Genomic DNA, 72,089 nt, shown 5'->3' with positions numbered 1-72,089 from the left:
TTGGATGACTCAAGACAAGGTGCTACAGCAACTAAAGAAAGTTAATGTAAACAAATCTCTAGGGCCTGATGGTATTCACTCATGAGTAATTAAGGAGCTAAGTGTAAATATAAGTTAATATATGTATTTAATCTTTCAATATTCTTTTCTTTCAAGATTTGTACCAGAGAATTTGAGAAAGGTAGATGTGGTTCCTATTTTCAAAAAGGGTTCAAAATCTTTGGCTGCAAATTATAGACCTGTGAGCTTACCTTTAGTGGCTAGAAAAGTATTTGAAGCATTATTAAGGGATAATATTCAGGAATTCATTGGGAAGAACATTGTTATTGGCAATAATCAGCATGGTTTTATAAAACATAGGTCATGTCAAACTAATCTAATTGAATTCTACAGTGAAGTAAGTAGAAGTATAGATCAGGTTGTTGCAGTGGATGTAATCTATTTGGATATTGCCAAGGTATTTGGTTCCTCACAATAGATTAGTGTACAAACTAAAAGAAATTGGTCTAGATAAAAATGCTTGTCTTTGGATAGAACAGTGCTTAACTATAGAGTATAGAGAGTTATCATTAATAATACATTTTCAAGCTGGACAAAAGTGGTAAGTGGTGTCCCTCAGAGTTCTGTTCTTGGGCCGCTTCTATTTAACATATTTACAAATGATCTTGAACTAGACATTGAAAGTCATATTTCAGTGTCTGAAGAAGAACCAAAACTGTGTAAAGCAATACAATATGAGCAGGATATTGCTGGCATTGTATTGTGGGATATAGATAGATATGGAGACTGGGCATTCAAATGGCAGTTGAAAATTTAATGCAGGGAGATGCAAAGTTATGCACTTCGGGGTAAAGAATGCACAAGCAACTCAAATCATAAATGATAGTGAATTAGGGATTACACATTAAAATGATTTGGAAATTGTTAAAGACAACAAACTAGGCAACAATGTGCAATGTCAATCGTCAGTTGCTAAGGCCAGTCGGGTATTATCATGTATAAATAGAGGCATTCATTCTCAGTATGAAAATAGAATTTTGTCTCTTTTCAAATCACTGATAAGACCACACCTTGAATATGCTTTGCAATTTTGGGCACCTGTTCTAAAGAAGGATATTATGGCACCAGAAAAAGTGTAGAGACTTGCTACAAAATTGATAAAAGAAATTGAGCATTTTAGTTATAAAGAAAAGTTAACAAATGTAATTTTCTTTAGTTTAAAAAACAGCGTCTCAAAGGGGATATGATAGCATGATACAAATATATTTGGCCCAATACAAACCATTGTCTGGAAATCTATTAATAAATAGGACTATGAATAGGACACAAGGTCATTCATTTAAACTGGAAGAACAGATACTTAGTCTAAGGCAAAGGAACAGTTTTTTACAGTAAGAACAACAAGGATGTGGAATTCTCTGCTTAAAGAGGTGTTTTTTTTAGCGCCTATGCAATCATTTAAATGTCAATTGGATAAATACTTGCAAAAACATAATATACAGGGATATAATTAGTGGGATAATAGCTTCTTGATCCAAGGAGAAACCTGACTGCCATTCGGGGGTCAAGATGGAATATTTCCTAGTTTGGAAATTGGAAGCGCTTTTGCCTTCTTTTGGATCAACAGTAAAATTAAATGTGAGAAAGGCTGAACTTGATGTACACATGTAACTATATTTTCAGTAAACTCTGGTTTTGCTTAGGGTAACTGTGATGGAGCACCTGTACTCAGACTGAGTACCTCTGCCCAATCTGCTTCCTAGTGGTTTGCAGGGACCCCAGAACGCATCAGACCCCAGTCACAGAGGCTTGACTGAGGCCAATTTGGAGCTTTTCCACCCGACCAGGCTGCAGCTCTCCTTCCAGATTGCAGCTCACCTTATCATCCCTCTAGGCAGCAAGACTAAAACAATCACATTGTAGGCAGAGGTGCCAACCTGGCTAGAAGGAAAGCTGCAGAGGAACAAGTAGAAGGGAGGATACCTGCCTGGAAGAAGGTATCTGCAGCCCTTCTTCCAGGCAGATATCTTCCCTTCTACTTTTTCCTCTGCAGCTTTTCTTCTAGGCAGGTTGGCACCTCTGCCTACAATGTGATTGCTCTAGTCTTTATAAAGACACTTTTGGTCCTTAGGCCTAGCTCTCTTTGATTTGTCCCAGGGCTAGATTGATCATGCAGCCAGCTAATAGGTATGACAATTCTGTGGCTGGCATCTCCAAAAATCCCCACAGGACACACAGTTTCAAAAAGAACTAACACACCAATTTATCTTTACCCGAGACTAGCCCATATGCTTATTATACTTAGATTGCTGTGACAACTTCAATAAAAGTCAGATAACCAAATCATAGCAGACAACATACAGCAACCTATTATAACATAATGACTTATGTATAAAGGGTTGGGGAAGACAATAATTAACACAAAATATCTCTCTTGCCTGCAGATAGCTATTGCAACCACCAGAGGGCACTATACAAGCTCCATAGCCAATTCCACTTAGTTGGTAACAAGCATCAGCGGGACAGGAGAGCACACAAAACAATTTTATAGCATGACAGGAGGCTTCATATTTGCTTAAGTCTCTCTTTACTAGAACTCCACAGCAGCACATTAACAGAGAGATAAACACCAAAGACAAAAACATAAGGTATCTATATAAGGCTCCTCCTAAGCCACCATTTCCTCTTTCTTTGCTGCTCTGCATCAGTACAGGTCAGAGTACCACTGCCTCCTGCTTCTAGTGGGTGGCTTTGGGATTTAGTGTGATTTATTTATGATTGTTATGAACTATGCTTGGTTGTGAGATTTATGTGCCTTTCTGGCTCTTTTATTTTCTTTAGGGAATGTTTCCTTTACAGTACTGATAGTTTTTTTCATGTGTTTATTTATACAGATTACTGATAGTTTGCCATGTGCTTATTTATACAGATTACTGATAGTTTGCCATGTGCTTATTTATACAGATTACTGATAGTTTGCCATGTGCTTATTTATACAGATTACTGATAGTTTGCCATGTGCTTATTTATACAGATTACTGATAGTTTGCCATGTGCTTATTTATACAGATTACTGATAGTTTGCCATGTGCTTATTTATACAGATTACTGATAGTTTGCCATGTGTTTAGTTATACAGATTACTGATAGTTTGCCATGTGTTTAGTTATACAGATTACTGGTAGTTTGCCATGTGTTTAGTTATACAGATTACTGGTAGTTTGCCATGTGTTTAGTTATACAGATTACTGGTAGTTTGCCATGTGTTTAGTTATACAGATTACTGATAGTTTGCCATGTGTTTAGTTATACAGATTACTGATAGTTTGCCATGTGCTTATTTATACAGATTACTGATAGTTTGCCATGTGCTTATTCTTTTTTTTTTTAAATAAATTTTTATTTAAATATTTTCCTTTTCCACAGTAAGAGACAATTATGTTGGGCCTAAGAGAATCAATTCATGTACAGTGTTACAAACAAATAAATATATATTAAAATAAATTATTGGACAATATTTGACATAGTACAGAAAGATGTTGTCACAATGATCCCATAGGAACCAGCATAAATAACGAAAATAAAAAACAAAAAACCATCACCAAATTTTAGAGCAGATAATTTAGAGCACATAATCGATTATTTTTAACTTCCCAAGTTAGTCTATATAGATCCACATCTATTTTATATTCTATTTGATTTATCCCTTAGTAAGGCCAACAAATATATAAAATACAAGTATAACAAACTATCTAAATAGAAGGGTGTCCAAATATGCCCTTGTATTTTTTTAACCACTGTATGTACCATTGTTTCTTCTTCGACCTAAAAGTCATGTCATGTGTTTAGTTATACAGATTACTGATAGTTTGCCATGTGCTTATTTATACAGATTACTGATAGTTTGCCATGTGTTTAGTTATACAGATTACTGATAGTTTGCCATGTGTTTAGTTATACAGATTACTGGTAGTTTGCCATGTGTTTAGTTATACAGATTACTGGTAGTTTGCCATGTGTTTAGTTATACAGATTACTGGTAGTTTGCCATGACACAGATGACACAAAACTTTGTAAAATAATACAATGTGAGCAAGATATTACTTTGCTGCAGAAGGATTTAGATAGACTGGAGGACTGGGCACTCAAATGGCAGATGAAATTTAATGTTGAAAAATGCAAAGTTATGCACTTCGGCGTAAAGAATACACAAGCAACGTATACCCTTAATGGAAGCGAATTAGGGATAACAACACACGAAAAGGACTTGGGAATTGTTATAGACAACAAACTATGCAACAATGTGCAATGTCAATCAGTAGTGGCCAAGGCCAGTAAGGTATTGTCATGCATGAAAAAGGGCATTCATTCTCGGGACGAGAATATCATTTTGCCTCTCTATAAATCACTGGTAAGACCACATATTGAATATGCTGTGCAATTTTGGGCACCTGTTCTAAAGAAGGATATCATGGCACTAGAAAAAGTGCAGAGGCGGGCTACAAAATTAATAAAAGGAATGGAACATATCAGCTATGAAGAAAGGTTAACAAATTTAAACCTATTTAGTTTAGAAAAACGTCGCCTGAGAGGGGATATGATAACATTATACAAATATATTCGGGGCCAATACAAACCATTGTGTGGAAATCTATTCACAAACCGGACTTTACATAGGACACGAGGCCATGCGTTTAGACTGGAAGAAAGAAGATTTCGTCTAAGGCAAAGGAAAGGTTTTTTACTGTAAGAACAATCAGGATGTGGAATTCTCTGCCTGAAGAAGTGGTTTTATCAGAGTCCATACAGATGTTCAAACAGCTACTAGATGCATACTTGCAAAGACAGAATATTCAAGGATATAATCTTTCAATGTAGGGTAATAACTGCTTGATTCAAGGATAAATCTGACTGCCATTCTGGGGTCAAGAAGGAATTTTTTGTCCTAGCTTGTTGCAAAATTGTGGATCAACAGCAAAAAACAGGTGTGAGGAAGGCTGAACTTGATGGACGCAAGTCTTTTTTCAGCTATCTAACTATGTAACTATGTAACTATGTAACTATGTAACTATGTGTTTAGTTATACAGATTACTGGTAGTTTGCCATGCGTTTAGTTATACAGATTACTGGTAGTTTGCCAGGTGTTTAGTTATACAGATTACTGGTAGTTTGCCAGGTGTTTAGTTATACAGATTACTGGTAGTTTGCCAGGTGTTTAGTTATACAGATTACTGGTAGTTTGCCAGGTGTTTAGTTATAGAGATTACTGGTAGTTTGCCAGGTGTTTAGTTATAGAGATTACTGGTAGTTTGCCAGGTGTTTAGTTATACAGATTACTGGTAGTTTGCCAGGTGTTTAGTTATACAGATTACTGGTAGTTTGCCAGGTGTTTAGTTATACAGATTACTGGTAGTTTGCCAGGTGTTTAGTTATACAGATTACTGGTAGTTTGCCAGGTGTTTATTTCTTTGTGCCTGTTTTCTCCTTGGGAGTTTTGTTTTACCCTGTTGGCTTTATTGTTTGTTCTGTTTCCTCTGGCTTATTGGCCGTGGTGGTCGCCGAGAAGCGGTCTCCCGACCGCTCCCCGTGCCGACCGCCGGGACCACGGTGAAAGACTCCTGCGGTCCCTCGTGTGTTGCCTTTGATTCCCGCCCACTGGCTTCGTCCGCCGAGCGGGAATCCCCGTTTTGTTCTTTACCCTGCCCGCGTCCCCACTCACTCGCTAACACTTGTCAGAGTGGGGACGGAGCAGGGATCTACTCATTTGCCGCGGGAGCCTCCGCTCCCGTTCACCCTCCCCGCGACCGCGTGGTCGGGCAGCGGGTGCGCGGCTCTCCACTGTGTTTGCCGCGCGCGTCACTGCCTTATTAATGGTACAGTGACTAGCTGGTCCGGTGTGTTTCCCCATCTCCTGGGTGGTTTGGGGGTGCGTATTTTTTGGTGACAGCTTTCTTTTCTGTCCATGTGAGGCAGCTCTGTGAGCCCTTGCATCATAAATTATGCCCCATATATGAGGGTCGCAGATTCAATCCCCCTCACCTCTCCAAGTAACTAAGAATAGACTTTAGTTTTCGATTCTTTGCATGTGTGCTTGCCCTGCATGTTTTTCTATGGACATGGTTTTACGGTTTACTGGTTTTCCTGACTTCCACATGGCACTGCGTGCCTCCTACAGGTGTCCCTGCCTGGTGTCCTTACCCACTTATTGAACTAGGACTGCTCTAATCAAGCCTCAGTTGCCTGATGGAGGTAGCACTGGCGTCCAAAGCCAGGGATTGTGGGTTCAGGCCCCATCTGGGTGGTTGAGCATGGCACTCGTATTTTGTGGCCTAATGGATTAGGCACAACCATATAAAAACTAAAGTGTTTCGCTATCTTGAAGAACCTTGCCTATAAGGACCCAGCTTCGTCTCTACCCTGCACCCTAATAGTCAAGATTCTACTACATGTCTAAAAGGATCTACGTTTCCACCTGCATTATACCTCTGGGTCGGTACCGCCCGTACCCTTATACTGGCCTGCCTTGTCTGTGCCTTTATAATTGGCCTGCTTTGTCTGTGCCCCTTGATTGGCCTGCTTTGTCTGTGCCCCATGATTGGCCTGCTTTGTCTGTGCCATACTATGCATGCTATTGGACTGGTGGCTCCATACCCTGGATAACGGTTTGTTGAGCCTGCATGCATTATTACTTGCCTCTGCCAACACTAGGGGTGCTGCCCCTTTTGCCTGCTAATGATACCTGTTTTCTAGCTTCGTAGGTATCAAGTATCATAGACTCAGACTTTATGGACGCCTCTGCACAGGAGCAGAATTTGCAGGCTTTACTTAATGCGGCTGTGACCGCATCTGTTGAAATAGCCCTGGCTAGGGCCCTCCCTCAACCACATACGGACAGGGGTGTGTGTGGAACCCCTCAGTTGGCAGAAGACTCGGATGAGTCAGACTCTCAGGTGCGAGAGCAGGCAAGTGCGCAAACGCGCTATTGAAAGGGTGAAGACCCTGAACCACGCTCCCGGACGGGCAAGACTCCGGCGAAGTGACGTGGTTTGAGGTTGATAACCTCGCCGGCCAGGCGCCACCGCCTATCGGGCGCAGGGGAGGAGGCCTCCTTACCCCCCCCCACCTTGGCCGCGCTGGATGTGTGGCGGGCAGACCAGCCTCCCTCAGATGGAGAAGATGTTTGGGTTGAGGACCTTGGCGAGGGTCCCGGTGGACGCTGGGAAGAGGTTGGGGGATGATACCCTTTTGGGCACTACTGGAGAACCTCTGTTAGAGCCTCAATCTATCCGATGCCCCAGGTCCTCGGACTAGTCACTGCCCGACCACTTGGCACAATTCGTGTGCTACTGGGTCCGTAGACCCCTTGGAAGTGAGGCCTGCAAGAAGCTGCGGGCGCAATGCCCCAGACCGGTACTGCCGGACAGGGTGGCGGTTACCCTGGATGTTGGCCCTAACAGACGAGGCCTTCACAGAAGGTAGGGCTCTGGACCCAGCCACCATGAGGGACTGGGCACTTCATTCCATTTGCCTGCTGGGCAATGCCACTGTGGCCCTTTGCACGGAACCCAGGAAGACGGCACTCTTCCATATGGACAACAAGCTGTCGGATTTGGGAGCCGAAGATGTGGGTCCCCTGGCTAAAGGTCTGCTGTTCAGGGAGCCTTTCGTTGAGGAACTGCAGAAACAGGTTATTCTGTTTACCTCCCGGATAAAGAAAAGTCTTCGATCGGGAAGGTCTTCCGCCCATGGTTACCTTCAGACGTATGGGTCCTTGGGACAGTGCGGAGTTATGTCACAAACTTCCACTCTTCCCCTACACAGGTTGGACGCCCGAGGATCCCCGTCATCCCAAGAGGCCAATAGCCCTTGTTGGAGGTGGAAGTTCGAGCTCCGTACCAATTCCCATGCCTCCCCTTCGGCCTCAGCTCGGCCCCTTGGTGCTTCACCAAGCTCCTGAAACCGGTGGTCACCCAATTCAGAGCAGAGGCCGTACGCTGCATCGTCTATCTGGACGACTTGCTTATCTTTGCGAGGACCCCGCTGGGCTCAGATTTCGGACGCGCTCTGCGTTTTCCTCGTTGGAATGCCTGGGGTTCGTGGTCATTCTGAAGAAATCAGCCTTGGAGCCTGCGCAGACGGGGGAATTCTTGGGTTTCGTAGTCGTTGCGCAAGACTGCATTCTCCGCCTGCCTGTGGCGAAGATAACGGCCATTCGGAAGGAGATCAGACGTGTTTTTGACAAGACCGAACTCCCCTCCGGAGGTTGGCTCGCGTGGTGGGTCTCCTCTTGGCCTCGATACAGGCGTTCTACCCGGGCCCACTACATTACAGGGCCATGCAGCGGCTGAAGGCGCACTCTCTACGCAAGAGACCCTCTTAGGACCAGATCTCCCTGGCCTCGGACGTGCAGGCCGGATTGAGCTGGTGCCTCCTGCATATATCCGCCTGGAACAGCAAGGCGATATTCGGGATGACCCTGGATCTCGTGTAGGAATCGGATGCGAGTCTTTGGGACTGGGGTGCCTCGTGCTCGACGAGGTCCACGGGGGGCCCGTGGTCGGACAATAGATCGGAATCCCGCATCAATTGCCTGGGGTTGATTGCAGGTTCATTGGCAATTCGGAGCCTGGCGAAGCATCTGTCGGACTGATGCGTGCTCCTTCGGATGGACAATGGTTCGGCGGTGCAATACATCAACCACTCGGTTTCGAGCACTAGAGGAGGTGTTATCTCCCAACATGGAGCTCCTGGTGTCGGTGGTGCTTGGAACGGGATACCGATCCCTTTACGGGTCCTGTATCTAGTGTGCTGAATTTCTTGTCTCATCTCTTTGACCTGGGTCGGTCATATCGCTCGGTTATCGTGGTTAGATCAGCTATCTCGACGGCACATGTCCCGCTTCGGGTTTTTCCCCATCGGCCAGGATCCGCTAGTCTGCAGGCTCCTGCGTGGAATGAGACTGGTGCGCCCTCCGGCGCCCAAGTATTCTTCCCTCTGGGACGTGCGTTTGGTTTTGGCGTTCTTTCGGATTTGGCCTCATAACCAGGACCTTTCTCTTCGCCAGCTTTCAGCAAAATTTGCCCTCTTGTTGTGTCTGGTCTCGTTCAGACGTGTTTCGGATGTCCGGGCCTTCGATGTCGGCGCTTTCTCGTTTTTCTCCAGAGGGGGTCTCCGTCAAGGTGCTTAGACGTACCAAGTCGGAATCGACGGTTGTATCATGCCCTTACTTCTAGGACTCGCCTAAGCTTTGTGTAGCGAAGGCACTGGCGCGATGGATAAGATGTCTTTTGGCTCTGGCGGGCGTGGATGCGACCTTCGGAGCGCTTTTGGTTAGGGGCGCCGCAGCTTCCGGAGCTTTTTTGGCGAGCGCTTCCCTTCAGGACATTCTGCGTTCGGCGGACAGGTCCCGTGTAGAGTTTTTTCGCCTATTTTACTTTAGACCGTCGGAACATGCTTCTTTTGCTTTGCTGTCGGAGCGTTAAAACAGCAAATATGAAGCCTCCTGTCATGCTATAAAATTGTAGATTATACTAGCTTTAGTGTAACTATAATCTTAATTTTATTAATGACAGGAGGCGAATATTTCCCACCCAATTTGATTTCTTCCCCCCCTTGTTTTGGATGGATTGCATTGATTGTATTTCTGTTGATTTGTCTGATTATCTGGGCTAGGTTGGTTAGTCTGGGGTGATGTTGTGGGAAGTGCATGTTATACTGTATTGACTGTCATTAGTATGGATTTCGTGTCTTTATTCTATCAGTACTGGATCGTGGGATTTATGTTTTATCAGTACATTTCATTCACTAATCAGTGTTTTCGATTCTGTTTATTTCGTTTCAGTTTAATGGTTCGACTTCAGTTCATAGGATCGGCCGTTTGGCGGGATAAAGATCAAGTTCATCCATTATCCGAAGTTTTTCCAGATGACATTCATCGTTATGTTGTGAATTTTTCTTTATTTAGTTATTGTCATTGTTGTGTACGTTACGTTGTCGCAGCGTGAAAGAGGAAATGGTGGCTTAGGAGGAGCCTTATATAGATACCTTATGTTTTTGTCTTTGGTGTTTATCTCTCTGTTAATGTGCTGCTGTGGAGTTCTAGTAAAGAGAGACTTAAGCAAATATTCGCCTCCTGTCATTAATAAAATTAAGATTATAGTTACACTAAAGCTAGTATAATCTACAATTAACAATATACAAACACATGGTAAACACTCTGCACCTATAATGGTCACAGGGTGAGCAATTTAGGAACCTTTGTAAAGTGTCCTTCTGCTCCCAGTGATTTCCGAGGTGGTCTGACTACCTTACAAACTTAACAAATTTAAAATATTCAAATTTACCTCAATTCAACCTACACATTCTCCCTGCAGTCTGATTATTCTCAGCTGACATCACTCACTCTCACTGGAGAAGTATGGAGTTTTAGGGAAGACAGTGTGAGGGGAGGTGAGGGGCAGCACAGAAGGAGGGGCATGCCTCTGTTTGTTGTCTGGCCTTGGCATGCTGTGTTTCAATTCTGATGTAAATTTTGCACACAACTGGCCAGTTCAGCAGATAAGGGGTTAATCTTTGAATATGCAATGTTTCAATGCAAAAGAGTGCGTTTGGTTTTCTGTGAAGATCAGCACATTTTTATATTGTTTTTGGGAAAGCAATGCGAGAAAATTGATTTCAAGAGGGATAATCTAATCTATTCTAATCTAATCGTTTTGATGATAGAGTTGTATGATTTCTCTGTATGCCTGTTGAGCTATAGATTTGTTTATCTACTTATTCATAGATATTTACTGACGTATTGTGTTCATGTATTGAACATTGCTGATTTTTATACGGCTAATATTTCTGATTATATATTTAAGACAGAGACATTTTCTTTAATTTGTTTTAATAAGAATTTAAAGGCATACTATAGTTGCCAAAAGAACTTTAACTCGATGAACAGTTTTTGTTTATAGATCATGTTCCTGCAGTCTCACTGCCAATTAGGAGTTACATTACTTTGTTTATGCAGCTTAACCAAATGTCCATGCGTGTGAATCGCATACCCTTCCTAAGCACTTCCTGTAAAGTGAGATCTGTTTAAACTTATTGCATGTTCCGTTTAAATTAGAATTTCTTATCTCTGCCTATCTATTTGTTAATAGTCTCCTATAAATTTTATTGTACTTCATTACTCATGATAAAAGTACAAATGTTATAACTCCTTATTTATTTTCTGTATTGTATGAATCACTTGCCTCAATAAAATAAAGACTGACAAATAAAAAAAATAACATTCTAGAACCTACATGAAACTCATGTGCATGCTTAAAGTTCAATTTACAGAGCAGGAGAAAAAAACTTCTAAAGCAAGTTTACGTCTGATTAAAATTAAACATTTATTTTTTTCATGCAAGCTTTTTGAGTCACAGCCAGAGGAGTTGTGGAAATGGCTGCATAATTAGAAACAAAAATGATTTAACTCTGAAATAGAAGATAATGGAGCAGTGGACATCAGGAGTATGATCTAAACACTAAACAAAACCACTTCATTAAGCTAATTTGTTATGACAGGAGGTAGAATGGATAGATGCTACCCATAATTTGATAATAATGGACTCTGATGAATGGAAGGAGTTATTGTAGGCACATTTGGCCAATGGTAGGAGACTATTCAAATAATTTTGGAGATAAAAACAATATAATATAAGATATTGTTCAGGAATTTGATTTATTTTCTCAGTTTGTTGATTAGACTGTGGGTGAAATAAAAAGGTTATTTCATGTTATTTAATATCTGATTGATTCCAAAGGAAAAAACAGAATTTGGAATTAAATTGAGTAACTCTATCAGTAATTATTTTCTTGGGGATTCCAAAATTAGAGACAAGCAGTTTGGCGGTTGTTAGTACATCAGAGAGAGATGGTAGGGAAACAAAATGGGACATGTTTGTCGATCTACTAGGATAGTGGTATTTCCTTCAGAGAGTGGTAAATCAACATTGAAATCCTTAAAATAGGAATCCTCTGGATTATCAAGTATAGGGATAGGTTGTAACTTTTTTCACTTTAACAAATATCACAGTGATAAATATATGTACAAATATAATAATTAACAGAACACTATAGTTTTAGGAATACAAAAATAAAATTCTTGACAATATAGTGTTAAATTAATTATTTAGGCCCATAGTCCCCCTTAGATCACATGGGAAAGGTGACTAAACTCACCTTTTCTCCAACACTAAACAGGTCATCATCAATCTTTATGATCTCAGACAATCCAAGGCTTTCCACAGGAGAGCATTTGGAGGCTATTGTGCATGCGTGGCAAAAAGCTGCACCACACCAATCAGCATTGCCTCACAGAGATGTATGGAATAAATGCATCTCTATGGATAACGTTCAGAGTCGGAAGACAATGAATGCCAGTGATGCACACTGGCTACATTCACCATAACCACTACATTAAGCTCTAGTGGTCCTACTGAATATAGTGTCTATTTAAAGTTAGGCTACCAGAAATATCTCTGTAAGATAGACAAGGTTTGTTTGATACCTAGGTGACCTGCCAGCAGACTGACATTCATTTTAAAAATACATTTTCTGAATATTTAAGGAATTGACAACTAATCTAGACCACCATGGCTAGGCAAGAACTATTTAACATGTTGGTCAAGTTGTAACATTTCTGTAGGTATCGATTTGATTCCATTAAAAAAAAAAAAAGAGTCTGTAATGCAAGGGACATTTTTTTTACACGATAGGGTCATTAATAGTAACTCCCTTTCACCTAATTTATTTATATATATAAATATATATCATTTATTTTAAGTGAGAAAAAGAAGACAAGATGAATTGTTCCAGTTTATTTCTTCCAGATAATAGTGCTACACTAATGTCCGAAGTAGCTACATCCAGTATAAATAGAAAGGTAGGATCTAGAATCTGTAGTTCTGCTTTACATTTTGAAATATCAAATTCTTTTGAGAAATGTAACACTGCATTGTTACAATAGGATACAATATAATATTCCAAAAATAGTATGTATATATACACACATATATAAATTCAACACACCAAGTAATAAATATAGTCAAGCATGATTACAGCTGCATTCTGTATTGAGATATTTAATCTTGGATTTTAGATTGAATGAAGATTGATTGTGTCAGTGAGGTTATTTCATAATTGCGGTGCTCTATTGGAAAATGAGGGTCAAGCCACTTTATTGTTGTGTTGCGGTATGCTAAATATCGTGCTGGTACTAGATCGGAGGTTAAAGGAGGAGGGAACAGCTGAGTAGATCTGTTATCTCTTTTAACTTGTCACAATGGTGGGTCAAGTTATTAAATTTTAGTACAAAGCGGCAGAACAAATTATACAATGTATTAACTTTATGAAATTGGGTTTGCGGTGCAGGTGCATACACAACATCCCCATAATCAATGACCAGCATTAGCATTTGTTGCACTATTTGTGTCCTTCCTGTAGCCTCAGGCAGTATTTGTTTCTGTAGGGCTTGTACAGGGCACTACGTTTTGGATAAAGTTTTGAAGAAAGTTTGTCAATATAAAGGCCAAAGGATAGATTGGGGTCTAGCAACAAACCTAGGTTTTTGAAAGAGAAGACTGTGGTGAGTGTGCTATTTGAATTTGTTCTGATACATAGTTGGGGATTTTGTAGTTTAAGTAATTTAGGTACAGTTCCAAAGATCATTGTGACATTTTTGTCAGTGTTTAGGAAGAGTTTGTTATCCACAATCCACTTTTCTACTTCTGCGAACTGGTCGTGGAGCACAGCCACAAGCTGTGATAGGTTGTGTATACTTGTGTAGATTACAGTGTCATCTGCATACATGTGTACAGTTGAGGCTTTCCTGACATTGGGTAGATCATTTATAAATAATGTGAATAGTAGTGGGCCGAGTATGGAGCCTTGGGGAACACGACACATGGCCAGGAGAGGGAGGTGCTATCAGAAATGGTCACATATTGCAATCGATCTGACACATATAGTCAAAACCAGGTTAGCGGACATTCACCAATAACTGAGTTTTTACGTTTTTGCAAAAGAATGCCATGGTTTATTGTGTCAAAGGCCTTGGCAAAATCATGGAAAATTACTCCAGTTAACTCTACTTGTTCCATGCTAGTTTGGATGTCATTACAAACTTTTAAGAGGGCAGTTGTAATTGAGTGATTTGAATGAAAGCCTGATTGATTAGGGGCCAGATAGTTTGATTGTTGATAATATTCACATAGTTGCGTGTGAATGCATTTTTCCAAGATTCTTGACAATACGGGGAGTAATGAGTTAGAAACCAAAGTATTCTCACCACTTTATAGATAGGTACTACTCTTGCATTCTTCCAAAGTTTGGGTATGTATCCAGACACCAGGCATTTATTGATTAGGGTAGTGAAATGTTTAGCTATTGCTGGTGCTCTGAGCTTCAGCAACATTGCTGTGATTTGATCTTGTCTTCACTGGTTTTTCATGTTTAAATTATTAAGATGTTTATTGATGACACTAACAGGCACAGGTCTAAAATGTAATTTCTCTATATGAGGATTTTGCAAATTTAGCAGGGCCTGTTCGGCATTTGTAGCCAGAGAACGAGTGTCATTCGTTAATACTTGCATTCTTGCTAAATACCCTGAACCTTTTTATGAATATATAATGCTACTATCTTATCATAAATAGACCTATATATCTAACATTTTCCCTAGGGCCATGACATGGACTCACAACTGGAATTCCAATAACCTAAGTCCCAATAGATAGATTGCCTTTATTGGTTATAAACTACGTTTTCTACAACACATCCTTCAAATTGCTCAATAACATAAAGCAATCCCAATATAGCAAACTATTGTAATGGGCATGGCACGCCAACATGCCTTTCACTGACACATAGGCAGTTTCATCAGGGAATTGGTATAAAATGGATACATTCATTACTAAGCAAGTCAACTTCAGAAAAATAATATAGTAAATTATGCTTAACTCAGCATATAATTCAAGGTAAAGCTCAGGCATATGCAAATATATTCAGTGTGAAGAATGCTGACACATTTGATTGACATGTCCGATTTGAATGTTATGACTAATGCATAAAAAAATCTACATATCTATTAATATATATATTTTGAGGATTCACTTTCAAAAGTTATGTCAAGTAAATGTCTCATGCCAGACTGGATCACTTTACAAACTACTGCATAGTATTTAATCAAATATAATATCTAATTAAAAATACATTCGTAAGCATTTAATTTGTTAAAAATAATATTAAGTCAAGTTACATAGGTACATATATAAAATGGTTCTAAAAACATAAACATTTTCTTTGAAAAAAATGTTAAACAATTGGAAATACGTGCATTCATGTTCATAATTAGTTATATGGGGAATTGGTTACATTTTGAATTACTGCATAAGTCAAAAGATGCAAGCGAGTGCTGGGTAAATGTTGTACAAATAGCGTCAATATATTGTCATTGTGTACTTTCAAATATTTTATTAAGGACTGGTTGTAGGGTTACTATAGTTGGCTATGTTTTTGAGAACTCTGCATATGTCATACTTTCTGGTCAATAAAGAGAATGACAGGCCAGAGAACTTGACAAGTCATGGACTTGAGGAATTACAGAGGAATTTCTGGAATAGGTTTGGAGACCTTTAGGACAAAGTAATGTTTTTGGGAGGAGAAATGACTAGGAACAGGGGTTTTGTGTATTTTATTTATGATGAGGGTGGCATGATGTGGTCCAGAAGGAAGAACCCACTAGGTCATCCCTATAACTGTTACCCTGTAACTGAACATTGCATCTCCAAAAAAGTGTTGTGTGGTGTTCCTGGTATGCAGTGGTTAGTACCTACCAAAGGTCGTGCAAGGAAGGACAACCAGTGAACCTATGTAAGGGGCATGGGCACCAAAGGCATTTAGGAAGCAAAGGCTAGCCTGTCTGGTGCGATCACATAGAAGAGATACTGTAACTCAGATTGCTGAAAAACTTAATGCTGACCATGAAAGAAAGATGTCAGAAGACACAATGCATTTCATATTGCTGCATTTGGAGCTGCATAGTGGCAGACTTGTCAGAATGCCCATGGTGACCCATGTCCACCGCCAAAAGCACCTTCAATGACGATGTGAGCATCAGAACTGTACCATGGGGAAATCATGGTCTGATGAATCACATTTTATTCACTATGAGACAAAGGCAGGCTAGTAAGGGCAGTGCTCTGCTCTGAGCAATGTTCTGCTGGGAAACCTTGGGCCCTGGCATTCATGTGGCTACTAATATGAAACATACAACCTACTTAGAGATTGTTGCAGAACATGTACACCCTTTAACCCCTTAAGGACCAAACTTCTGGAATAAAAGGGAATCATGACATGTCACACATGTCATGTGTCCTTAAGGGGTTAATGGCTATGATGTTCCCTGATGGCAGTTGCCTCTTTCAGCAGGATGCTCTGTTCCACACTGCAAAAATTGTTCAGGAAAGGTTTGAGGAATATGACAAAGAGTTCAAGGTGTTGCCTCGGCTGCCATATTCCTCAAATCTTAATCCTATTGAGCATCTGTGGGATGTGCTGGAATAATAAAACCAATCCATGGAAGCTCCACCTTGCAACTTGTAGGACTTAAAGGATCGGTTGCTAATGTCTTAGTGCCAGATACCACTGGACATGTACAAAGGTCTTGTGGAGTCCATACCTCAACAATACATCAGAGCTGTTTTGGCAGCAAGAGGGGGACCCGAACGATTTTAGGCAGGTGGTTGTTGTGGCTGATCAATGTACAGCTACCTATATATGTCTTCCTGCTTATGGTAATTACTTTGGCCATTAATTGGCATATTTCCCACAATATTATCAAAGACCACTGCTTACAACATAATTAATTTTATACAAATTGATCTAAAAATGTTAATGCAATAGACATTGGAAACTAACATTTGTGGTATTCATAGCTAATCACTTGAACATATTTAGGGGCAGAGACATCATCCAGAATTCTTATTACGTAAAAAAATTGATCACGGTCTTCATTGTCAACGATATGCATGTGCATGATTACACCATAAAAAGATGATATAGCTCATATATACGTAGATATAGCTAAGACTATAGCAACACATTTTTTTACTAAACAGACAATAAAAAATAACAAACATGGCATGAAATCCCTAGCCTCCTACAAATGTTACCTAATTTTTCGAAAGAACTTAAATGTATTCGAACACATCATCCAACTCTTGTATTGTTATTATTGCTCCCAAATCTCCTACATGTGGAAAAACAGAGGAACTATTTGTAAAGGGGAACTATTTATAAAATCCCTATTTTTAAATGTGGTTTATATGTTCATTTTAAGTAGGGACCATTTTTGTATTTCTCCCCTGAGCAGCAGTGTCCTGAGCTCTCCCACTCATTTTTATTTCATGACTAAAATAATCATACATCATGTCTTATTTGTGATTCAATTAATTTCTAATGCTTCCATTAGTTCCCATTAGTAGGGGTATGAAATGTTTTGTATACAATGATTTGACTTCTGATTTGACTTCTTCTGGGGTCTGCTGAGCGTAGCTCTCTGACTCAAACTGACTATTTGATGCTTTCTTCCCTGAGTTAAGCCTTAATTCAGCAAAACTATGTGTTTGTGTTGCAAAATGGGTTAGTGATTGGTAGTGTTACTGCTGTAATGTTATTGTGTTTGACTTTAAGAAACACTGTGCACAGTGCTTTGACACTGTCACAGCACACAGTCCAAAAGCACTAGAATGAATGACAAAATGGCTGCAAGTGACAATCTTCTTATCTTTCATTCAAAGTTTTCTTTAGTGCTCCAGGTAGTAATAACTGTTAGATGAAAATGCATCATAGAGTAAGCCTATACTAAAGTCTCAGTCTTACAGTAGAATCAATGACCCAGGCTAAACAAAAGGCTTTCCCCCCCTAAAACTACAGTACCCAAAGGAATTATTCTTCTTCCTCCAAACAGTTAAAAATAAACTTTTAACAACTGTATATTGATTAAATAGTCTCACACTAGGATGAGTGACAAAATGCCTGCCTAGTGACAATTTCATATCTCCTACTCAAGGTTTTCTCCAAATTAGAAAAAGCCCAGGCTACTTCCTACTCCAACACAGGTACAGCAAGGTTAAAAACACACAGGATCTGATGGTCTCTCTCACTCAATAGATGACGTCAAAGTGTCAGAAGGGTCCTGCTTAGAGGTAGATTTGTTTTATTGCTCCTCCTTTGTTTCCTCTCTATTGATCACTTAATTTGATCTGACATTAAAATCAACAAATCAACATTCAGTAACTGTCCCCTAATAACCCAATCCACATGATTGGGTAGACATCTTATCCGTCATAAGAAACTACAACATGCAAAAAAAAAAAAAAAAATGAGAATAATAATAATAATTTCATCACCCTTTCTTCTGGTGCCAGGATTAGCACACAGAATTATAAATGAAAATGAGCATGTTCTGGCTCAACAGAGTTGGTTCTCCCAAGATTGAATGCTTGGCTGTTCAAGTATCATAAATTCTTTGAATTGCCAGATTTTTCCAATCTCAGCAGAATTACTGTTCGGTCCCAAATGAATATCCAAGTCTACCACTTACATTGGGTGATGCCATGAACTTTTCTGGCATCATAACCACTACAGCACTCTACAGTGGTTATGGTGTTGGAGTGTTGAAAGTAGTCCAAAGTAGTCACATTCATTATTTAATAGATTAGCATTTGAAATTAAATTTCACCCACTTTTACATACAGAGAAACAAGTAAACTTGAGGATTAATTTCGGTCGGAACTACAATTCATCCCAATTCACAACCCAAAAGAGCCACGCAATGCCAAACATGTTTCTCTTGATTTGTGAACCAATTGAAGGAAATAAATGGAGGAGAAAAAAAATAAAATAAAAACATTCTATTTTTTTATAAAACCATATATTTTTATTATTTTACTATTTTTTTCACAGATCCTCTATATTTGCAGTACACCAATTGTCAATTTTTGCATACTTTTGCTTTGTCTGCTAAATTTTTACTAGTGTTTTTGTCTTGTCACATCAACATATAGCCAAACTTCAGGTGTCCCAAAAAATGTTTTATTTTCTAGAAAAATGATTCGGCCGAAACAAATTTCCTTCTCATGTGCAAGTCTACAAACAAGAATGAGAACACGATTATCTTCAAATCTATCGCTGGTTCAGAGTACCTTATCTTTTACCAGTTCAACTAATATTTCTAAAATTACATGTGAATGCATCTATAAAAAAAACATTGCAGTTCTCCAGTGAAGTTGAATTAATGCAATCAGAATAGGATCGGAAAGGCAGTATGACTACATGTAACGCCAGCCCTGTTCAAACAGAGTTGCCATGGGCAGAAAAGCAAAATTTTCAAGCTCCAGTAATTGCAATAAATTAGAACTCTTTTGTACCGCTTTGTCACAATTGCCTTTGGAGGCCAAATAAAATATTGAATGTCAATAGGATACCTGAACTCTGTGACATTTTTGCTAGTAACAATGATGATTAAAAAAGCAGGTAAAACCAGAATTGAAATATTTAAACGTAAATGTATATACATAAGCTGCTTTATCTATCTATCTATCTATCTATCTGTCTGTCTGTCTGTCTGTCTGTCTGTCTGTCTGTCTGTCTGTCTGTCTGTCTGTCTGTCTGTCTGTCTGTCTATGTATCTATCTATCTATCTATCTATCATAGCAGCTTAGTTTCTCATGATGCCCATTCATGTACACTAGATCTCCTGTCCGATGTTTAGACAATTCAAGAATAGGGGTAAAAAGAGCAATTAACCAACTATGTTTCCCAGCGGGATTCTTCTGGACACTTTGACTTCAGCTACTGAAAGAGAGTAAAGCAGTGTTGGAATGGAATATGGCTTGGGTCTTTGACTCCATTGTGAGATAAGGTTTAGATTTATACTATATCCAGCTAGCAGCTACTGCCAAGAGCGCTTGAAACAACTTTGAGCGGGAGACAGGAGGTTGGCAGGCCTTTTGTCATTGTTCCTAATGTTGTTAAAAGTTATATTTTTTTGTTAACAGTTTGGAGGAAATAAAATCATTCTTTTGGAGACTGTGGTGTTCAGTAACAAAATAAATGAATAAATAAAATAAAGTTCCTCTTTCCTAGCCTGGGTCATTGATTCGAGTGAGACTCCGGCTTAGCTTTTTGCTATATCTAACTAGCAGCTACTGACAGAGGCATTTGAAACAGCTTTGTGTGGGAGATTGACAAAAAAATTTAATTTACCCAAGTGAGAGACTGCTTTTTAAACCTTTTCTTTTACTTTTTGGAGAAAGAAAATACTATTTTTTTCTGTCTGTGTTCAGTTCAGTGTGTGCTATGTAAGTGTGCGAGCATTGTGAATGGTTTCTTAAAGTTAAACACAATAACGTTAAAGAAGCGTATCCACCAAGCACTTACCCATTTTGCAACACAAATAATACACAATCATTTGTACACCTTACATAATTTATTGTAATAAGAAAAACAAACCCACCTGCTCCCCAATTAACTGACCATGAGGACTGCTGGCACCTCCATCACCACTTCCTCCTCCACCACCATAACCACTATTATTGTTATTCAACCTCAGGATAGTGGAATAAGCAGCATATCTGTTAAACACCATGGGGGAAATTGTTTTTTTTTTCCATTCTTTTCATGCTGCAACAACCTGCACTGCCACTTTCACTGACACTGAGGTACCTCAATCTGTTTCCCCACCACTGCAGATATAGCACTTTTACTTCTGGTCCAGGAGCTACTTGACTTTGAGTGTGACGAGCCAGATGAATTGTAAAAGGAAAGTGTGGAAAGGACAGGCAGCAGCCCACTACTTTCACTGACATCTAGTTTGCGCTAGCCTCTTGCATTTTGTCTACCATCTTCATCTCCATCTGTATCTGCTGTATCATTATCTCATCAAATGAAAACAGTTGAGACATGCACCTGCCATCACTGGCACAAGTAGCTCACCCACTTTCAATTCTACCATCACCAGCAACACCAATACCAATATCATCAACATTTCCATTAATCAACTAAGTGCTAGTGAACAAGCTACTGTTGTTGCAAGGTCCACTGCCACCAATGTAAAGCTTTCTGCGTCATCACTAGACACAAGGTGAAGGGACTTATGTAGCATGCCAACAAAGAAATGTTTAGAATCACATTGAGTGTCTCCAAGAAGGTTTTTTTTGCAAAGTACAAATTTTGTGGCAATGAAATTAGTAGAAGGAGAGTTAAGGGTCGTCTCACCATTGTCAGTATGAAGCTACAGCTTCAAATACAACATCATTCTATACTACAATGGAAGAAGTAGAACAAGAAAGTACTAGGGCAGACAGCAGCAGGTCCACTGGTGCTGTATCTGATTCTGCACAGTTGTCACAACCTACCTCCAGTGCTACTTCCTCCACTTTTACTTCCACCACCCTTAGGTAGGAGGGGGGGGGGGTGACAGGTTAGACAAGAACAGATGCACCCCTCATAATATGGTTAAAGAAAAATGAAAAAAAAAATAGAATAATAATACATTTCCTCTTGTTTACAGTTGTAATAAAAACATATTCAATCCCCATTAAAAATCTGTATTATTGCCAAAATTTACACATTTTTAGCTGTTTGCAATAAACAAATCAAACAAAATCTATTGTAATAGCTGAACACGATGAATGTGTTAATATTATAAATATGGCTAAGTCAATAGAATGGTCCACAAAGTTAAGAGAAGAGATAATCACCCTTCATAAACAAGGGACAGGATACAAGAAGATAGAAAAGGCATTGAATGTTCCTAGAGACACCATTAGAAGAATAGTTCGCAAGTTCAAAATTGAAGGTACAGTGGTTACACAACATAGAAGGGGTAAAAAAAGGAAACTACTAATGGCTACAACCATATTTCTGAGAAGGCAGGTTGTGAAAAACCCTTGTGACTGCTAATGACCTGCAGCAAAACTTGGTGGCAACACGCACTGAGGTTTCAATGAGCACAGTAAGGCGCGTACTAAATGCAGAAGATTTCCATGCCTGGACTCCAACACTAACCCAAAAGCACAAAGAAAAGTTGCTCAAAATTATACAAATAAGCCACAAACTTTGGGGATTCTGTTCTGTGGAGTGATGAAGCAAAACTGATACTTTTCAGCCCAATGGATCAGCGATATGTCTTAAGGAAGAAGAATTAAACATACGCTGAAAAGAACACTGCCTAAAGTTAAGCATGGTGTTGGCTCAATGATGCATCCTCTGGAACTTGAAACCTGCAGCATGTGGAAGGTGAGATGGACTCACTAAAGTATCAGGAGAAAGGAGGAAAAGAGAAAATGCCATACCGCCTATGAGGAAGCTGAAGCTTAGGCATCATTGGACCTTTCAACAAGACAAGAAGACAATCCCAAGCATGTAAAAAAAAAAAATATATATATATATATATATATATATATATATATATATATATAGAATCCATTGGTGCCCTGCACACACACTTTCAAGTATATTTATTGATATAATGCCGGGTGCATCAAAGCCATAGCCAAAGATAATAATAGAATATACAAAAGGAAGGCTTGCACTCACGGTCTGTATAATGAAATATCTTCTTTATTCCAAAATTTTTAAAACATGATATAAGTCATCGACGTTTCAGCCATCTATTGTGGCTTTCATCTATTGGGTGCTAAACTGATCCTGATGAAAGCCACAATAGATGGCTGAAACGTCGATGACTTACCGTATTTTTCGCTCCATAAGACGCACTTTTTTTCCCCTCAAAAGTGAGGGGAAATGTCTGTGCGTCTTATGGAGCGAATATGAAGCTTTACTTACCTGTCTTGCAGCGTTGGCCGGCAACACAGGGCGCACCGCGGTAGTGGAACTTGAATTTCATGTTCCGGTTTCCGGCGGGACTGAAAGGAAGTGCGCACAAGCTGAGTGCGCACTTCCTTTCAGTCCCGCCGGAAACCGGAACATGAAATTCAAGTTCCACTACCGCGGTGCGCCCTGTGCTGCCGGCCAACGCTGCAAGACAGGTAAGTAATTATAGGACAAGGGGAGGGGGACAGTATGGGAGGGGGATAAAGTCTATGGGGAGGGAGGGGGATGAAGTCTATGGGGAGGGGGAGGGGGATGAAGTCTATGGGGAGGGGGAGGGGGATGAAGTCTATGGGGAGGGGGGGGTGGAAGTCTGTGGGGAGGGGGGGGAGATGAAGTCTGTGGGGAGGGGGGGAGATGAAGTCTGTGGGGAGGGGGGGAGATGAAGTCTGTGGGGAGGGGGGGAGATGAAGTCTGTGGGGAGGGGGGGGAGATGAAGTCTGTGGGGAGGGGGGAGATGAAGTCTATGGGGAGGGGGGGAGATGAAGTCTATGGGGAGGGGGGGAGAAGTCTATGGGGAGGGGGGGAGATGAAGTCTATGGGGAGGGGGGGAGATGAAGTCTATGGGGAGGGGGGAGATGAAGTCTATGGGGAGGGGGGGAGATGAAGTCTATGGGGAGGGGGGGAGATGAAGTCTATGGGGAGGGGGGGAGATGAAGTCTATGAGGAGGGGGGGAGATGAAGTCTATGAGGAGGGGGGGAGATGAAGTCTATGGGGAGGGGGGGAGATGAAGTCTATGGAGAGGGGGTGGATGAAGTCTATGGGAGAGAGGAGAAGACTATGGAAGGGGGGGACACTATGGGACAGGGGAGAAAAAAATATTCTGTACAAACTGTCCCATAGTAAGAAACACTATGGGACAGTTTGTTCAGAATATTTTTTTTCTGGGTTTCTTCCTCTAAAAACTAGGTGCGTCTTATGGTGAGGTGCGTCTTATGGAGCGAAAAATACGGTATATCATGTTTTAAAAATTTTGGAATAAAGAAGATATTTCATTATACAGACCGTGAGTGCAAGCCTTCCTTTTGTATATTCTATATTTATATATATATACACCCCACACACACACTGCCCCTCTGCATACTCTGTACCTCTCACACACGCTGCACCATACACACATACTGCAAATCAACTCGCACCTCGCACTGCACCTCTTACACACTAGATCCACTATAGATACTATATCCCTTATACACACACTGCACCACCCAAACACACATTAGATCCCTTATGCACACACTAGATCCCCTGTATGCAAACATACACTGCATTACCTAACAATACACTCTCTACAGCCCCTACACACAAAACGCCACCTATATACATATTCACTACAGCCCCTATGAACACACACACTGCATCCCCTGGCCCTTTTGTCCTCTGGTATCCCTCTTTTGGAGACACCAGAGACAAGTCACAAGCAAACACAGTGCATTATATTCACTTATGCTGCACAGAATAAATATAGGGCCTCCTTCTCATGCAAGAGCTCTTTAGCAGGGCTCTGCGCATGGGCTGTCCTGGTAGAGCTTTGAACCAATATGCTCGCTTTAGGTGTGGTTGTGCTTGTCTTTGATGTTGACACTAATCTATGTACGGGCACAGTTTTTTTCCAGTCCAGCCCTGTTTATACCCCAACGACAACCCCTTAAACACACATCAGAAGTTCCTTATTGTATCTTGCGCCATCTGTAAAAAAAAGACAATTGTTTTCACACTATGCATGCATAATAGCTGTTTTCTGAGCAGTTTTAGAGAAATGTAGTTCTTGCTATAGCATGTGTGATTATTTGTTATTTTATTTGCACTTTCTTGACTTAATATTATTGGCATTAATACTAAAACACAGGGGTCTGCTTACTAAAGTGCTAATGGCCCCATACTGAATATAGCAAAACCATAGTAAAACCATCCGATTGTATGCAGGACTTAAATAAATTAAAAAGTAAAATCCAGTGTACAGAATGGGAGTGGATGAAATACCAAAAAGAATAGTTGAAAATCAATCAAGTCGTTTGTATGATTTAGCCTAACATAATGTAATGTAATTAAATAAATGAATGAAAACAAACTCATTATATTATTTCCAACAATTCTTGGGACATAGGGAGTTTATGCAAGGGAGTAACCTTGAACAACCTTAAAGAATCGATCTACAACCATTAGGGCTACACTATTCCACATGAAAGGGGGTCAACTGAATATGAAATCAATGGATATGTGGATCCATGGATTCTGGGGAAGAGTTTGTAATAATCTGCAAGCGGTTGTATTTGAAACCATCACCTTAGCACAAGGTACACAAGGGGACACAAGCATGCTGATGGCATGCTGATGGTGCAGAATGGCACTACCAGTATCTTCTCCCTCATGTACACAAACTATTGCTTTCTAAAAATTTATTTGTTATAGTTAAGTGTACTTCATTACTATAATTAACTTATGAAGAATGTGTAACCTTTACAACAATTCCCGCAAGGCTATCTTTGTATAGTAAAATAATGCATAGCATGTATTATCAATACTATTATTAAATATATTTGAATTCTTCAATTTAATGAAGAGGAATATGCTCTCATAGCTAATGAAGACTAAAATGTTGGTGGAATAGGGGTTTGGGATAATCACTGTCTTTGGAAGTTGTGAAGAGACAGACCTAGAATATGCTGTAATGACTTTTGCACAAATTTGCAACCTTTAATGGAACATATTCATTGCACTTTCAAAGAAAATAACAAAAGTACTATTTGAACTTCAAAATTTTCATACTTACTTAGTTTTAATGAAAGGGATGGTTCTTCATACTACAGTGCTGAAGAATACAACAGTGGTTGAAAAGATATATGTTACCTATTAATTAAGAGGTGGTTTAACAAAGTTCAGGTGTCTTTTATGAAGACCTACACTATAATTTCTCACCTATTTATATAGTAGTGTTCATGATTAGTATAATTACTTGGGTGTCTTTGTTCTTCTTTAACTGGTGATATTTCTTTTTTTCTTTTTCATAAAGACGTTTCTTAATATGAACCTATAATTATGTCAGCACATGTGAAAAGGTCACAAGGACTACCAACGACTATTCCAATGGACACAGGTGGATTTTGTTAAATTATGTTGGCACGTTTAAAATACATATCTAGTCTGTATCTTGATTGTTTATTCAGTAATGTTTCAACAATATTATATATGTATTAGTATCAATTCTACTGACAATATGATACCTGATTTGGTTTAATGATATAACCATGCATATATCTAGCTTACAAATGAGTAATGGACAAAATGGCTCTAATAGAAGTTCAGAATAACATTAAAGCACATTATGATGTGGCAACATTGCTGTTTCAGAGTGTTAGCCCTTACCTATATATTGAAATACTCATATTTCTCTAGTCTCAATATGCATATTATTTATTGCAACCTTCCTTACAGTATGCTGCCCCTCCTGGCATTTTACAAGTAAATACACATTTCTGAAACTATTTCAATATAAGAATAAAACATCTAGAACGAAGAATATAACAATCTTACTGATATATGAGTTGAATGACTTCAGGAGACTTCAGAATTTGGCTTCTCCCACTAAGGATGGACTTTAAATTATATTCTCCAAGCCATATTTCCAGTCACAATGTGGGTTATACTTAGACAGATATTTTTTTTTTTTTTAATTCTTTATTTTTGCACTCGATAGGGAAGGCAAGAGTAACACAAACTGGTAGGCTTGCGCAGAAGCCAAAATATACAGGAACATACAATTAAATACAAATACAACTTCTCTAGCAAATACCGTAATTCACGTTATGCAGTCTGTATCACTCGCCCCCCTTCGAGGGTTTTTCTTTTTTGTAGTGACATCAATTAAGTTCCTTATTAGTATATAGGAGAGGCATATCTAAAAGTAGCGTAATGATAGATCCCGTGCAGTAGTAAACAATAATTAATAACCTCTTCCAGAGCTCAAAGTATATATCATTCCTACACATTATCCACCTCCGGAATTCCAGGCTATCCGCCTCTCTACGTGTATGTTGTACTACTAGACATGTTCTATGTCCCGAGCAATAGCCCAGAGACTACCTGAAGTAGGAGGAGCCCCAGGGATCCCCGTCTCTCCATCAAAATGGATGCCTGTGTTAGGAAGGAACTATAGCTATACGGACTGAGACTAAACAAGTAATAAAAGAATATAAGAGAACACCCTCATTTACCAAGGGTTATGGGAAGATATAAAGATGAAAGAGGAAGAAAGAAGAAAGAAAAGAAAGAAGGTCTAAGGAATAAAGAGGAGGGGGGAGGGGGGGAGGGCGAACGAGCGTGGGACCCCCCAGGCAGTGATCTTAATATTATCGCATCAAGTGTCTCCATCGCCCAAGGCACTATTGTCCCATGGTTCCCAAACTTTTCGGAAGGCTGCCATGGTTCCTCTCATCCTGGCCGTAAGATCTTCCATGATCCTACTGTCCTTTATCCTAGAGATCACCCCTCCGAACTCCGGCCCTCCCGGTGTTAACCATGCCGCTGCTATAGCTCTACGCGCACTCAAGGTGATCGTCCGCACTAATTTCTGTTCCCTTCTCGACCATCCCTCTATATTTCTATTTAAGAGATAGATCCATGGGTCGAAGGGGAGGGGTCTGCCGAAGGTCTGCCTCAGTAAGTTTTCAACAGCCGTCCAAAAGCCCTGGAGCGTCGGGCATTCCCACCACATATGAAGATACGTACCTCGGAGACCGCAGCTCCTCCAACAATCATCAGAATCCAATTTGTGCATCTTGTGCAAAATGGCCGGGGTAGTGTACCATCTGAGCATAGTTTTCCATGCCTGTTCTTGCTGTGTGACGCATATAGATGCGTTCTTAGTTACGTCCCAGATTTCCTGCCATTCGATACCTTCTAGTTCCTCCCCTAAGTCTTGTTCCCATCTGTCAATGTACGCCAGTCTACCCCATTCTTTAGTTTTTGTACTAAGATGAGCGTATAGGAGGGTGATCATCCCCCTGGGGGCAGAGGCATCTCTGCAAAGTCTCTCGTAGAAGGTAAACTGTCCCTTGGCCGCCGCTATAATATCTGGTTTCCTAGCAAAGTCCCTTATCTGGAGGTATCTAAAATAATCTGCTGGGGTCAAATGGGTGTTTTGTTGGAGGTCTTGAAAGGGGATCACAGCCCCCTCTCGGTAAAGTTGTTAATACCGTTGAACCCCGTTTTTTTCTATATTGCGGAAGTTCCTTGGGGCCATACCCGGTGGAAACGCTCGATTCCTAAGTATCGGAGTCATAGGGGAAGGAGATGAGGCGAGTCTAAACTTGGTGCAGTTCACATCCCATAATCGTAGAGAATTAAGGATGGCTGGGCAGGTTGCCTTTTCGGCATCAATAGATACTATCAGGGAGGGTGTATTCGTCGCCACTTGTTTCCAGATCAAGTCGACCGTTCGTCTGGTGTTTTCGAACAATTGTCGGCCTTGTATGAACCCTACCTGATCGGCATGGATAAGAGTAGTCAAAAGTGGGTTCAGTCTGTCCGCCTGTATTTTGGCTAATATCTTTACATCGTGATTAATCAACGATATAGGCCTGTAGTTTTCTGGTAGATGTGCATCTTTATCTGGTTTGGGTAGTAATACAATCGTAGCCAACGACATGTCAGGGCCCAATCGTCCTCCCTGTCTTAAGGAGTTAAATAGCGTCGCAAGGTGAGGTGCTAGCTCCTCCCGAAAGGCCTTGTAATACGAGCCATCATATCCGTCAGGGCCAGGTGCCTTGTTGCCCTTAAGGCTCGATATGGCCATGTCCACCTCCTCGATACTGATTTCCGTAGCTAGGTTCCCGGCAGCGTCCCTTGACAGTTTGGACAAGCCTAATCCGTCGAGATAGCGTGATATGTCCCCGTCTTCCTGGCCTCCCGTCAAATGTTCGTGTGGTGATTGATTATATAATTGTTTGTAGTATTCTTCGAATACCTTTGCGATGTCTGTCGGTTTTGTTTTTGTCGTACCGTCCGGGTGTCTGACGGCCGTAATGTGAGTCCGTTGTTGCCTGGGCCGTAACGTCGTGGCCAATAACGTATCCATTTTATTGGCTTTATCGAAATATGTCCGTTTGGACCATGTCATGGCCCTAGCTGTGTCATCCAGCAGTATTGTGCGTATGTCTCGTCTGACTGCTTCCAGTCTACCGAGTATCTCAGCGTCCGGGGTAGTTTGGTGCTGTTGCTCTAGGTTCCTCAGCCGTTTAAGCAGGGTTTCCAGGTGGAGGTGTTTCAGTCGTTTCTTTCTTGTGGCCAGTTTAATCAAATCCCCCCTTATGACTGCCTTGTGTGCAGCCCATATCGTGGTGATGCTTACGTCCGGTGTGGTGTTGACCTGAAAGTAATCCGTAATAGCCTTCCGGATGCTGTCCAGAACCGACTCATCTCTCAATAGCGACGAGTTCAGTCTCCAGGACCATGGGCTCGCCATGCAAAGATTACCTAGGACTATAGATACGTCAGCATGGTCAAACCACGATATATTCCCAACCTCCGAGCTCGAGAGCCTGGAAAGGCTTGCTGCATTTATTAAAAACAGGTCTATTCTAGAATAAGTTCCATGGGGAGCAGAGTAAAACGTATAATCTCTGTCCCCAGGATGTTGCGCCCTCCAGGCATCCACCAGTCCCGTTTCCGCTATAAAGGTCTTAAGCTGGCGGTCCTGTCCCCCGCGTCCCTGCGATCTCGGACCTCCATCCCTGGAGCTCCTATCCATCGCCGGACATGGTGTGGCATTAAAATCTCCACCCAGAAGGACCATGCCGTGCGGTAGCGCGGCAACCTTATCGCGCAGCGTAGACCAAAACTCAGCATCTGGCTGATTCGGGGCGTAGATGTTGATCAGGTGTACGACGTGGGAATGGAGGGTTCCGGTAACTATAATGTATCGTCCCCCCGGGTCCGCATCCTGGGCTGACAGCTGGAAGGGGCAAGAGCGTTTGATGACTATAGCGACTCCGTTCCGTTTACGATACGACCTGGCTTCAAAGGAGCCCGTGTATACGTGGTCACTTAATCGAAAGGTAACCTGTTTAGGCAGGTGGGTTTCCTGAAGGTAAACAACGTCCGAGTTCATCCTTTTCAGGGCCCTAAACATTAGACGTCTCTTTCTAGGGGCGTTTAGACCCTTGACGTTTAAAGTGGTAATCTTTATCGCCATTGTGTAATTTGTTACTTACCGCTAACGCTCCGTTGTTACGGTTTGTATTAGAGAGAACCCCTCGAGCGACAGGGAACTGCGCCGGAATGGTCCACTCATCCGCCCCCCCCCCCCCCCCCAGGAGCGAAAAAGGATGGGAAGGGTCAGGGTGGGAGAGGAAGAGAGGAAGAGGAAAGAAAAGAAATAACCGAAAAAAAGAAAAAGGCATCCGGATACCATCCGATGCAGTGAAAATTCTGGTCTTACTACTTGCCAGAACATATTGGGTAGCGTGAGCCCTCGTCCCCTTTGCGATCAACGCGTGGAGGAGACTGAGGATCCCTAAAGCCCCGCCTACCCGCGCCCCACATATTCCGTAAAGATCTTACCAATATAATGTCATCCCATCCCATACCCATCTCGTAACCCCACCCCGCACACATAAACTGTAGATCCTGAGCAGGAGAAAACTCGAATTATCATACAACACGGAAGGATGCAGGCAATAAAACTAACCTTATCCCTAATCTAGGATAAATAACCCCCTCCTATGCCATTTGACAGGGCTAGTTTTACTAAAAGAGACCCCCAAAGGCATTCAATTAATGTCTAATGGGTGGGCAAGCGGCTCATGGCACACAGTGTCATCACCCTAAGGCGACTTGCGAGTCGCCCTCAGGGCGGAACCGCGGCCATCCGCAGTAGATAATGTTACAATATGAATTAGGTTGTACCCCTTGCAGTCCGGTCGTCCGGTGTATAGTTGCGTATTACATCATCAAAGTTTGATTTAGGGATGATTTTTCACGCAGGTGGTTTACTATTTTAGGAAACTCTTAAATTGTAAGGTTCAGATGCTATAGTACAAGATGTATAAGTGATAGTGAAAAATATGTACGCTCTCAACTGGCACCCGTGGCGACTAGAATGATGTTAACCCTGCGTGACGCGGGTGTACGTGGACAGTAGAGCTGTGGGCCCTGCCCAAAAAAACTAACCGGGGGAAAAGGGGGACGCTAATATCGGGCATATCGCCCCCCGCAAGGGAACTTAACTAACCCTTGAGCCCTCCATTCCCTTTGCATACCCCCATCCTTCTACAAAAAACCCTAGGTCTGCCTAAACAAGTACGGAGTTGCTACGTGTGGCTCTGCCCGTGTAGTATCTTACATGCGGATTTTAGGACTCGAATCGTTTTCGGATTCTGCCATATTATCAATATCCATATAAAGTTTTACACTTTTGTTGAACAGGTTTTCCTCTTGGGTATTGAGATATAAAATGTGACTTGGCCCTCAGCACACTTCAGGCTATCTAACTGCTTTGCGCTTTGTCCCCTTTGCTCCAGTTGTACAATACAATTATATCATCAATATATATACAATTCGTTTTGTTGTTTTTGAGGGTTTTTTTTTTTTTTTTTTTTTTGATGGTAAGCAGAATGTAACGTGGTAAACAGCACCCATCAGGCTATTAATTTACTTTGTTCTTTGTCCCCTTTGCCCCGGTCTCATTCCACCAATTTATCATTAATCTACATATTGTTATATGGTGATAAGTAAAACGCAACTGGGCAAACAAACACCGCAGGCTACCCAGCTGCTATGGACCTTGTCCCCTTTGCACCAACTTTAGCACACAAGTTTAACATTAACATATATACATTTTGTCTACCGTTTTATTGGTTTTGTGTTTTTTTTTGTGTTTTTCTATGTTGTTTTTGTTTTTATTGTTAAAACTTTAACTTGGCAAACAGCACACACCAGGCTATTAGACTACTTTGCTCTTTGTTCCCTTTGCTCTGGTGTCATCGTACACTCTATCATAAAACACATATACATTAACATGAGGATAAGTAAAATGTTACTTGGCAACCAGCGCACATCAGACTAGTAACCTGCTCTGCTCCCTGTCCCCCTTGCTCCGGTTATATCATGCTACAGGATCATAAACATATATACATTTTGTTTTCTTTTTGGGTTGTTTTTTATACTTTTCGTTGTTGGTTTGTTTTTTAAGTTTTTGTTTTTTGATTGTTTCCTATTTTTATTTATATATTTTATAGTATTATTTGTAATTTTTTTTTTTCATACAACTTTGTCAGAAACATATATACATTTGAAATTCCTATCTAAGACATTACCGCTACAACCTATACACCGCCATGGTGTAGCTATTGCCTCCCTGACAACCCAGCCCCCTCCATTCCCCCCCGGGGGCTCAGGCCCCCCAACCGAGGAAAAACAGGGTCGGAGGCAAGGCCCCGCCGGACGGGGAGAGGGACCGAGGTCCCCACAACCCCGACCAGGCAAATGGCGCCCCCCGGGGGGGGGGGGGAGCAGAGACGCCAAGCTAGCAATGATGGGGAACACAAAAATAAAGGGGGGAAGGTCCAACAAGAAAAATGAACCCGGAGGGGGCCTGTCCGATTTTCGCACGCTGGAAGTTCGCCTTCAGGTACTTCGCTCCCCATGCCGCAACAGAGTACCACTGGCAGGAGCTTAACCCGAACCCCCTCCCAAAACACCATCAAACCAACCCGAACCCCCACCCAAATCACCAGCGGACCATCCCAAACCCCCCGGGCAAGGAGAGACATCGTGGTGACAAAGGGGGGGAAGGGCACTCCGCAGAACACCCGGAACTTGAGGTGGGTGACCCCGCAGGCCCCAGGGAAGTGGCCGGGCAGTACGATCGGGGGGGGGGGGGACCAGGTGAAAAAACAGGCCCCACACCCACAAGCTAGCAATGATGGGGAACAAAAAACAACTTAGGGCCCCATCCCATACCCCACCCCAATTAAACATGTCGGGCGAAAAACCCGCCAGCCTTCCGCAAGGCACTGGCCAGCTCAGGACAGGGGAAACCAGGGATGCCAAATGGAAGAACAATATGATACCAGCTACCTTCAGCTGCGTCATTTCGATCTCGCCTCCGTCCACTCCGCGACCATACGAGGGAGATCCTCCGGGTACATCGCCAAGTCAGGTAGATCAGAAGGCGGTTGTATGCCCAGGCCGCTGAGCAGGCGGTGGGGGTCCCCTCCCGGTGCGAGAACGTGCGTTCGATCTCCCCGTAACACCAGCAACTTGAAGGGGAACCCCCACGCATACCTAATGCCGGCTGCACGTAGGGCCTCCGTGATGGGCCGCCATTCCCTCCTCCGTTGTAGCGTGGAGGGTGCCAGATCGTGGAACAGGGAAACCACCTTTCCGGCATGTCGGATGGGCCCCTCTCGGCTCTTTCTCATCAGTGCCTCCTTAGTGCGGTAATATAAGAAGCGGATGACGACATCTCTCGGGGAATTGACGTCGTTCCGCTGGCCTCTGAAAGCCCTGTGAGCCCTTTCCATATGCCACTGTTCCTCAGGTATTTGCGGGAGGAGCGGTTTCAGGACGGTAAGTAGGAGCCCGTGCAGGTCCTCATCAGCGCTCTCGGGCAGGCCTCGCAGGCGGACATTATTTCGCCGGGACCGGTTGGCCAAATCCTCAAAGGCGAGGTCCATTGCCACCAGCTGGGCCGCCATGCCGTTTGTCCTGTCCACTACTGCATTATGGGCCTGAGTCGAGGCCTCCATGCGGACCTCCAGCTTCGCGGTGCGCTCTCCTAGGGCCCCAATCTCGGCCTGGAGAATCGCCGTGGCTTTGGCAATTTCGCCCGCCAGGAATGTTCTCACCTCAGTTAGCTTAGCCAGCACAGTGTCCCGGTCGTCGGGAGAGGCCTCCCTTTCTGCACGAGGCGATGTCTGTGGGGTCGTTCCAGCGCCATCCTGGGGCCCCTGGCGGCCATGTTTCTGAGCCGACATGAGGTCCAGGACTGTACCGCCCGATTCCGTGCCCCGCTTCTGTTGTTTTTTGAGGGGCCTCTTCTCCATACCTGCGGGTATCTTGAGGTGTCGAAAAATTAGGTAAGATTGCTAAATTTTGCTATTCAAGGCGCGGTTCGCCGGGAGCCCTAGTGAGACACGTCTAGTCTCATCGACGGTCAGACCACGCCCCCCAGACAGATATTTTAAAAATTGTAATGGAAAGCGTGGATAAAATTCCCCTAACTGCTCAATAAGTTTGCAAAAAATAAATAAAACTTTGCCTACATTGACTAAACTAATACATATTTTTATTGTTATCTGGATAAATTCTTACTAAATAAGTTTATTTTACTTTAAACAAACACATTGCACATCTACACTGCAACCAATTTAATTTGAAACATATTTGGAATAACAAAAGGTACATCATAAATGAAGCTAGAAAGACCTGAACCTGCTGCTGTGTCCAGCCCTTCTCTGTGCGAACAACTTCCAGGAGCAATCTGGGCCTTAGAACTATTTGCCTCGTAGCTTGAGTCAAGCACTGGATGGACTGATAAATAGAAGCATAGTCCTCATGGGTGAGAACATATTTCTTCTTTTCTCTTTGGCATTGGGCCAAATGTGGCTTATTATATTGGCATCTATTCCTTGAAAAGGTTAATCTACTATGGACATGTGGTCTTGGGTAGGTAACGGGTGTCTTGGATGTGGGCAGCATAAGTAGGCTGTCATGCACCTTTGGGAACCCCCAGCTGAAGCTTTTAAAACGTTATGTTACCTTGGCTATCTTCATCAGACAGGAACCCATGGTTCCATTCTATGTACTCTCCACATTGGTCTTTGGGTTCAGTCTCTGTCTGATGATAATATTTGTTTAGCATATAGTATAACACTGTGTAATTTATATAATAATATAGTTTGGACCGACTTTCAGAAGTCCTCAGTGGTGGTTCAAGTTAAAAGGGGCTCTGTCATGTAAATCTTTGTTAACCTGAGATCAGCAGTTGCCTGGAACCAGATAAGAAAGCTTTCTCCAGGAGCTACCATGGCAGTAGTTCAGTGTTATTCATTTTGCAGCCTGAGTTTCTTCAGTGGTTCACTGGGTGAAGCAATAAATAGCTTTCCCAACCTCATACCCAAACACTAGAAAAGTCTTATTGAAAGGACAACACAACGTATCCCATTAAACTGGAAGAGGATTTACTCTACATTATGTCACATAAAGGTAGGACAAACAAATATAACTGAGTGGGAATCTCATGGAAGACATAATGTGTTATGATAGGAAACTAGACATGTGCAATTAGTTTCATTCCAAACCAAATGTAATTCAAATTCGCCCGAAATTGGAAATTCAGAAGCAATCAAATTTCTGAATCAACAAAAAATGAAAAAAAAATGAAAATTAACAAATTAAAAAATAAAAGGATAGCAAATTAGGGAGTTATCTACTAAATAAATGAAAGAGCAAAATAAAAAAGGGCTTTTCAGTGGTTTAGTAGACAGATTCCTAATTTGGCATTCTTGCGTAGGATTGGAATAATTGAGGTTATCAACTTAGGGACCTATCAACTAATAAACTGCAAAAATAAAAAAGGGCTCTACTTAATTTTTTTATTTTAGCAAAACAAATTACCAATCAATAAAACAATTCTTACCCAGTGAATAGAAGCAGTGTGAGTGGTAGTAGCAGCTGGGCAAGATAAACTTTTATTTTTTATTTTTGCTTAATTAGTGGCATGACTGTTCCTGTCCAAATTACCTCTGTAAATTACTTGCACTATCCTCACTGCTATACCTAAGGGAGGTAGTAGTAGTAGTGGGGGAGGTAACACAGGTGGTTGGTTGTGACAACTGTGCAGAATCAGATACAACCAAGATGATCTGCTGCCTGCCCTAGAACATTATTGTTCTTCTTCTTCCCTCTATGTAGATGTTGCTTCATAACAACACTAGTAAGATGACCCTTCACTATGCTCCTACTCACGTCCTTGTCACACAACTTGAACTTTGCATGCCCGTTTTCTTTGGCACCTTTAAAGTGATCCTAAACTTTGCTTTGTTTGGTGCAATACAGTACCATTAATCCTTTCCCATGAGTCTACAGAAGACACAGGTGGAATAACATTAGTGGAAGTGGACGCTGTTGCAATACTAGCACTTGGTTAATGTAAATGTTGATGACACCAGTACTAGCACTGTTGACTATGGTAGTATTGATGTTGCTGATGATGGTAAAATTGACAGTGGGTGAGATTCTTGTGCCAGTGGTGGTAAGTGCAGTTGATGCCTCAACTATCTCCATTGCATGAGATAATTCTACAGCAGATACAGATGGACTTGGAGATAGTGTCAAGATGCAAGAGTTGAGTGCACAATAGCTGCCGGAGAAAATATTGACCCCTCCACAATCTCCTCTTCTGGCTCATCATACTCATAGTCAAGTAGTTACTAGGCCAGAAGTGAAAAACCAATGACTGCAGTGCTTAGGGAAGCAGGATTATCATGAATAGATCCATTACTATCCTCACTACCTTTTATGACCAGACATTAAAAAAGTACTTAGATACTAAGTCCTCACTAAAGAGGGGCTCTGATGATCCTCACAAAGTATCCTCCTTTGTTTTTTCTTTGGGGGAGGTGACACCAAAAATATATAAAGCTTTAAGTGGCATCACACGTTTTTGAAACATAAATAGCATGGGAAAAAACATTTGCCCAACGTAATGGACATGCTGAATCAGATGTAAAGGTCATGCTACTAATAGTGGTGGTAGCAGTGGTGGAGGTAGTGGTGGCAGTCCTCAAGGCCAAGGAAGATGGGTTTCATTGCACAGCTGCTGATAGTCGATTGGAGAAATGATGGTGGATTTGATTTGATTTAGTTTTTATTAGAATAAATAAGGTATGTGAATGATTATGTATTGTGTAACGTAACAATTTTTTTTTTTAAATCTGTGTTTCTGTTGCAAAATGGTATAGTGTTTGTTGCTTTACTGCTGTAAATTCTTGTGTTTGACATTATGAAATACTGCACAGTGCTCACACACTAGCACAGCACACACTGGGCTGAACACAGTCAGAACAAGATCTTCTTTCTCCAAGTAGCTAACAAAAAACAAAAACAAAAAATAACATTTTAACAACTGTATATTGGTAAACTAATCTCAGATTAGAGTTAGTCACCAAGGCCAGGCAAAATTATTTTTTACTTAAAAGAACACTATAGGGTACGGAATTCCATAGTGCAGATATTTAATCCTATAGTGTTAAAAACACTTTTTAGGTGGCCGGCCCCCCATTCCCCTTCTTGTAAAGCTGTAAAACTAGCTAGCTCCATGCCCGCCCTGCCTACTTGGTTGAGATAGTAAATTCTGATGATGAATTAGTACATCTCTATGAGGAATGTTCAACGTCTCCATGCAGAGTGTTGTGAAGCACTGACCAAGGAAGCCCGTCTAGTGGCTGTTTGAGTAACTGCCACAGAAGGTGTCCCTAGGCAGTAATGTAAACACGGCCATTTCTCTGTAAAGGCAGTATTTACATGAAAATGCCTGCAGGGACAGGCTATACTAAGCAGAGCAACTACACTACGCTGTAGTTGTTCTGGTGACTGTAGTGTCCTTTAAACACCACAATCCTCAAAAAGACGATGTTGCTTCCTCAAAACAGTTAGCAAAAAAATAAATTAACAACTGCATGTTTATAAGCTTGGATTAATGACACAAATTCCAGTCAAACTGCTATCTACCACTTAGTAAAAGTTGTTTTAAGTGCTCCTGGCACTAGCCTATAATTAGACACAGCATAAATATAAAGCTAGTCTCACAAACTAATTAGTAAGCTAGGCTTTCTACCCCTCCAACACTGGCACAGCATGGGTAAACATACTGTATCCCTTAGTAGTCAATCTCCCTCACTTCACTTGATCTGTGTGTCTAGAAGAACCCTGCTTAAAAGTAGTGCTTTTCATTCCTAATACTTTTTTTCCTCTCTATTGGTCAATGATGAATGAAATCAACATTTAGTTACTGTCCCCTAACTATCAATCATTTACTCTTGATTGAGCAGGAGATCAAGCCAAAATAATTGGGCAGGCTTCTTGCCCATCACGTGAAACTAAGTTGCGTATTGCCCTCACCTGTTCCCCACTTCCCTTTTGCTTTACTCTCCATATTGTCTCCCATATTTTGTCCATCTCCTCATATTCTGCCCACCCCTCAAAAGCTTTCCCTTTCGTGAAATTCGCCATCTTCTCTACCTGTTGCTATATTCCAGCTTCTGTTCCTCACTCCACATTATCCCCCTAATTTTTGTCACTTTTTTCAACATGGACAGGTGTGCATAGAAACATAGAAACATAGAAACATAGAATGTGACAGCAGATAAGAACCATTCGGCCCATCTAGTCTGCCCAGTTTTCTAAATACTTTCATTAGTCCGTGGCCTTATCTTATAGTTAGGATAGCCTTATGCCTATCCCACGCATGCTTAAACGTCTTTACTGTGTTAACCTCTACCACTTCAGCTGGAAGGCTATTCCATGTATCCACTACCCTCTCAGTGAAGTAATACTTCCTGATATTATTTTTAAACCTTTGTCCCTCTAATTTAAGACTATGTCCTCTTGTTGTGGTAGTTTTTCTTCTTTTAAATATAGTCTCCTCCTTTACTGTGTTGATTCCCTTTATGTATTTAAATGTTTCTATCATATCCCCCCTGTCTCGTCTTTCCTCCAAGCTATACATGTTAAGATCCTTTAACCTTTCCTGGCAAGTTTTATCCTGCAATCCATGAACCAGTTTAGTAGCCCTTCTTTGAACTCTCTCTAAGGTATCAATATCCTTCTGAAGATATGGTCTCCAGTACTGTGTACAGTACTCCAAGTGAGGTCTCACCAGTGTTCTGTACAATGGCATGAGCACTTCCCTCTTTCTACTGCTAATACCTCTCCCTATACAACCAAGCATTCTGCTAGCATTTCCTGCTGCTCTATTACATTGTCTACCTACCTTTAAGTCATCAGAAATAATCACCCCTAAATCCCTTTCCTCAGATGTTGAGGTTAGGACTCTATCAAATATTCTGTACTCTGCCCTTGGGTTTTTACATCCAAGATGCATTATCTTGCACTTATCCACATTAAATGTCAGTTGCCACAACTCTGACCATTTTTCTAGTTTACCTAAATCATTTGCCATTTGGCTTATCCCTCCTGGAACATCAACTCTGTTACATATCTTAGTATCATCCGCAAAAAGACACACCTTACTATCCTTCTGCAATATCACTAATAAACATATTAAAGAGAATGGGTCCAAGTACAGATCCCTGAGGTACCCCACTGGTGACAAGCCCAAGCTTCGAATATGCTCAATTGACTACAACCCTCTGTTGCCTGTCACTCAGCCACTGCCTTACCCATTCAACAATATTGGAATCCAAACTTAAAGATTGCAGTTTATTTTTATTTTTTTTTATATATTTTTATTTCTTCAAAAAGTTTTTTATATTACAATTATCAAGACATACCTCAATATCTATACTTTATGTCAGAGGATATGTTTCCCTATAAACCATTTGCTTAAAACCCGTAATAGTAGGATATAACAAACAAAAAATAGCAGTTTTACCAATGTTATCCAAATTTGGGAAACCATGTCCCTATTTAGCTCCAATATAAAGATTGAAGTTAATAAAAACTCATACCATACTCATCCGCACCACTGGAGGAATCGAGCCTGTATCTTTTGATTGATCTCAACTCTTGTTATTAAATACAGTAAAGCTGGTATTCCTCCGGGAACATACACACACTTCGGGGCAGTTAGAAGACTCTGCGTTATACCTTATCCTTACTAGCAATAAACTTCTCAACTAATTTTTCCCATTCACTGGGTTCCTTCAGACCTGCATAATTACCTTGGATTATCCCCGTTTCCATTTTGCATTGATATATAGCTTGTATTTTGATTTCTCTCCACTCTAATACCTTATTACTTTTCCAATATCTGGCTATTGTTATCTTAACTGCCAGTAAAATATGTATTATCAGCTTACTTATCTCTTTTGGCATAGAAGGCCAGCCCAAATGTAACAAAAAACTTTGTGGTGTAAAGGGTATATCTACCTGACACATACTTTGAATCTGATGGTAAACACACTTCCATATGTTACTTAGAGATTTGCAGTACCACCAGATATGGAGATAATCTCCCAGGCCTTCCTCACATCGCCAACACACCGATTTCTGGTCTTTATACATTTTAGCCAATTTTACTGGGACCATATACCATCTGTTTAGGAGTTTATAGAAGTTTTCTACTATATTTAGGCAATGTACCGATTTGTTAACTTTAACTATTGCATTTATCATATCTTGCTCAGGGATCCCAATGTGAAGATCTTTTTCCCACTTAATCCTAGCTTTCCAGTCCGAGAATTTCTGGGAGTCCTTTAAAAATTCATAGCATCTGGAGATGTGACCTTTAGTTCTATAGTTTTCCATAATCTTTTTAAGGATACTAATATTTCTACTGAGCTGGAAATCCAAAAATTTTGCCAGATAGTACTTAATTCTTAGATATGTAAATATCTCCTTATTATCTATCCCAAACTCTGATTGTAGCTGATTAAATTTCTTTATTTCCTTTGTATCGATAAGCTCTTGTATATACTTAATTCCCTTTTGTGTCCATCCATTGATATTAATATCTTCAATGTTACTTTTAATCACCTCTATAGGTAAAAATGGGAATAATCTATATTCTAATTTGCAGTTTTTCTTAATTTTATTCCAGAAACTCCAAATACTATCAATAATCTTTGAGTTTTCTGGACGAACTAATTTTTTTTTCCCCTTTTTCCTTGTTGACCAAAACAGGGCAGACAGGCTACTTGTCTCTACTAGTGATTGCTCAATTTGATACCATGCTTGATCCTTTTGGTCTGTGCTTAGGGTGTTAACCGTATGTGCCAACATACAGGCATTATGATAATCTGTTATATTTGGGGCAGCTAGTCCCCCATCTTTTTTTTTCTTAGATAGTAACTGGGAGCTTATTCTCGGGTTTTTTCCCTTCCAAATAAATTTTGAAAAAGCTGCCTGTATCATTTTTAACCAAGGATTTGGAACCTGTATTGGTACCATTCTAAATAGGTAATTCCACTTGGGCAAGATATATGAACGAATGGTGTTTATACGCCCGATCCAAGAGATCTCTTTACTCACCCATTCTTTTAGAATCTTATTAGTATTTTTTATAAGAGGAAGAAAATTGACCTCTATAACTTTATTTATGTTTCTTGGTATTTTAATGCCAAGAAACGATATATGTCTCTTTGTCCAAACGAAATCATAAGATGTTTTTATATATTCCTTATCCTCTCTTACTAGGTTTGTTGCCATTACTGTAGTCTTATTAGTGTTTATTTTATAATTTGAATATTCACTATATTGATCTAATGTTTTTATCAATTCCGGGACTGATGTTCTGGGGTTCTGTAACATAAGCAGAACATCATCCGCATATAGATTGATCTTATGTTCTGAGTTATTAAACCAGAAACCCTTAATCTGCTCGTTCTGCCTTATGTCTTCTGCTAGAGGCTCAATGGTTAAAACATAAAGTAACGGGGACAGAGGACAGCCCTGCCTAGTACCATTCTTGATGTTAAACCAGTCTGCTTCTATTCCTGGACCTATTGTCCTGGCAGAGGGAGCCGTATATAGCGCCATTATGGCGTCATAGACTGCTCCAACTATACCAAACGACTTCAATGTGTCTCCCAGAAAATCCCATCTGACCCTGTCAAACGCTTTTTCAGCATCCAATGACAGGGTCAGAAGGGGGACTCTCTTCTTGCTCGCTACTTCATGCACATCCAAAATTCTTCTAAGTCCGCCTGCAGCTGCTCTGCCCGGGATAAATCCGGCCTGGTCCTGATGTATCAAGGCCGGGATACAGATTTTTAAACGGTCTACTTTAATTGAAGCATAAATTTTAACATCCCCGTTCAAAAGAGATATTGGTCGATAGTTCTCTAATTTGGCTGGGTCTTTGTCTGGCTTTAAAATTGGAACTATATTGGCTTGGAGCATCTCACTAGGAAAAGCCCGATTTTCCACTATTGAATTAAATACCCCAGCGAGGCGTACCGATAGAGTGTCCCTAAATATCTTATAAAATTTATTAGAATAGCCATCAGGGCCCGGGGCTTTATTCATCTGTAACTTATTTATTGCTACTATAATGTCCTCTGAGGTTATTGGTTTATTTATCTCATTCAGTTGTTCTCTAGTTACTTTTGGCATTGTCCTATTTATAAAATATTCTGATGAGGGAAGTTGTTGTCCCGCCGAGTCTAAGTTATATAATCGACTATAATAATTATTAAAAGCTAACCCTATCTTTTTGGGGCATAATAACGTTTTTTTACCCGTCTCAATTTTATAAATCCTCCTGATTATTTTTTTATTTTTTAATTTATTTGTAAGCAGCCTGTCTGCCCTATTGCTCTTATAGTACCAGTCAATCTTTAAGAAATGTAGCGTTTTCATTTTCTCCTCCCATAATAGTTCATTTATACGGTTTTGCACTGACAACATTTTTACGCAAATCTCCTGTGTTGGTGCACTTTTGTTTTCACTGGATAATTTATAATAATCCACATAAAGATCCCTCAGAGGTTTCCCCTTTTTCTTTTTATCAATTGTGCCTAGTTTAATTAAGTACCCTCTAATAACACATTTGTATGTGTTCCATATCACTGGGGGCGACACTTCTCCGGTCTCGTTTTCGATAAAAAACTTATCTGACATCTCCTCAATATATTTTCTATTTTCTTTACTAGAAAGGATGTTATCATTTAATCTCCAGTTAGTTCTTCTTGCCCTGTTATTCACTATATCCACCTCCAAAATCATAGCATTATGGTCTGACCATGTAACTTCGTCTATAAGGACTTTATTAGTGCTATTGGCCAGCGCGTCATTACCCAGAAATAGATCAATTCTCGAATATGAGAGATATGATCTGGAGAAGCATGTATAATCCCTCTCCAGTGGATGGAACACCCGCCAGATATCCAGTAGGCCGTATTTTTTAATTATCTTTTGGAATTGTGCAGCCTGAGCTATTGCTGCTTTGTTTTGCCCAGCGGGATTTAATGATTTCCTGTCCAAATTTATATCTAATATACGATTAAAATCCCCCGATAAGAGTAATTTCCCCTGTTTTATTTTTTCTACTTTGTCCAAAAGATGATAAAAGTACTTATTTGAGGGATTATTAGGCGCATAAACATTAACTAACGTATAAATTTCTGTTTGAATTTTAATTATCATTATAATAAATCTGGCTTCCTCGTCTATTTCTTGATAAATAATTTTTGCATCAATATCCTCCGTTATCATAATGGCTACCCCTCTTTTCCTCTGCCTGTCTAATGAAGCACATGCCACTATTGGAAACCCCTGGGGGATAAATCTTAAACAGTCATCTCTTCTCCAGTGCGTCTCCTGTATGAAAACTATTTGAGCTTTTTCTTTCTTAATATAATCAAACAGGATTGCTCTCTTACTAGGAGAATTTAAACCCTGAGAATTTAACGATAAAAATTTAACCATTCTCTCTTTTAATCCTCTTATAAACTTTCTTCCTGGCCCACAGTCCATTATTTATATTCTTGTTGGACCTGAGTTTAAAAATCTTCCTTGTCTGAAAAGGAACCCCTGCCCCTACCACCCATACAACACCAATCATACAACTTCCCCTCATATGTGAGGGGCATTCATACGAATAACCCTGAGTAATAACCTCTGGGTTTAGATCCAAAAAGGAAAAAAAACCTGATTGGAATCTAGTCCTCATCCGGATGACTCCTAGACAAGGAAAAAATAAAAGCTGAGCTGTAATCGTCCCCATATACTTCATCTTTTTCCCACCTTCTAGAGTGCTTCAGCATTGACCCAAACCTCCCTCTGATATTCAATATTTTCCCGGCTTTTCTCTTTTCTTTTCCCTTTCTTATTCCCTTTCTTCCCCTTTTTTTTTCTTTAGTTCTTCCCTATAGGGATTCCCCATCTGTAAATCGGTCTCTCCGGCTCTTTAATCTAAACCCCCTTCAGTGTTCCCTACCCGCCTTAAACCAAAAGTGGTATTACTTCTTGTGCACCTCTTGTATTTGTTTATGTTCTAAATATTATTCAGTAAAAAATTCATGAGGATAACCTCCTCTTCTTTCAAATAAACCCAGTGTTACGTGGGTATCCCTTCCATTTAATTCTTATTAACTATCCCCCCCTTATTCTAACGTCAAAAATTAATCCACTTTTGTGACTGTGATTTTATCTATTACTCTACCTTTCTTTATTACTATCTCTTGTTCTTTCTCCCTTTCCCTTTCCTTTCTTTCCCCTCCCCCCATTCCCTACTGTCCTCCTATCTTATTTCTCATTTTATATTAAAGTGCAATTCCATTTTTCGAAAATTAGCAAATCCTAACTACTTTGAAATAATCCCAGTGAAGGATGAGTGTCATTATCAATGAGTATTTTATCTTAATTTCCCCTTAATTTTCCCATGTAGTGAACTTTCCCCCCTATAACCTGTGCACTCTTTCCTATTGTGATTCACTAAAACACAAACAAATTCAAACTCCATCCTAATTTGACAATATCATCCGAATAATATCAATTATCTCCCTGATTAAACTGTGTTCGCCAACCAATTAGTTACATTTTCAGGTGAGTCAAATGTGTGCGTGATCCCGTCTTTAGAGACTATAAGTTTAGTGGGAAACCCCCATCTATATTTTAAATTTTTTTCTCTTAAACGTAAAGTGGCTGGGAAGAAGAGTTTCCTCGCTTTCCTTGTCTGGAAAGAGAGATCTGGGAAGACCTTTATGTCCTTGAATTTTCCTTGGTCTCTTTCTGTTTGTCTTGCTGCTTTCAGAATTTTTTCTCTAAAGGAATAAGAATGACAGGCAATAATTATGTCTCTTGGGAGATCATCCGGAAGTGTTCTTGGTTTATATAGGCGATGTAGTCTTTCAAGAAAATCTGTTTTGTCGTCAATATGAATTTTTAAAGCTTTAAAAAACTCCATAAGATAATTTCCCAAATTTTCTTGTGAAATAGATTCCGGGATATTTCTTATTCTTAAATTGTTTCTTCTTCCTCTATCCTCCATGTTAGTAGATCTCTCCTGCAGATCATTTAGCATTGCTTGTTGTTTCTCAATGGTCTCTTTTTGCTTCTGAAGGAGAAATTCCAGGTTTTCTATTTTTTGTTCATTGACTGTGACCTTTTGACCCATTGATGCTATGTCTTGCTTCAAGTTTGCAAAACTCCCCTGCATTTCTAGTTTTATTTGTTCCAACTGTAGGTCTAAACACTCTTTTAAATACGCAGGGGTTATCATTTGTTCTTCTGAGCATTCCTCTGTGTCTTTCTCATTAGGGTCTCCCGTGGGCTTACTTAGTATCATTTTTTTTGGCGTTGATTCCGAGGAGTTTTCTATTGAGCTTTTGTCTCCTGTTGCATTGAAAAAGTTTGAGAGTCTCTTTTCTTGCTTTTCCTTCTTTTCACGGTCTTTCTTTGGGGGAAGCTTTGGGTCTTGTCTTTGATCTGCTGTTTTCCTTGTCGTCATTTCTCTAATCTTTCTTTTGCCTCCGATTTGCCTCCGATTTCCCCCCTTTTTTTTCCTTTTTTATTCTCTGCCTCAATTATCTAGGGCACTTTTCTCTTCCTTTTCCTGCTTTATTCCTATGGGGGTATCCTTCCTTCCCCCTTACAGGTACTGCAGCTCCCTTTCTGAGTCTTATTTCCCTACAGGCAGGATACTGGGCTGATATAGTAAAACCTTCCCTAACCAAAAAAAAAAAAACACAGCCAAAAAAAAAAAAAAAACACAGCAGAAAAAAAAAAAGAATTGATTTCAATCCAGCTGCACCAACTGCTCCAAAGCTCCCCCTGTTCCAAATTTAAATTCCAGACTATCCACTTTCTTTAAGGGTAGCCTCTTCCAAATATAAGTTTCATTCAAAACAATGCTTGGTTCTTAATATTTAGGCTAGCGTAATTTAGCAGTAGCTTCCTTCCATGCACCATTTAAGGGATACCCGGGGGGTTATACTTAGTTCAAGCCCGTTCAGGCTTCTGTTATATACACCTCCTAATTTCTCCACTTGATGTTGCACTTCTCAGATTCTAAATGCTTCTTAAGTGGTGTTTTTTAATTTAACCGTGCTCTCAGCCTAGCTTCTCATCCTCCCTCAAGGGGAAGGGAAAAAAAAAGGGAAAAAGGTCCTTTCAAACTGACCTCCACTTCACATCAATTCGTCATAGAGTAATTTTTAAATCATTGATCAGATTGCTCCCACCTCCAGCTGCCAGAGCGTTTCCACCAACCCCCTTTCTGGATATATATTTTTTTGTTATTAAATTCTTGCGTCCCCGATGTCAGATACCCCCGAAGGGTTTTACCTGTGTTGTCTTGTAGGCAAAAGCGGGGGGGAGAGTTAGGTAGTGGTAGGCTTAGGAGACTGGGAGTAGGAGCCTGGCGCCAATATGCATCATAAGCTGTCTCTCCGGTAATGCGGGTCAGGGCAGCATACCGATCGGGCAGTCAGCGGCGGGATCCTTCGTACTCGTCGAGGTAAACGGCCAGAGGTAAACAGCCACACTTTCATACGGATGGTGTCTCCCTCATACCCGCGTGGGGCTCCAGCTCAGCTCGGTGCGGCGGCGTGCACGCTACGCTCCCCGCGTGACGTCACGTCGTCATCCCCCCCAAAGATTGCAGTTTATTGATAAGCCTTGTATGTGCAACAGTGTCAAAAGCCTTACTGAAATCTAGGTAAGCAATGTCTACTGCACCACCCTGATCTATAATTTTAGTTACCCAATCAAAAAAAACAATAAGATTAGTTTGGCATGATCTCCCTGAAGTAAACCCATGTTGTCTCTGATCTTGAAATCCATGTGTTTTTAGATGTTCAACAATCCTATCCTTTAACATGGTTTCCATCACTTTCCCCACTAATGAAGTAAGGCTTACTGGCCTATAGTTGCCCGACTCCTCCCTATTACCTTTCTTGTGAATGGGCACAACATTCGCTAACTTTCAGTCTTCTGGGACTACTCCTGTTAAGAATGATTGGTTAAATAAATCTGGGAATGGTTTTGCTAGTACACCACTAAGCTCTTTTAATAGCTTTGGGTGTATTCCATCAGGTCCCATTGACTTATTTGTCTTTACTTTTGACAGTTGAAATAGAACCTCTTCCTCTGTAAACTCACGTGTAATAAATGACTCATTTATCCTTTTTCTTAACTGAGGTCCCTTTCCTTCATTTTCATCTGTAAATACCGAACAAAAATATTTATTGAGGCAGTCAGCTAGACCTTTATCCTCATCTACATACCTTCCTTCTTTTGTTTTTAATCTAACTAATCCTTGCTTTACTTTTCTTTTCTCATTTATGTATCTGTGCCATTATTGCCACAAGTTCATGGATCTTATTCCCTAAACTGTGAGCATCTGTAGACATGACTCTAAGCTTATCATTTTTTAACACACTTGCTACGGGCACCTTCTGTCCTTGTTTTGGGGGACAATTGGATTGATGTTTTATCACCCTTTTGCCCCCCCCCCCCCCCTAGTTTAAATACATCCTAGCAAAACCTCTGAACTGCTCACTGAGAACATTTGTTCCCTTTTGAGAAAGATGCAAACCATCTTTTTTGTACAGTTTATTTCCATTCCAAACAGAGCTACCATGAGAAATAAAGCCAAATCATTGCTCCTGACACCATTCACCAAGCCACAAGTTAAAATCCCTAATACGCATCCGCCTGTCATTCTGAGTGTTATGCACAGGCAGAACTTCAGAGAATGACAGTGTGGAAGCAACCTGCAGTATATCATTGGCAAAAACACTTAAAACTTCCTTAACCTCTGAAACCTCATTGCAAGCCAAGTCATTTGTCCCTAAATGGACAAGTACATCCAATTCCCCTTCCTGCTTTGCTTGCTTAACAATATTACAGATACGTCTCCTGTCTCTGTGACCACCATTGTCCATCTCCACACCTCTTATGATGGAATCCCCCAACAATAACTGCTTTCTATTAGGCCTCACCATAGCCGTCATGGCTCTCTGCACAACACCACTAGCCTCAGTGCCTCTCTGCACAACACCACTAGCCTCAGCGCCTATCTGCACAACACCACTAGCCTCAGTGCCTCTCTGCACAACACCACTAGCCTCAGTGCCTCTCTGCACAACACCACTAGCCTCAGTGCCTCTCTCCACAACACCACTGTGACGAAATGCCTTTTGTCACTGGGTTTATTGGTGACAAGCTGCCCTTTACCCCTGGCTGTTGGAGGAGCCTGATTGCCAGCCTCTTACCTGTTGACTATGGTCCCTGGGAGATTTGGCCTTTCAGGTGCAACATTTGGGCATATTGGATTTGTATGGTGCTGCTGCTGGCCCTTTAAAAACCATCCGTGGACATATTATGACTTTTAGGAACAATGTCCCTTTAAGACTGTGTAGCAGATTGCATTCAGGCTGTCTTCAATATTATGTATGCTATTATGTGTTAGGTAAATTGTAAATGTGTAATGGAGTTTTGTCTTTGACCTGGGAGATAATTGGATTACTTCTCCAATTATCTCCAGGGCAGACGGGAGGAAACCAGGATGCATTGTGGGGATGTTTTTACTTTTACTGTGTGAGTCAGATTAAAATACTACCAGCCAGGGGGAACAAAAGATATTTTTACTAACTTTTAAACCCCTGGTCTGATTCATGCCATTTTTTAATATGTTGTTCCCCTGAATGGATTGATTGTGAATATGTAATTATGGAGATTGGATGTATGGTTTTAGAGTTATGAAAGTTGGGTAAAAAGTATGTTTAACTGTATGTATAATTGAGTTTCCTCTCAGGATAAGGGGAGGGAATCTGGGGGTGTAACTGTGATATGATTGGTTGTTTTATCCCTCCCTGTGGGCGGTCCTGTATTTGCAACAACTGTAATAAAAGCCAGACTGGGTGTGCTAGCACCTCAGATCATCTTGTACCTTCATGAAGTTTCGGCTCATGTTTGGGGGATTGGAGAACTACACTCTGGGGATTGCTATAATCACTATACTCCCCAGGGTATAATCGCTGAGCTCTGCTAAGAGCTTGTTCCTGTTCCTGCTCTCTGGAATTCGGAGATGTCCACCTACTGGAAGCTGGACCCTGGTCTTGGTTCCAGAGTGGGTGGAGTCGGCGAGATCCCAACCAAGCTGCGGCGGTTCGTGGGGTCTCCAGTGGTTATGGTGCCAGGCAGAGTGCTTGGAGACCTCAGAAAGCACTAGGAGCATCCGTCAGCGGAGGGTACCAGGTCGGGGTGCCAGCGGTTCCATTACAACCACTACCCTCAGTGCCTGTCTCCATGACACCATTACACTCTGAAAGTGCAGAAAATGAATTATGTAGAGCAACAGACTGTGAAATATGCCTTTTATCCACATCTAAGTCTACCAGATCCTACAGTAATCCATCTGCCATTCCTAGTATGCCTCTGTGGCAGCGGCTTTGCAGCAGTTCCAGCCTGAGTTTGTTTACCAGATAATTTACAAATCTCAGACTTCAAAAATACAATCTCCTGCCGCAAGATAGAGAACTGTCTACAGATTAGAAAACAACCAAACCTCCAAAAAGTGGAACGTGAAACAAATGCATAGCAACTATTACACTGAACTAAGTCTGCCATTCCAATGAGGTAAATAATTTAAATCAAACAAATCTTAACTTTTTATTTATCCTCCTGAATACCTCAGATTACCTCCAGTTTCTCTCCAGAATATCTCACACCACACACACACTTAGAAGCAACACTTAGATGAAGCAACCAAGCTATATTAGCCAAGCTAATGACAACAACCCTTATATACTCCTCAAATCACCTCCCACTAGGAATGTTTAACACCTGGGTAGGCCTCTGCTTATTTGCAAACAATAGCTAATTTAAACAGCAATCAATAGCAAGTAGCTAACTAATCAAATCAAATGCCTTATAATTACCAACAGGAAATCAAACCTTGTGCAATCAGTAACCATTTCCTACAGATGAATCTTACCTGTAACAGTAATAAATAAAACTCTTAGCACAAATCTTAGACAGTTGAAGCTTCTGTAAAACTCTCCAGAATATCTCCAACCACACACACTTAGAAGCAACACTTAGATGAAGCAACCAAGCTATTACAGAGAAGAGGTTCTGGAGGTGTGGAAAACATTTGGGATGTACATCTACTTCGGTAAACCAAGTGCATAAATCAAGAGAATAGGACATGGCATTGGTTACTATGAAAGACATTGAGTGGACCAATAAAAAAATATACCAGTTTCATAGCAGGGACTTCTATGACCACATCAAATTGTCATTACAAACAAATTCAGCCAAAGAAAGCAGGTCAGTCAAATCTTCTTGATGATGAGAAATGAAGTAGTGTAAGCACTGCTCAAGAGATTGGTTAGTATATTTGGCAATTCCATTAGCCTGCAGTGGTATGCTGGGGAAAAGGATAGGGTAATATCCATCTCTAAGCAAAAAGCATTCCAAAACCAGGGGGAAAAAATGGCTATATTTTTGAAGCATCCATGAAACCACAGGACCTGCTGTTTCTTCCTGAAGCAATAGCATATAACATTTATTGAAGTCTATCCTTAGTAGCATTAAACTGGCAAGTCTCATATCTTTGTAACAAGGAAGAAGGCTGCGGTATTTTTTGGATGGATTATTTAGGTTAGAACAGAGGATTTACCTAATTCAAGGTCATCGTTAATTTCAAAGTGCTTGAAAAGGGCATTAGCATTATAGACTCCTGGTCTGCATGTTATCATATAGTTAATGCAGAACTAGAAAAGTGACCACTTAGCATGTCTGGAGGAGTCTTTTGGCCTCAGTTAGATAAGACATATTCTAAAGATCTGTTAATATTATTAATGGATTTTTGGAACCTTCTAACAAATGCTAACACTCTTAAAGGGGAGCACTCCGGCAAGAAACTGTTACTTACATCATAATTTTGCTCAGTCTTTCTTGATGAAACACCCACAGATATGTAAAGGCTTTTCTCTGAGAAAGTAATTCTATGCTTGACTAAGATGTGTCTACTTCAATAAGAAAACTTCGAGAAGGATAAAGATGTCTGAGGAAGTGAAGAAGTGAAATCTTGTTTTACTATGGAAAACCTGTATAGCCTTTGGAGGCCAAGCATGTGTCTTAGCTCCCTTTTTAGTCAGACTGGTAATGTTAACAATGAGAGAGGAGAAATCCTTGATGAAGCTTTGATAGCAGCTGTCAACTGGCAAAGCCAATAAATCATTGAAAGGATTTCAGACCCTGTGGCAATGGCCAGTCTATTACAGTGAAGAGTTTATTAGGATCCATTTGGAATCCTGCAGCAGAGCTAATACATCCCAATAAGTGGATTTTGTTTTGATTGAACAAATACATTTCCAGTTTGTAACAAAGACCACTTTCAAAGAATGAAATAATGAAATTAACACCGTGGGATCAGTGTGATGAATCCAGGAGCTGGTCCAGTAAAAAGGCTTTGGTTGAATTTTTAGAAGATGGATGGCAGTATTTATATATATGGAGTGTATACCTTTAAATCTGCTATAGGCAGAATCAATCTGATACACGCCAAATTTTATACTTTATATGGAAAAGATATTGACCATTTCATGTGTAGGAAAACAATGTGAGGAACTGTTTCCTCAATTGTACTGGAATTGGGTGTGAAAACTAGTGTATGATAATACAGTAATTTGTGGTGTATACACCTTTAAATCCGTATAAACATAGTGAGTGGAGTGTATAAAAATAATTTACTTTGTGATCCAAAGATCTTATAAGGTAAAGATACAGTGCAATTAGCTGTATTCTGTAATATAGTATAATCAATAAAGTCCAATATATTGAAAGATAGCATCCATTATATTAAAAATGAGAATAGATGAGAATTGTAAAAAATACAACTTTTTATTTAGGCAAAAAGTGACTGTGCCAGAAGTATACAATGTATTAAAATCAATGAAAGTTATAAAAATATAAAAATAACAGCCAGGGATGGTTTGCAAGAATGTTACCAGCACATCTGTATTGGTGATTCCGATTTAACCACAGGGACCGATCTGGATGGATGTGGATAGTATGTTGCAGAAACAGTTACTATCTGCCGGCTGTCCGTGAGGTTGGCGTGCGTCCCAGACCTCACTCTGGGTACTGCACGTTGTTTGCCGGTTGGTCTCAGAATGCTCTGTGCTCGGTGGAAAAAAACAGCTGCTGGTTCTACAATCTGCGTCCGTACCCCGCTGGTTGTGATGTGGTCTAACGTGTTTCGAGGGTGTCAGCCCCACTTCATCAGAGACAGGATGAGGATTCGTCGGTATATCATGGTTTAAATACAATTTTAACTAATTACCAGTGATTAAAAACAATTTGAATCAATTCATAATGTTTTGGTGGTTGTTTCAGGGGATGGTATACTACATTGTTAATTATGATATAGGTGCATAAATATGCAGTTAAAATGTATACACATGAATATGTAGTTAAAATGTATATATATGAACATAAAATAGAATGAAAGTTAAGGATATAAATATAAAAATACAGATATAAAAATATATAGATACAAACATGTTTTTAAGGTGTACAAATTCATCACTGGAGTTATCTAAATAGTTGAAGACTTTAACATGTTTGAAGACTTTAAAATCATTGAACACTTAAAGATATTGGGACCATAAGGAACCTTCAGCGATATATATTATACATATGAGGTACTCTACTTGTTAGAAGACATTCAGAATACTCATGAAACATGAAAAAAAGGATCAATTCACATTAAATATGTTGAAAATAAAAAATAAATAGCGTTATAGTTGTGAAAGGAAGATCAAAAATCATAAATCAAAATCATAAATGAATAATAATGTTGAAAATATCCTGTGGAGATAGCAGAAGAATATACACGTTATAAGGATACACATTCAGGAAGATTATAGTGGAGGTGGTTACAGATACCCAAGATTGTATTAGGTGACCCTGATATGCAGTGCAATTCAGCCTAATTGGACCGATTGGCAACCATTTGTTTATGCTCTCGGTAATGGTTGATTTGGGGGATGGTATACTAAGCTGTTGATCATGGTATAACAATTGGAACAAATATTTTTAGAATACAAATATAATATTGGGATTGACTAATGGAGAGACATTAGGACCATAAATGACGCTAATGGAGAGACACTAGGACCATAAATGACGCTTTGGGTGCCTGTAAAATAGGTCCGTGGGGCTTTGTGTAGATTGGGAATACATTTGAGGGAGCAATAAAGACAATTATAGAAAATTAATATAAATTTAAAAGGTCGATGTATGCTATGCGTGTTGTAGATACTTTTGTATACTCGTGAAAATTGTTTTCCTAAAGTGATTAGGAGGATTCAGGATGGATGTTAGTGTTAATAGTAGTGATAACAAGCTTACTAAAAAAAGTGTGCATAAAAGTGCACATTTGGGAAGACATTGTAATAAGTCTAGTAGCAGATACCCCAAATCCATACAATGCTGAGGTGCAGGGTCTAATTATGTGAGGTCCTAGATGATTATATAGATCGTGAGGGCAAGTTATTACTGGGGGGAGAGAACCTATGTGTAAAGTGCAAATAGTGCGTTGTTCCAATAAATATTGTGAAATACTGAGGATATATAAAGGGTTTCTATATGGACGAGAGCTGGAAGATATAAAACTAGAAGAAAACACACAACCTACTAATGGAATAGATGTAAAAATAATAAAAATAAAAATAAAATAAAAATAAAAATAAAAATAAAAATGAAAATGAAAATAAAAATGAAAGTAAAAATAAAAATAAAAATCAATAAAAATAAAAATGAAAATAAAAATAAAAATAAGAATAAAAATAAAAATAAAAAAATAGAAATAGAAATAAAAATAAAAATAAAAATGAAATAAAAATAAAAATAAAATTAAATAAAAATAAAAATAAAAATATATAAAAATAAAAATAAAAATAAAAATAATAATAAAAATAAAAATACAAATAAACATAAAAATAATAATAGAGATAGAAATAAATAAAAATAAATATAAATATAAAAATAAAAATAAAAATAGAAATAAAAATAAAAATAAAGATAAAAGTAAAAAAATAAATAAATATAAAAATAAATATCGCACAAAAATAGTGGTGGAAAATGATAAAAAATTATGATGATAAAAAAGGTGGTAGATATGATAAAAGTGTTCTCTATAAAAAGGCATTAAGTTCAAAGTCTATGTTCAGACCTTTAGGGACCAAAGTCTCTAGGTTGAAGATCCACCTTGCTTCGATTTGGTCTAAGTTTCTTTCCATGTCCCCACCTCTCCAATGTACGTTTACTTTCCCCATTGAAAAATTTTATTTTTATTGATTTTTATTTTTATTTTTGCTTTCATTTTTATTTTCATTTTCATTTTTATTTTTATTTGTATTTTTATTTTTATTTTATTTTTATTTTTATTTGTATTATTTTTACATCTATTCCATTAGTAGGTTGTGTGTTTTCTTCTAGTTTTATATCTTCCAGCTCTCGTCCATATAGAAACCCTTTATATATCCTCAGTATTTCACAATATTTATTGGGACAACGCACTATTTGCACTTTACACATAGGTTCTCTCCCCTTCTTCCATTACAGCCCCCCAGTAATAACTTGCCCTCACGATCTATATAATCATCTAGGACCTCACATAATTAGACCCTGCACCTCAGCATTGTATGGATTTGGGGTATCTGCTACTAGACTTATTACAATGTCTTCCCAAATGTGCACTTTTATGCACACTTTTTTTAGTAAGCTTGTTATTACTACTATTAACACTAACATCCATCCTGAATCCTCCTAATCACTTTAGGAAAACAATTTTCACGAGTATACAAAAGTATCTACAACACGCATAGCATACATCGACCTTTTAAATTTATATTAATTTTCTATAATTGTCTTTATTGCTCCCTCAAATGTATTCCCAATCTACACAAAGCCCCACGGACCTATTTTACAGGCACCCAAAGCGTCATTTATGGTCCTAGTGTCTCTCCATTAGCGTCATTTATGGTCCTAATGTCTCTCCATTAGTCAATCCCAATATTATATTTGTATTCTAAAAATATTTGTTCCAATTGTTATACCATGATCAACAGCTTAGTATACCATCCCCCAAATCAACCATTACCGAGAGCATAAACAAATGGTTGCCAATCGGTCCAATTAGGCTGAATTGCACTGCATATCAGGGTCACCTAATACAATCTTGGGTATCTGTAACCACCTCCACTATAATCTTCCTGAATGTGTATCCTTATAACGTGTATATTCTTCTGCTATCTCCACAGGATATTTTCAACATTATTATTCATTTATGATTTTGATTTATGATTTTTGATCTTCCTTTCACAACTATAACGCTATTTATTTTTTATTTTCAACATATTTAATGTGATCCTTTTTTTCATGTTTCATGAGTATTCTGAATGTCTTCTAACAAGTAGAGTACCTCATATGTATAATATATATCTCTGAAGGTTCCTTATGGTCCCAATATCTTTAAGTGTTCAATGATTTTAAAGTCTTCAAACATGTTAAAGTCTTCAACTATTTAGATAACTCCAATGATGAATTTGTACACCTTAAAAACATGTTTGTATCTATATATTTTTTATATCTGTATTTTTATATTTATATCCTTAACTTTCATTCTATTTTATGTTCATATATATACATTTTAACTACATATTCATGTGTATACATTTTAACTGCATATTTATGCACCTATATCATAATTAACAATGTAGTATACCATCCCCTGAAACAACCACCAAAACATTATGAATTGATTCAAATTGTTTTTAATCACTGGTAATTAGTTAAAATTGTATTTAAACCATGATATACCGACGAATCCTCATCCTGTCTCTGATGAAGTGGGGCTGACACCCACGAAATAGACCACATCACAACCAGCGGGGTACGGACGCAGATTGTAGAACCAGCAGCTGTTTTTTTCCACCGAGCACAGAACATTCTGAGACCAACCGGCAAACAACGTGCAGCACCCAGAGTGAGGTCTGGGACGCACGCCAACCTCACGGACAGCCGGCAGATAGTAACGGTTTCTGCAACATACTATCCACATCCATCCAGATCGGTCCCTGTGGTTAAATCGGAATCACCAATACAGATGTGCTGGTAACATTCTTGCAAACCATCCCTGGCTGTTATTTTTATATTTTTATAACTTTCATTGATTTTAATACTTTGTATACTTCTGGCACAGTCACTTTTTGCCTAAATAAAAAGTTGTATTTTTTACAATTCTCATCTATTCTCATTTTTAATATAATGGATGCTATCTTTCAATATATTGGACTTTATTGATTATACTATATTACAGAATACAGCTAATTGCACTGTATCTTTACCTTATAAGATCTTTGGATCACAAAGTAAATTATTTTTATACACTCCACTCACTATGTTTATACGGATTTAAAGGTGTATACACCACAAATTACTGTATTATCATACACTAGTTTTCACACCCAATTCCAGTACAATTGAGGAAACAGTTCCTCACATTGTTTTCCTACACATGAAATGGTCAATATCTTTTCCATATAAAGTATAACATTTGGCGTGTATCAGATTGATTCTGCCTATAGCAGATTTAAAGGTATACACTCCATATATATAAATACTGCCATCCATCTTCTAAAAATTCAACCAAAGCCTTTTTACTGGACCAGCTCCTGGATTCATCACACTGATCCCATGGTGTTAATTTCATTATTTCATATTTTCAGACAGAGTTTTGGTGAAATCTCTGCCTATATCCAGTTTTGAGCGACTCCATCCACCAGTCAGACTCCCTCATCCCTGTGTGTTGCACTAGGCATACCAGATTAACCCACTTTCAAAGAATGCTTGAAGGATTTGTATATGTTAATGCTGTGTAACGATATATGAAGATGTCATCTAGATAAGCTATGAAAAAAAGAGTGTATGTAGTTCATCAATACATCATTAATGGAGTCATGGAATACAGCTGGAGCACTACAGAGGAAGAAGGGCATAATGCCCGCTCCTGGTGTTAAAATATGTCTTCCTTTCAAGACCTTCCTTGCTGTGCACAAAATTGTAAGCCCCCTGAGATTCACCTTAGGGCTACATTTATTATTTTTAAACAAACATTTCAAATTATTTAATATTCTTGGATAACATTTTAAAATTATGTTTTCAAAATATTAAAATCAAGGCCTTAGTGAACAATGTTGATCTCTTAAGATGATCAGTGATCAATGGTATTGAAGGTCAGTGATCAATGGTATTGGATAGGCATTATGTATGGTGATCTTTTAAGTGCTATTTAATCAATGCATGGTCTCAAGTCAGAAACAAGTTAGAAACAAAAAATAAACCAGCCTCAGCATGATTAAAGCCTTAGCTAATGTGTCCTTAATCTATTCCTCCATAATAATATTTTCATAGGGGTACAAAGGATAGACCCTACCCCTAGAATGTACTGTACCAAGTAAATGGAACAGTTAGTCTGTGAGGAGTAAGCTTATCTTCCTCCTATGTGTCAAACACTTATTTCATCGACAGACATTGAGGGCACATTGATTCTGTGCATAAGTGTGACCTAGGTTAAACAATGTTCTTGGGAATGTGGAATCCAAGTAAATCTCTGACTTGATTCCCAATAAATATTGGGGTTTTGCTTGAGGTGCCAAAGGTAGCCAAAAACAACACGATAAGAAGGAGATGAGAACTTGTAAAATGAGCAACTCTGAATATAAGGTCTCAGAGACACTTGAAGGAGATGACATATATGGCACTCCTATGTGTTACTACAGGCATACACAGGGCTATGCCATATATGGCCTCAATGGCCAGGTGTCTCTTTATCTCCTATAAGGATGTAGCAGTGTTAGCGTCAAAGACGGACTAATTGGATTCTATAATTTTCTCTTCCACTTCATATTTTATAAGAGCCTTAGTTTGGATAGTATTAGTACTCCACCAGGAGTAAGAATCTAGTAGGAGGCAAGAGAGGGGACAAAGATCTGTCACACTAAAGGCCAATGCACTGGGTGTGCATGTTTTCCTGACACACCAGACATCTGCAGAGATTACCCTTCTTGACACATTATGGACAAAGACCTTCATTCCCCCTAAGTTGTTTCTCTGTCTCCAATAACTTGGTTACCCTTAACTACATGGGTTTAAAATCAGGTAAAAACAAGCAGTTCAGGGTTATTGAACCAAGGTGCAAATTCACTACAGAATTTCTAGGTTTGTGCCTCTCCATCAATCTGTTGTTAATGTGCATCATGTACTCAAAAAGATCCTCCAGGTTGTCAGGGCAGTCTCTAGCCACCACTTCATCTTACTAGGTATCTGATAAGTCGTTCAAATCAACCTGATGCCAGGGTGTGAAACAATAGTAAAATATGCAACAGACCTAGACACCTGAATAATTCTCATGAGATCATTGGTAGCATTCTTAGCTCTGTCAAGAGATTCAACGGCTTTACAGAAAGCAGTAATAAATTCATGGTAATTTATGGTAAGTTATGATTACCAGCATGTATAGGAACACATTTATCTGCCAGAAGGCCACTAGTCACTGATATGATGCATGTAAAGGGGCTGAAAATGAAAGCTTACCCCTGCTTTCAAACATTACAAGATTTTTCAATGGATGATATCATTCCTACAGTCAGGGGAATTGCAAAATATAGTCTTTTTTAAATAGCATGAACAATGTTCAGATTTTGCAGGCCCTCTACACAGCTGGATGGTTTTGCTCCTATCGGTAAGGAACAATTTGAACTTCGGTGAATAACCCTGTCTGTTTCTACTCCTCAGAATACAAAAAATAAAAAATAACAGACTTTTTTTTTAAAACCTGGTGATTGTCTGAGCTAGTCTTGCATATAAAATAAATTAGCATTCAGCCAGCAGGCACAGCGTTAAAATAACTACTTATGTGGGAGTCATTAAGGTCCATTGTTACAGAGAGAAGACCTGTTCAACTTTTTCATCTCAATTATTTACATCAATGCTCCATGTGGTGGAATGGAGGCTAGATTATAACACAAAAACAGTACCACAATGTCAGAGCCACTTTAACTGGAAATTTTTGTCTTTGTAAAATTTTAACATTTTTTTTTATAGTATGACATGTGCATGTATTATGCATTAGTATCTAAATTAAGTTCATTTTTTTATGAAGACTTTAGTAAATACCTGGTTTTCTACTTTCAATCCGTTTAATAAGGCATAAAACCTTACATGTTTCACTTCAGATGCACATTTGATGCTCAGTATGTAATCCCCCTAATTTAAATTTATAGGAAAGCAATATACAGTGTAAATCAGACCGGAAAAAAACAAACCATAGAAATGAGCAGACAATCCTGTGAAGTAAACTGTGTATTTGTGTGTATATAAAATATAAAACAATGGTAAACGTGATTAATGTATGTAATTTGCAGCATTAAATTAAGAAAGCCAAGTATTTTTTTTAGAATCAATCATTTCACCTCAAAGCTCAAATGAAAATTATTACTAACATGATTGAATTCCATCTGGCTTTTGAACAGCAAGTTACCATATGGAAGTCTTAAAAATTATAGTGAACAAACATAAATACGAGCAAACGGATGCTTTGAGATCAGTTGATCTATATATAAAGCAGCTGACTATGCTTATAATAAATATTTACTTCAATCTCCTTATAAATGCGCAAAAGTTACAAACATGTTTAAATTAGGTTTATTTCCTTAATTAATTTATTTAAGGAAATTAAAAATCATAAAGGTAGAAAGTGAATTAAAAGTAAAATGGAGTTCAAGAAATAATTCTAATTCTAGTTAATGCCTAGTGAACAATAGACATGGAAATGGCAAGAAAAGTTGGCTTGGCCAAACCATTTTTACCAAAAACAGAAACATTTTCGGGATGCCAGACATTAGGCCGAATGTTGCTTTAGCAAGGCAGAATTTTGGTCCCAAAAAATTGATTCAGTAATCTAACCAGCCAAAAATGTATACCAAAATATATTTTGCAGTATACTTATAGGATCCTTGTCCTGCCATTTGGTTCACAGATCAAGTAGAAAAAAAACTATAGTGGGGAAAAACCGGAGGAACAGTAAGAAAAAAAAAATCTATATTTCTATATTTTTATATTATATACAATGATTAGCCACACCATTAAAACCCTGTCTAATAGTGTGTAGGTCCCGTTCATGCTGCCAAAACAGCTCTGATACATTGAGGAATGTACTCAACCAAACGTCTTAACATGCACCAAGAGATTAGAAGAAGATCCGCTAAGTCCTGCAAGTTGCAAGTGTGGGGCTTCAATGAATTGGACTACTTTTCCAGCACATCCCACAGATGCTCAATCAGATGAAGATCTGGGGAATTTAGAGGCCAGGCCACCTTGAACTCTTTGTTATGCTCCTCAAACCATTTCTGAACAATTTTTGCAGGGTGCAATAACCTGCTGAAAGAGGCCACTGCCATCAGGGATCATCATGTGTGATTAGACAAGACGGGTTGGCCTTTGCTCCCCACGTGCGTCAATGAGCTTTGTGCAGCCATGACCCTGACAACGGTTCACTGGTTGTCCTTCCTTGTACAACTTTTTGCAGATAGTAAGCACTGCATACTGGGAACACCCCACACAATAGTTTGGTAGATGCTCGGATCCAGTTATCTAGCCATCACTAAATGGCCCTTGACAAAAACACTCAGATCTTTTTGATTGTCTTTTTCCTGCTTCCAACACATGAAATGCAAGAACTGACTGTTCACTTGCTGCCTAATATATGGCACCCTTAACAGGTGCCATTATAACTATGTAATCAATGTTATTCACTTCACATGTCAGAGGTTTTAATGTTATGGCTGATCAGTGAATATATTAAATTTATAATATATCAATATATTCATTTTTGTTTTACTCTTCCATTTTATTACCACTATTGCTCACTCCCTACTTGATCTGTAAATACAATCAACATTCTGTGACTTTCTCCTAGTAGTCAATCATATTTTTTCCATCAATCATCTCTTTTTTGGCTCCATGGCATAATTCAGAATCATGATTATGATTTTAGTACTTTTCGACTTGGGGTTCAGGAGCTTCACCGGTCACCTGATAGGCCCAAATTCAGACAAATTGCATTTTAACCCGTTAACGCCGTTACGGCGTTTCATGCCGTCCCCATTATAATGGGCTTTAAAGCCGCTGCGGCGGCATGGAACGCCGTAACGGCTTTGAGCCCCAGGAGGTAAGTTATACTTACCTCCGCCGCGATCCTCTTCTGGGGGGCTGCCTGACAGCCCAGGCAGCCCCCCACAGCAAATGAGGCCCCCGGGGGCCATGTGATCGCTCTCAAAGAGCCCCCTATCGGATCTGCCAGCAGGGGGACTGTCTAAAATATCAGACAGTCCCCCTGCTGGTAGGAGGTGTAAAAAAAAATAAATTAAACATGTTAAAAAATAAATGTAAAATATTTTTATATATATATAATATGTATATATATTATATATATAATATATATACATATTATATATATGTAACGTCATACAAAGTGTATTTTAATACTAATATAAGTATATATATTAGCATTAAAATACACTTAGAATGACGTTACATATATATAATATGTATATATATATTATATATATATAATAGATCTACATATATATTATATATACGTATAATCAAAATTATAAATAAATAAAATAATAAAATAAATAAATAAAATATTGAAACAAAATTTAATATAAATTATATATTCATATGTAATTTCATTCTAACTGTATTTTGTTATTAATATATATATATTGGTAACAAAATACACTTAGAATGACATTCTATATATATCTATCTATATATAAAATACAAATAACCGCAAATATATATATATATAGATAAATACATATAATTACATAAAAGATTACATTAGTATACAAGTAGAATTTAAATACATATATATGTATATATATTAAAATTCTACATGTATATTTAAGTAATCTTTTAACATAATTATGTGATTTGATTAATTAAAATTTGATTGACATGCCTGACAACACAGGGAGAAAGTGCAGAGAATTTAATTCGCAAGCACTATATTTGACCCTGTAACTCTCCACGACACCATAAAACCTGTACATAGGGGGTACTGTTTTACTCGGGAGACTTCGCTGAACTCAAATATTAGTGTTTCAAACTGGTAAATTGTATTACAACAATGATATTTTAAGTAAAAGTGACGTTTTTTTGCATTTTTTTACAAACGAACGGCACTTTTATGGACTATATTATTGTTGTAATATGTTTTACTGTTTTTAAACACTAATATTTGTGTTTAGTGAAGTCTCCCGAGAATAACAGTACCCCCCATGTACAGGTTTTATGGTGTTTTGGAAAGTTAGAGAGTCACATATAAGGCTTGCATTTCATTTTTTTCACATTGAAATTTGCCAGATTGGTTATGTTGCCTTTGAGAGCGTATGGTAGCCCAAGAATGAGAATTACCCCCATGATGGTATACCATTTGCAAAATTAGACAACCCGAGGTATTGCAAGTGGGGTATGTCCAGTCTTTCTTAGTAGCCACTTAGTCACAAACACTGGCCAAATATTCGTTTTTTTGCTTTTTTCACACAAAAACAAATATGAACGCTAACTTTGGCCAGTGTTTGTGACTAAGTGGCTACTAAAAAAGACTAAACATACCCCACTTTCAATACCTTGGCTTGTCTACTTTTTCAAATGGTATGCCATTATGGTAGTAATTCTCATTCCTGGGCTACCACACCGTCTCAAAGGTAACATTACTAATCTGGCAAATTTCTATTTGAAAATGGAACGTTCTATATTTGACCCTGTAACTTTCCAAAACAACATAAAACCTGTTAATGGGGGGTACTGTTGTACTCGTGAGACATCGCTGATTACAATTATGTGCATTTTGTTGCAGTAAAACCTAACAGTATTATGACATTTACAGCTAAAATGTGAGGCGGAACTACACATTTAAAAAAAAAAAAAATTCTCACTTTTTTTATTTTATTCATAATAAATTATGTTACATATATGAATAGTTAATGGTAAATTAAAGCCCTGTTTCTCCTGAACAAAATGATATATAATAATTGTGGGTGCATATAATATCAAAGAGGGGAACTACGGGTGAACAGACATATAGCGCAAATTACAGTTTTTGTTTACGTTTTGTTTTGATCAGAACGTGCACTATTGACTCCGTCCTGAAGGGGTTAAACAGAAAATAATCATCTCTGAATCTAGTGAACATCTTCCAGAAAATGTCAACAAAATAAAGACTAAGCAAAGTAAGTGTAACAAATATTTAAACTATTAGGATATGTATATATACACATGAGGATGGTTTATAGTTTATTTCATTTTCAAATATATGAATGATAAAATCATAGAAAGAATAAAGTGAGCACAACATTGTTTTTGTAATAAGTGACAGAAGGCAGGGTGCATCAGAGACAAGGGGGTGCAAGGCATGTTAAAGAGGGGGTAAGATATTCAGTGGTTGTTTTTTTGTAAATATCTATTTATAATATCTGGGTGTGTCTTATATACTGATGCATCTAACATTAAAAAATTACCTGATAGATGACACATCATCATTTTCTAATGAAAATTAAAAAAAAAAAAAGTTCAAGGAGCCATGCAAATAGATAGGATTCTCTATTAAGGCATAGGGAAAAGTGAAAATGTTTTTTATCAGCCAGTAGTCGTTATACTCAATTCTCTTGCTCATTCTTATAATTCTCATCCTTCTTGATTTATCTGTACGAGTGATACCTTGAACCACCTTGGTATTGTTGGCACTGCCCTTTCATGACTTTCATCCTACCTCTCTGATTGATCCGATAGCGTTTCCCTCAACAATACATACACTCTGCTAAATCTTCTTCCAATTGGTGTTCCACAGGTTTCAGTTCTTGAAACCTATTTTCCTTCCTCTATACTGCCCTTCTGTCTAACCTCCACTCCTCAATTGGCTTGACCGCTTATATCTTTGCAAATGACATTCAGATCGTCCTCTATTTCCTTTCCTTTATTGCATGTTTTTCCTCTCACATCTCTGCATGCCTTTCTGATGTTGCACACTGAATGTTATCACATTTACTTTAAATTAACCCAGCCAAAATTGAATTACACCTTTTTTCCCTGCACAGTCTCCTTCGTCTCCCATTGCAAAGACCACTCTCCAGATTCTCACTCTCAATATCTTTTGATTCATCCTTGACTCCTCACTCCTCTGTGAAAAACACATAGCTGCTGTCACTTCTGTCTGTCAAGATCAGCTATACAATATTTAGAAAATACTCCACCCCACTGACCTTTAATTCTGCAAAACACCTTATCCACTTAGTGCTATTTACCAACCTTGATTACTGTAATTCTCTTCTCCTAGGTCTTCTGCAAAACTCCATTAGTCTGCCACAACAAATCTGAACACTCCTTAACGTGCCTTACTTTGCTCATGCCCCCACCCCTTCCTCAAACGTTTACCTGGCTACCTGTACACCAGCAGCCTTTTTACAAATATCTTACCTGTGCATTGCAAAATTCATGCAGAAGGATGTAAAGTACTATAGTTAAGTTGTATGGCTCCATGGGAGATTAAGACTGAAGCGGCACTGGTACTGCAATTTGGCTCTGTCATGTTACCTGGTAATTCCTTTCCTAATCGCAGTACTCTTAATCTGCATTCACTCTTAATCTGCATTAAAATTGGATTTCCTATGTGAGATTGTGAATATGTATGATTTGCCTGCAGGTGTTTGCCAGGGACCGTAGGGTAAGATGAGATAGTGATCCTCACATGCATGCTGGTTTCCATGAGTATTAATAGACTCATTGTATCTCTTAGATATACACATATCTCTCTGAACAATATTTCAAACTGTGCAAGTCATACTACTAGTGGTTACTGGTATAAATGATCGCACACATTGCAACTTCAGGAGCCTCCATCTTCCAAATCTATATTTATTGTATGTGCCACATGAGAATGGCAATTCTCACTTAGATCTGTGAGTTTCATGCACAAAAAGAGACTATTCATTTGTACATGCCTACAAGACCAAAAGTTGACAACTCTCCCCTAAAAAAGAAATTTGAAAAAAAAAAGATATGTATAGTGTAGATTTAAAAAAAAAAAAATAATAATTAAAAAACATATACATCTTTGCAATAAGCACTCACAAACAAAATAGCTGAATGCTATCTAGCTTTGGCCTACAAGGCCCTCATCCTCCAATCAGCTTGTCAACATATGGTTTCAATCTGCCAAAACCAAAATATAAAGAGTAACATGGTATAGTATTTTAATTAAAAAAATATTTATTTTACCAAAATGAAAAAACAATGCACATCATTTCTACATAGACATTTTTTTATTTATTTAATTTTTATTGCACATCAAATATGTTCAGTCATAACGATACATAGGCACATGTGGACATAAAGTGTACAGCTGTCTGGATGTACAGAAGCATTTCACATACATTGTGTCCCATGAATACAGTACAAGCTTAATACAAAAAGGTCCAAGATATATTATTGGAGTATCTTTAACACAGTGTGCAGATTGGGGTGCTCACATATCAAATTGGTGAACATATATAAAAAAACATAGAATGTGCTCCTATAGACTGATATTTTAAAGATAGACATATGATGTTCATTGCGCAGTGTAAGAGTATCATTTCAGTAACAGAACTCTCAACAGTAGGTACAAACTTAACAAAAAAAGGAATTTTAACAAAAAGAGAACTGCAATGATGATGGAATTAGGACCTCCATGTGGAGTATCGTAAGTCCAGTAGACTGTCAGTGAGGGTAATAGGGCTCAACCATAAAGCTCTCTTTCAGGACCCTGATTTTGTGTCCAAGGATTTTTATGTACTTTCATCTGCAGGGGGCATCTGTAGAATGTGTGCCCATGCGGTGGAACCCATATTATTATTATGTCTGATGTATACAATCCATGGCCCAAGTGCTTTATCTTAACATGCCATTGAAGGGAGGGGGTGGTTCAGGGCTCTTCCATTCTCCTGCTATAACCAATTTTGCTGCTGTTAGAAGGAAGTATAGTAGAGAATGTTTATATTAACCTAAGGTGAAACAGCATGGCCGTTAGTTCTAGGTTCAGTCTAATTCATTTAACTGACTGTATCCTGTCCCTTATTCATACCCAAAAACTCCTGTATTAGGGGGCATGTCCACCATATGTGTTCCAACGTACCCCTTCCGTTCCCACATCTCCAGCACACCGGGGGGGTGCAATGGTACAAATTTATGTATTTTAGCTGGAGTTTTGAACCATCTCAAGAGCAGTTTATAGTTTGTTTCTTGAAGTGGAATGCTAGAGTGTGCACAGAAAGTAAAGATGAAAACCTTGTGCCAATCCTTGTCTCGCAATGGAGATGCTAGGATTGAGTTCCATGCAGTGACATATGTGGGGAGCGTGGAATTGAAGGCTTTTTGGAGTATTTTATAGCATACAGTAGATATTTTAGGTGGCACCTAATTTAGAGAGCAGATTGTTTCAAATTTGGTGAGTGCTCGGATCGTCTGCTGCGGTGTAATGAGATTCCGTAGGAAGTGTTTCAACTGGTGATACCTAAATGTCTGAAGACGCGTAGGTTGGCCTGTAGTCACCAGCTCCGCAAGTCCCCTCAGCCCTGAGTTAGTAAATAAATGTTGTATCGCTAAGTATGGGGGGTATCGGTTGTTGTTGTCCAAGGTTAACACCTAGTCCTTTGGCTCCTGCTGGAAAGAGCGGGTTATGTCATATAGGATAGTCGGGCGATAAGGTTGGTGCAATCTCTCCAAGGTCAGCTATCTTTCGCCAAACCATAAGGGTAGCAGATATTGTCGGATCGGATGGTAATTGGGGCAATGGCGACCTTGACAGCAGCCAGGGTAATGCATGGAGTAACGTTTTCATATGATTCTGTTCAATGGTGATCCACAGCTTAGATTTAGGTTGTTTGGGCCAATGGACTATTCTACTCATGTGGGCAGCATAATAGTATAGCTGTATGTCCGGGAGCCCCACTCCCCTATAGTGTTTTGCTTAATCAGGGTTCTGTATGCTAGTTTCGGCCGATTGTGGGCCCAAATAAATGTCATAAAAAACGATCGTAGTAATTTGAAAAAACATTATGGAATATCAATGGGTACCCTATTGATGAGGTAGAATATTTATGGATATTATGTTGAATCTCCATAGCCATCTAAAATGGGGTTTGTTCTAGGCCATTAGGTCTCTTTTTATGTTTTCCAAAAGTGGAGGAAAGTTAGCCCTGTAGAGGGTTGATGTAGAGGGGGGTCACCTTTATCCCTAAGTATATGATGTCTTTCGATGCCCATTGAAAGGGAAATATGGCCTGCAGTCATGTTGCATCTGTGGGGGGTATGGACAGATTCCGTATTTCACTCTTACCCATGTTTATTTTAAAATTAGAGAGTGCGCTGTATGCGCTGTCATTTCAGCTATAAGGAGAGGAAGTGAGGCGGCCAGATTCGAGAGTGTGAACAGTAGATCATCAGCAAAGGTTGCAATCTTATATTCTTTACTGTTAATTGTCATGCCCTCTATAGTTTTTTTCATGGTGTTATCCTTGGTTTCTCATGAGGGCATGCTTGGTCAGGGTGGATCAGTCCCCACAGGAGCGGTCAAAGCCTACCTGCCAACATCTTCGTAAAGAGCTTAATATCAACATTAATGAGGGACATGGGGGGATAGCTCGCACACGCCTCCGGGTCTCCAGGTCCCTGGCTTGGAGATGAGAGCAATGGTGGTCTCCAGTCCGGATGCTGGAAGGCCACATTGTGGGGGTGAGTTTAATGTTTGTAGGAAGTAGGGAACTTGTCTCCTCCTGGAAAACCTAATATGTTGCCCATAATCCATCCGGGCCTAAGCTCTTACTGGGTGGAGTGTTTTTAATTGCTCTCACTAATTCCTCTTTGGTGAATGGTTCGTCTAGCAATGAACAGGTATACAGGTATGTCTGGATCTCATCGCTATTGCATGGTGGAGCCTCTAGATTATAGAGGGAGTGGTGGTAATTCCTTAAAGCATCTGCAATGTCTTCTGTGGTGTAGACAAGTTTGTCAGAGGAGTCACGGATTGTGGGTATCTATGTTAGTTGTTTTAGCCACACTGACACACACACAAGCTTACTGACACACACACACACACATGCTCACTACAGAAAAGCTCACTGCTACAGACATGGTCACTGCAAACTCACTGACACACACATGCTCACTACAGAAGAGCTCGCTGACATACATGCTCACTACAGACAAACTCACTGACACACACAAATGCTCACTAAATAAAAGCCCACCAACAAACAAGCTTAATGACACATATACACATGCTCACTACAGAAACGTTCACTGACACACACATGCTTACTGCAAAAAAAGCTATCTGCCACACACACACACATGCTCACTGCGGAAAAGCTTACTGACACACATGCTCATTACAGACAAACTCACCTACACACAAATTCACATCAGACATACTTACTGGCACACATGCACATGCTCACTACAGACAAGCTCACTGACACACACATGCTCCCTACAGAGAACCTCACTGACGCATGCTCACTACAGACAAACTCACTAACATACACGCAAACTCACAACAGGCAAGCTGACATGTCACACACACACACAAGCTCAGTGACACATACTCCCTACAGACAAGCTTGCTGACACACACACACAGGATTACTACTAACAAGCTCACTGACACACACACATGCTTACTACAGAAAAGCTCACTGACACACAAGCTCTCTGACACATATACACATGCTCACTACAGACACGTTCACTGACACACACATGCTCACTACAGAAAAGCTAGCTGACGCACAAGCTTGCTTATACATAAGCTCACTGATACACACACAAGCTATCTGACATACACACATGATCACTACAGACAAGCTCATTGACACACACATGCTCACTACAAACTCACACATACACAAGTTCACTACAGACAAGCTCACTGACACACACACATGCTTACTACAAGCTCATTGAAACAAACATGCTCACTACAGACATGCTGACACACATGCTCACTATAGACAAGCTCACTGACACACACATGCTCACTACAAACTCACTGACACACACACATACACACAAGCTCACTCACTATCAGGCACATACACACACACAAGCTCACTAACTATCAGGCACACACAAGCTCACTCACTATGAAGCACACACACAAAATCAATCACTGTCATGGGCTGGAGCCTACCTGTCACAGAAGGCTGTTGGAGACTGGGAGCATTCTGTCCTTCTCCATCCGGTGCATGAGTTCAGGGGTGGAGCTTGCATACAGGGGCAGGACCTAAATGTGGGGGCAGAGCATAGAGGCACCACAGTGCTCACTCTGCCCCCTGGAAGCCTAAATGTGGCCCCCCAGCACCTCCCTGCAGCCCCCAGCACCTTCCTACTTCTTTCCCTCGGACTGAGCTGTCATAGTCTGAGGGAAAATTGCCTGTGGGGAGTGGGCATGTTGAAAAATCTAGCGGCGGGCAAGTTCCCCCTCTTGCCCCCTCCTGTGGATGCCAATGGTGTGCAGTGTGATCTTCAGATCACTACACCAAATATAGAATAAAGGCACCTGTGCAAGGCACATTGGGGAGATATGAGTAGTGTGCATAATATGTTGCATCATAAGAAGCAAAAGATAAACAGGATGGTGCTGAGATCTTGAGTCACCATGAATAATGTTGCATGCTAGGGCACTGAGAGAAAGAGGTAGAATAAAAAAAAGGAGGGGGAATACAGGGGCAGCAGGGTGGAGGGTGGTAAGTGGAAGATGCAAAGGCTATGTGGGGGTAATGGGGAGGGGGTGGTGTTTTTTTATGCATTACTTTATATTTAGCCATTTGTCATAGCATATTTTGTTTTGTTTTCTTTTTTACAATAAGCTACCTAATATACAATGTTTTTCAAACTGCAGTATATTCATGAACTACAATTAATACAATTGCAAACATTTATATTTTTTATATTTTTTGTGGCTTGAGCATAAATTAATTGTTAACTTCTTTATATTAAATCTAATAACTCTTTTATATTAAATCCAGAAATTACTTAAATTTTATTTTGGGAATCTCAAGGGTATGACATTTATTAAAACAATAATAAACAACTATGCACATAAATAATGCATAGAATAAAGGTGAGTTTAATATCTAAAAAAAATGCATTTCAGCAAATAAATTTAATTTTCATGTATGAAGGATAAATATTAATAATACAGCAAGCAATATATATAGTCGTGTAATCCAAATGGGAAATTATATTGAAATTATCCTTTCACATTTTCATTCAGATCAAACATATCCTTTAAATAATGCAGAGCAAGCAGGAGAAATATATTGGGTTATTAATCTGGATTGCAGAAGCTTAGCAATCATTACTTCTATCACTAACAGTTCAATTATGCAAACATAGCATTTATTATATAGTAATATTGTACACTGGCATATATATATAATCATGATATTCAATATACCATGTATCTGAAATAACTTGAAATTTCTAAAAGAACTTTCAAGGCCTTTAGCTATTTTTTTTTTTTTTATATACTTTGTGTGTAATAAGTTCATTTTATTTTTATATATTTTTTAATTCCTTTTTTAGAACACACCATCATTAAAGGGACAGGCATCATTTTAAGGTAACTGTCTCACCTAACGCTTTAGCTAAGGCCTCATTCCGCAGGCTGAAAAAAAAACCAGTTAATTTTATTTTTGTTCATATTTACTTATTCTTTCTTGTGCTTTCCACACGCACTTAAGGAGAAAACTGATCCCTAGCAATACTGTAAAAGTGCCTTGATTTGTATATTTGTGTAAAAGTGTTTGCTTGCTATTTAAAAAAAAATAATTGTCAAGTGATGCATGTCCCTTTAAGTAAACACCTTATTAATAATATGAATGCTCCTACGGCTATGGACCTATAGGTCCGAAATGCGTTAGGTGTTTGGTGTGACCATTCCCCCTTTTTGTTACTTTTTATTTTGTGCCTGTTAAACCTGAATTTTGAGTGCTTGCAGTGATGCTATTTCTATTTTTTGTTTTATTACTGGATTTGGAGTTCCTACTTCTGGCAACATGTCTTCAGCTCGGGCAATTGGGACATTTGTATTCCCTTTACCTTTTAGTTTTTTATTTATGCTCAGAGATATTTAGCCCTAAGGTGAATCTCAGGGGGCTTACAATTTTGTGCACAGCAAGGAAGGTCTTGAAAGGAAGACATATTTTAACACCAGGAGCGGGCATTATGCCCTTCTTCCTCTGTAGTGCTCCAGCTGTATTCCATGACTCCATTAATGATGTATTGATGAACTACATACACTCTTTTTTTCATAGCTTATCTAGATGACATCTTCATATATCGTTACACAGCATTAACATATACAAATCCTTCAAGCATTCTTTGAAAGTGGTCTTTGTTACCAACTGGAAATGTATTTGTTCAATCAAAACAAAATCCACTTATTGGGATGCATTAGCTCTGCTGCAGGATTCCAAATGGATCCTAATAAACTCTTCACTGTAATAGACTGGCCATTGCCACAGGGTCTGAAATCCTTTCAATGATTTATTGGCTTTGCCAGTTGACAGCTGCCATCAAAGCTTCATCAAGGGTTTCTCCTCTCTCATTGTTAACATTACCAGTCTGACTAAAAAGGGAGCTAAGACACATGCTTGGCCTCCAAAGGCTATACAGGTTTTCCATATTAAAACAAGATTTCACTTCTTCACTTCCTCAGACATCTTTATCCTTCTCGAAGTTTTCTTATTGAAGTAGACACATCTTAGTCAAGCAGAGAATTACTTTCTCAGAGAAAAAGCCTTTACATATCTGTGGGTGTTTCATCAAGAAAGACTGAGCAAAATTATA

This window comes from Pelobates fuscus, chromosome 8 (genome assembly GCF_036172605.1).
Source record: "Pelobates fuscus isolate aPelFus1 chromosome 8, aPelFus1.pri, whole genome shotgun sequence".
Lineage (NCBI taxonomy): Eukaryota > Metazoa > Chordata > Amphibia > Anura > Pelobatidae > Pelobates > Pelobates fuscus.
Note: the sequence above shows the minus strand (reverse complement) of the source record.